This window comes from Mytilus trossulus, chromosome 1, assembly GCF_036588685.1.
Source record: "Mytilus trossulus isolate FHL-02 chromosome 1, PNRI_Mtr1.1.1.hap1, whole genome shotgun sequence".
NCBI classification, from domain to species: domain Eukaryota; kingdom Metazoa; phylum Mollusca; class Bivalvia; order Mytilida; family Mytilidae; genus Mytilus; species Mytilus trossulus.
In genome coordinates, this window is record NC_086373.1 from 32,356,853 (window position 1) to 32,417,800 (window position 60,948).

The 60,948-nt window shown below is 32.8% G+C and overlaps 4 protein-coding genes across 5 annotated transcripts; 2 read left to right on the plus strand and 2 right to left on the minus strand.

The window, feature by feature from the left end:
* Nucleotides 1–22,530: 22,530 nt before the first annotated feature.
* Nucleotides 22,531–25,564, minus strand: LOC134721710 (large ribosomal subunit protein eL37-like). Its single transcript, XM_063584888.1, has 4 exons — nt 25,437–25,564; nt 23,992–24,100; nt 23,259–23,343; nt 22,531–22,631 (listed from the first exon to the last, which is right to left on the minus strand). Exons 1-4 carry the CDS (start codon nt 25,437–25,439, stop codon nt 22,553–22,555), a joined length of 276 nt encoding a protein of 91 aa, XP_063440958.1. The 5' UTR covers nt 25,440–25,564; the 3' UTR covers nt 22,531–22,552.
* Nucleotides 25,565–25,690: 126 nt separating this feature from the next.
* On the plus strand, nt 25,691–29,449 carry LOC134721701 (F-box only protein 4-like). Its single transcript, XM_063584876.1, is given in 6 exon segments — nt 25,691–26,035; nt 26,597–26,808; nt 27,103–27,332; nt 27,701–27,949; nt 28,291–28,457; nt 29,145–29,449. Coding segments are annotated over 6 exon segments (1,284 nt in total). The 3' UTR covers nt 29,226–29,449.
* Nucleotides 29,450–33,009: 3,560 nt separating this feature from the next.
* On the minus strand, nt 33,010–51,470 carry LOC134721718 (general transcription factor IIF subunit 1-like). The gene is made up of 13 exons (XM_063584896.1): nt 51,318–51,470; nt 49,237–49,286; nt 47,992–48,064; nt 47,107–47,318; nt 46,610–46,780; nt 46,038–46,170; nt 45,050–45,131; nt 43,443–43,593; nt 42,420–42,577; nt 41,099–41,187; nt 35,496–35,568; nt 34,149–34,227; nt 33,010–33,217 (listed from the first exon to the last, which is right to left on the minus strand). Exons 1-13 carry the CDS (start codon nt 51,345–51,347, stop codon nt 33,013–33,015), a joined length of 1,506 nt encoding a protein of 501 aa, XP_063440966.1. The 5' UTR covers nt 51,348–51,470; the 3' UTR covers nt 33,010–33,012.
* Nucleotides 51,471–51,593: 123 nt separating this feature from the next.
* LOC134721728 (uncharacterized) lies at nt 51,594–58,270 on the plus strand. 2 transcript variants are annotated; one of them, XM_063584908.1, is made up of 5 exons: nt 51,604–51,718; nt 54,741–54,775; nt 55,444–55,518; nt 56,545–56,701; nt 57,737–58,270. In XM_063584908.1, the coding sequence occupies exons 1-5, from the start codon at nt 51,652–51,654 to the stop codon at nt 58,243–58,245; spliced, it is 843 nt and encodes a 280-aa protein (XP_063440978.1). In that variant the 5' UTR covers nt 51,604–51,651; the 3' UTR covers nt 58,246–58,270. The 2 variants fall into 2 exon arrangements, with proteins under 2 accessions (XP_063440987.1, XP_063440978.1); XM_063584917.1 differs by lacking the exon at nt 54,741–54,775 and having other exon boundaries at nt 51,594–51,718.
* Nucleotides 58,271–60,948: the final 2,678 nt, after the last annotated feature.

Below are 60,948 nucleotides of genomic sequence, written 5' to 3' on the forward strand. Positions count from 1 at the left end.
TGTTTTGGCTTTTGCCATTTGATTAGGAACTTTCCTCTTTGAATTCCTCGGAGTTCAGTATTTTTGTGATTTTACTTTTTACTTCTTGAAACATTACTAGATTTTCAGAAATGAATAAATGAGAAATTCTGTTATACATAGCGAACTTTTGTCAGAGTGTATCAAATATCTTATTTGCTGCCATCGTGTAGAAGCATTTTACAAATCAACTCAAAAAGCTGAATACCCCTTACAGTCATTAATCACTTGAACTAATGACCAAAATAAAACATTTATTACATAAAACCAATATCAACGACGGTTTTCGTTTACATTCTAAGGCGTTTTGTATTTACATTTTTGAAAAATAAGTTAATTTACTGCAACCCACATCAGATCATCAAACGCTTCAACAAATATTTTTTTTAATTTTATGATCGAATGAGACTAAAAAATCACAACCATGAGATTAAATATTTATTGTTTGAAATAGAAAATAGAACTAAATACCAATAAAGCTACTATTGAAACAAAATGCTCATATTATTTTTTCCTCCAAGATATATATTTCGCTCGCATTAGCTTATCATTCAAAACTGCGTTTTCATAAGGAATATTGCAAAACAGTGTTAAATCTAACCGTTCCATAAAATACCTGTAGAATCTTCCTTTTATTTTGGGCAAAGTATGTTTTACCAGATAATTATACCTTATGTAAGAATTCTGGGTTTTGATTGGGCGTATGACATTTGCGCCGATTTTGAAAATTTTCATTCTTTCATTTGCGCCGATTTCATTTTTTCATTTGCGCCGATTTTTTATTTGCACCTAATTAGATTTACAGGTAAATTAATACTTGTACATGTACTATACCAGTGGTAAAATTTGGTTCTAAATGTTTTTCATTTATGTTTAAGATAATTTTGATTCATATTTTTCTGCAACTTAATTGTAACATGATAGACATATTGCACACTGAAACAGCCGAGGAGACAATTCTTTAATCATCAAGGGCCATACGGAAGATAAGTGTCCTGAAATATAACAACATATCTTACTAATGTACTACATGTATAAAACAGTGTAAAGCCAGAGTCACCACGGATTTTATTGTCAAAACACAGATCGAGCATAAATATGTGGCAGATGTCCGAAAGACAGAGGCTAAAGAACTACGGTTACGTTCAGGGAAAATGTCTGGAGATGTATCTTGTAGGCCTTCTTCCACCTCCCCACTGTGAGCAGGGGCCAACAGTTATATACATGTTATGATTGACAATTCACAAATTTGTACAAGGGGCTAATGGAAGAGGTCTATAATGTTGAATGAAAAATAACATGACTTGGATGGAGAGTTCTCTCATTGGCACTCATATCACATCTTTTTATATCTATTCACCTGTACTTTACCTGTAAAAAAAATCGGCGCGAATGAAAGAAAATATCGGCGCAAATGAAAGAAAAAATCGGCGCAAATGAAGTGCAGATCGGCGCAAATGCAAAACGCCGTTTTGATTGGTTGATAGCCAGTGTTTTTTTCACCAATTCACTGTTATCAAATGAATATCGTTCATTTTTTAACGCCGCCGGGGTATTTGCCAAAAGGATATGCCTTTTTTACCCTCTCTGCCGTGGTATTTTCCAAAAAATACTCCATTCGGCTGGACGCTTGTAACGTCACGTTTATCAATGCGCTTTTGAACATTAACATTCGGTGTAATTAAACAGATATATCATGTTCTTGAGGGGTATTTGCGAAAAAATACCAGTCTTGAGAATGAAATTCCCTCGCCTTACGGCTTGTGAAATTTAACATTCTCTCGACTGGTATTTTTCGCAAATACCCCTCCTTAACATCATATATCTGTTTAATATTCATTTCTAACGTCGCTGCCCTATTCGAAAATATTAAAAAAAAGTCATGTACGACAGATATTATCCAACGACAACCACAGGATGTAAGGTAACTTTTGGTGATTAATAAGTGTTTCTCGTTTCTAAATAAAAGAGGTACGAAAGATACCAGAGGGACAGTCATATTCATAAATCGAAAATAAACTGACAACGCCACGGTCAAATATAAAAAAGACAAACAGACAAACAATAGTACACATGACACAACATAGAAAACTAAAGAATTAGCAACACGAACCTCACCAAAAACTAGGGGTGATCTCAGGTCCTCCGGAAGGGTAAGAAAATCCTGCTCCACATGTGGCACCCGTCGTTGCTTATGTGATAACAAATCCGGTAAAAAGTCTTATTCGGTATGTCACATTCATGAAAGGGAAGGGGTTGTAGTTGCAACGTAAGGAACATATCCGACATCATTTGTGAAACGGCTATTCCATAACGGTCTACCAACTCGTGATGGCGTCCGTAAAATTTACGAAGGGATGATTTCAACTTCACCATTTGGAACTCTTGGTTTAATAGCTTCCTTGTGAGCAGCAACCCTCTATCGAAATTATACCATTTTTTTTCCTGATTAAATTAATTTACACTTGTCCTTTTGGAGCCCTTCATAGCTTGCTGTTCGGTGATAGAAAAGGCTCGCTCCGTGTTGAAGGCCGTACTTTGACCTAAATACATTTTCATAACAGCGTGTACAAGACCATTTCTTGGAGCGCTCAGATTGTGAATTGACTGGGTCATATTATGTGAACGTTCGTCTGTAACTCCCACTTGTCATATCGTACACGTGTGTTATAGACATTTAAACTTTGGGGTCGCCAAATGTTCTAAACGCCTAACTCAAACAATACGAATAACAAGCAGAAGACTTAACCTTATGCTTTGATTTAATTGTTGAACACTTAAACTTTCAATCTGTCTTCTCCTGCACCTGAATGTAGTTTACTCTTTTATTATATTCAAACCCCACTAGAAGGCCTCTAACAGAATGAGTGAGCGTAAAAGCACTGCTATCGATAGCCGACGACAAACAAGTTTAAGTTAAAGGATTCAGTATAATTACCAACATAAGTATTGCGGTTGCCCACACTGTTATGAAAATGATTCTATAATGGTTTACTTTTTTTCTTAATTGTTACTTGAACGGTGAGTTATCTCTTTGGCACTCATGCCACATTTTCTTTTTTCTTTAATCTATAAACTTGCAAAAACAACTAACAAACAGGCAAAAACAACAAACAAAATGGCAAAGACCACAAGGTATCGACCTAAGTATCACCAATACAATGCCGGATGTCTACTGATAAATGCACCACGCGTTTCCAAATTAAAATATTAATAACAGTTTCGGTAAAAGATCAAAGAAAGCATTCAATATGCTTTTTCCATTTTGTTTATGAATCCTTCATTGTTTTGAAACAACTCAAAAGAGCAGAAAGGCTAGTTATTACAAATCGAGATGAAACGATACATGCTTTTGTATCGTTTTTGGTATTTGGTAGCAAATACTATAGAACCTTCAAATATTCAGAACAGGTTTTAAGATGAGATGATGTAATACTGTGATTGACTACTATTTGACTCTTTAATGAGCGCATGAAGAGGAATTTATAAGAACTATCTAGTAATATTGACGTCATACCACCCCCACGTTGCAGGCTGCTTGACAGCCAGTTGTATTAGTAACACGAAACGCTTACCGATTACTTGATTATTATTTTTTTTCTAATCCTAAAATGTACGTATCATTTACCCTTTTATGAGTTTTTAAATTATTTTCGAAATGTGAACTACGATTATGCATCACATTCTTTGAAAATATTATGTAATTTACCAATTAGTATTTCATCCATGGCCAGTTTGCATAATAATTGATGCCTAATATTATTCTTTAATATAGATAAGAGCTCTTTAAGTGTAAAATTAGTACGATGTTGAATTCGTTTATTACGGTTGATACGTTTACCATAAGACCGATGTTTATTTATTATTCTTCAATTTATATCGATGTCTCTTTTTAAAGATATTTTGCATATTTTTCTGTTGTAATGAAATGTCTTTTAATGTGTATAAGTGGATCTATAAGACGAACTAAACATATCAGTTTCAATGCATTTTGAATATAGTTGCTCCGTCATGGACATATTTTAGTATTCAAAAGTATCAAATTTCAGACATGGGGCAGCTACAAATCAAACTACTAAAATATTGTATAGAAAACTATGATATCAATGTGATAATTATGATATACAATACCGAGATTTCAAGTATACAGACAGCTCAGACAATAAATCAGGACACCTAGTTTTGAACTATATTAATTATACTGATGAATATCGAAAGGTAGTGAAAATAATTGTAACATATTAATTACTTATAATTATCATTTTTATTAGGTCAATGGCTTGCATTGAAAACAAAGTATCGTTTAAATACCAGTAAAATATACTGATATAGATATATATATGCAGTCGACAATACGGTCTGCTATTGTATAAGGTTCATGAGAGAGGTAATTAGACGAAACAAAAGCAACAATAATCTTGAACTTTATTCATTTCTCATTTAAAAGAAATCTGAGGAACAGCAATGCATTGAATCTTTATTAATTTTTTTAACAGTAGAGAGAGGGACGATATAAAAAAAAAAGAGAACCAAACATAAGTCTATGACTACCTGACTACGCTAAGGCGAAAACGAACAAAAGTCAAACAACAGACTACAAAACACAAAAAAGAAAACTAAAACGAACCAGTACGAACCAGTAAAAAAGGAGTTGTCTCATCTTCTCCGATAGGGTTAGCTAACCCTAACCAAGGTGTGTGTCACCCGCCGTGTTACTGCTTTTAACTACATTGATACGTTCTATCAAGTGATTATAGACTTCGCACAATAACAGATTGACAATTGGCTCTTGTCTAAACCCGAGACATCACCAACAATTGATAAACTTTTATATTGTAAGTTGCTGATTTAATAATATTTGTGTGTGTGTGTCAAAAACAAGGTATCAAGAATGTGTAAATGTGACAACAACTAGAACACATGAGTGACCAACAGATATTCCGAAAAATAGAAATATATACTTAAACGCAACCGTAACAAAATATTATACTCACCGATAAATCGTTCTTACCATATATAGATTAGACACAACACTTAATAATGTGATTTTTTTGTCGTAGTGTTACTATTGAATTGACCTACAACTTCTTTTATTCGTCCGTACAAGATTTTCTTTTAATGTTACAGTTATGACCCATTATACATCTGCACTTCGAAATAGCAAAGAGAACCCGATCGTAATTATAATGAACTTTACTTCGATGTCTCGTTCTCGAATTTCTGTTCTAGATATATTATCCTGTATTATATTAATATAGCCTTACAAAACAGTAAAGTGCATTTAAATGACAATATGTCAGAAATTTTGATTATTTATTCGTAAATAGGAGTCAGGTTACAAGTTGCTCCACCTATAAAACGATAGTAGAATAATTGTTTAAAAAAATATGTGGTTTTATGTTCAGATGATGTTTTGTTATGCTGTATCGAGTGTCCCTCTTATAAGAGGTCAAAGTTCATAATATTGGTTCTTGTCTCAACATCTTATTATTAATCTTTTGTTCTGGATTATAAATTACAACTTGTGTGTAAGTAAGAAGATACTAAGTTACCAATCAAAGTCACAAGTTTAAAAAGGACAGAGGCAAAGACAAATCTTGACAAAGGAAAATACAGAGTTTAAGAAGGACGGAGGAAAAGGGAAGACAAAGGAAAAGACAAAGCCTAAGAATACAGAAAATACACATTTTGAGAAGGACAAAAAAAGACAAGACAGAGGAAAGACAAAATTTCAAAAAGATACAGAAAATACAAAGTTTAGGTAGGACAAATGAATAGATAACAGTCCACTAGATACTGTTTATATGGAAACTTTACATTATTCAAAACCAACCCACCAAAAACCAGTGGTGATTTTTTAAGTGTTAGGGAAAGGAAAAAAAACCGATTCTAACTTAAACCAGAACAGTAGTGTTCACATGCACCGTATCTAAAGGAAATACCTAATATATGCATAAGATACTGTGCACAGTTCCTGCATAGCAGTAATTTTTATAACCTACTCGTGCATCCTACTCTGTTTTAGTTGATTGCAACTTATTTTCATAAGTCGTAGTAATATTGCAATTTATAGACAATAAATGCGATATACAATCTTGATTTTTCAAGAATGTTAATGCATGCAAGAATGTTTTCTAAACAAAAAAGAATATCAAAGCCATATTTGGAGATGATACAAAGTACACGTGGTGGTGGAGATGATACAAAGTACACGTGATGATAGAGATGATGCAAAGTACACGGGGTGATGGCAAGACGAGGATGGAACACAAAACACTTTACAAAATTAATGAATCTTTCCCCAACCACATAGTTTGGAGGTGACAAAGAGGAAGTAAAGCTCATCTGTCTTCAGTCAAAATTTTAAATTATCTTACATATCTGTGGAAGTCTACCATTCTTAAGATTTAGATAAATAGAATTTAATGGTGTGGAAATTACAAGTTGAGAATTTAAGTTGATATTTATCCATTATTTGTTTCACATGCAGCTGTATACTTACAATGACTTCCTAGGGTGTTATATAACTATCAGCTTAACTTCTGCCTTTTATATTCACATCAAAGGATTTTCTTAATCATATGACAGATAGCTTACAAAACTTTAAATATCTTAAGTTCAATATGAAAGCCACAACTTTTCAATCTGTATTAAACTGTGTCATTTATCACTGCTAATCTCTTTTACATAGTTTATATTCGGAAATATTATGTATTTCATATCGGTTTACAATGCTGCCCAAATGGTATTAAATGTGCACTTTTTTCAGTTTTATGAACGTTAGCAAGTGCAAAGCTTTATTTGATTAATAGGAAAACAGCGTGCTTGTCTTGGTAGATTTACAACACGAGCAAAAATCCACAATAAAAAGATTTTAAACTTTATTGTAAAAGGATTGTTCCCAGGTTTTCAAAGACATTTTTTGAGTGAGAGAAGTATAGTCTGGCAAATGTAAAAACGTTATGCAACTTGAATTTACTCTACGCTGGCGAGATAACTGTATAACTATTTTAAGACTATTTTAGGGGAAAGATAAGTTTAATTGGTTCTTTAAATCCAGCTAAACTTTATGATAGTTTTTCTTTGATAGACGTCACAAATAAATGAACATTCATACGTCGATTGTCCCTATTTACATTAAAAAAAATAGTCATGGTTGATGAATTGAAGATATTTTAATTTTATTGTTCCTAAACAACAGAAGTGTAACTAAAAAAACGTGTAAAATAATGATGACCACCATAACCTGTTATTGCAAGGCTAAATGTCTGCCACTGTCCAATATCAGTTCTTTAAATGGCAGTCCAAATTTTCCTCCACAGTCCCATCAAATCTCGATGCTGAACTTGTATGATATATTTGCCACTGGTCTTTGGAGAAACAACAAACAATCATTGGGTATACACTCTGTAGTAATTAGCGTCTGTGAAACCGTAAACCCTCTGTTAGCTGGTATACATGGAACATCCGTATCGAGCAAAACAAATAAAGTATAATAAGCTTGAAAAGGCCACGAGATACGAGAATGTTTTAAATGTTTTCTTACAATTCCTCGTTCTGTAATATACTTTCAAATCGGCTGTTGTCATAGTCATATACTTTGCCAACACTTCAAAATGGTCACCAGAAGCCGTTGAACGCACATATATATTACTATGATTTACCTGAAATACAATATAAATCATAATATAGATTTTGCAATTCAAATCAACACCAACCTATAAATTCCTTGTCTTAGCTTTTCAGAACTTGAAAGGAAATAGTTGCTTCTCTCATTTTTTTTTACTTATCTATTTATTTACGTTTGTTTTACCAACATCGGTGATGATTACAGTTGTGCAATTTTAATGTTTTCTAAATATTTTTATAGCATACCAATTCTCAACTGCAAGCACAAGGGTTTCTTGGCTTGGGATAGGCACATGAAAGACAGCCACTGACGGAGTTCCTGACTTGGGATAGGCACATGAAAGACAGCCACTGACGGAGTTCCTGACTTGGGATAGGCACATGAAAGACAGCCACTGGCGGTGTTCCTGACTTGGGATAGGCACATGAAAGACAGCCACTGACGGAGTTCCTGACTTGGGATAGGCACATGAAAGACAGCCACTGACGGAGTTCCTGACTTGGGATAGGCACATGAAAGACAGCCACTGACGGTGTTTCTGACTTGGGATAGGCTAATGAAAGACAGCCACTGACGGAGTTCCTGACTTGGGATAGGCACATGAAAGACAGCCACTGACGGAGTTCCTGACTTGGGATAGGCACATGAAAGACAGCCACTGACGGAGTTCCTGACTTGGGATAGGCACATGAAAGACAGCCACTGACGGAGTTCCTGACTTGGGATAGGCACATGAAAGACAGCCACTGGCGGTGTTCCTGACTTGGGATAGGCACATGAAAGACAGCCACTGACGGAGTTCCTGACTTGGGATAGGCACATGAAAGACAGCCACTGACGGAGTTCCTGACTTGGGATAGGCACATGAAAGACAGCCACTGACGGTGTTTCTGACTTGGGATAGGCTAATGAAAGACAGCCACTGACGGAGTTCCTGACTTGGGATAGGCACATGAAAGACAGCCACTGACGGAGTTCCTGACTTGGGATAGGCACATGAAAGACAGCCACTGACGGAGTTCCTGACTTGGGATAGGCACATGAAAGACAGCCACTGACGGAGTTCCTGACTTGGGATAGGCACATGAAAGACAGCCACTGGCGGTGTTCCTGACTTGGGATAGGCACATGAAAGACAGCCACTGACGGAGTTCCTGACTTGGGATAGGCACATGAAAGACAGCCACTGACGGAGTTCCTGACTTGGGATAGGCACATGAAAGACAGCCACTGACGGTGTTTCTGACTTGGGATAGGCTAATGAAAGACAGCCACTGACGGAGTTCCTGACTTGGGATAGGCACATGAAAGACAGCCACTGACGGAGTTCCTGACTTGGGATAGGCACATGAAAGACAGCCACTGACGGAGTTCCTGACTTGGGATAGGCACATGAAAGACAGCCACTGACGGAGTTCCTGACTTGGGATAGGCACATGAAAGACAGCCACTGACGGAGTTCCTGACTTGGGATAGGCACATGAAAGACAGCCACTGGCGGTGTTCCTGACTTGGGATAGGCACATGAAAGACAGCCACTGACGGAGTTCCTGACTTGGGATAGGCACATGAAAGACAGCCACTGGCGGTGTTCCTGACTTGGGATAGGCACATGAAAGACAGCCACTGACGGAGTTCCTGACTTGGGATAGGCACATGAAAGACAGCCACTGACGGAGTTCCTGACTTGGGATAGGCACATGAAAGACAGCCACTGACGGAGTTCCTGACTTGGGATAGGCACATGAAAGACAACCACTGACGGAGTTCCTGACTTGGGATAGGCACATGAAAGACAGCCACTGACGAAGTTCCTGGCTTGGGATAGGCACATGAAAGACAGCCACTGACGGAGTTCCTGACTTGGGATAGGCACATGAAAGACAGCCACTGATGGAGTTCCTGACTTGGGATAGGCACATGAAAGACATCAACTGACGGAGTTCCTGGCTTGGGATAGGCACATGGAAGACAGCCATTGACGGAGTTCCTGACTTGGGATAGGCATATGAAAGACAACCACTGACGGAGTTCCTGACTTTGGATAGGCACATGAAAGACAGCCACTGACGGAGTTCCTGACTTGGGATAGGCACATGAAAGACATCCACTGACGGGGTTCCTGACTTAGGACATACACATAACCACTAACGGGGTTCCTGACTTGGGACAGACACATAACCACTGACGGGGTTCCTGACTTGGGACAAACACATTACCACTGACCGGGTTCCTAACTTAGGACAGACACATAACCACTGACGGGGTTCCTGACTTGGGACAGACACATAACCACTGACGGGGTTCCTGACTTGGGACAGACAAATCACCACTGACGGAGTTCCTGACTTGGGACAGACACATAACCACTGACGGGGTTCCTGACTTGGACAGACACATAACCACTAACGGGGTTCCTGACTTGGGACAGACACATCACCACTGACGGGGTTCCTGACTTGGGACAGACACATAACCACTAACGGGGTTCCTGACTTGGGACAGACGCATCACCACTGACGGGGTTCCTAACTTGGGACAGACACATAACCACTGACGGGGTTCCTGACTTGGGACAGACACATAACCACTAACGGGGTTCCTGACTTGGGACAGACACATCACCACTGACGCCACGGAGTTCCTGACTTGGGACAGACACATAACCACTAACGGGGTTCCTGACTTGGGACAGACACATCACTTCTGACGGGGTTCTTGACTTGGGACAGACACATAACCACTGACGGGTTTTCTAATTTATGACAGGACCATGATCATGTTGCTTGTTTTCACCAGCTTTTATATGTTAAAGTGAATTAGCAAGAAGAACATAAAAAATAAAGTTTAATTCAAATTGGTACAAAAGGCAGTTAATCAAAGATAATAAAAATTGCAAGAATAGCACAACATTAAAAACAGTATATTTATAAAGAATGTTCTTTTTTTCTTTCTTTTTTTTTTGGAAGATTTTACAGAATGAACCGAATGCCAATCATCAACTCATATGTTGTAACCTTCCATTTACATGTCCTTGTATAATATTTACTTCCTTTGAAGCTTGTAGAATCATAAGACTTTAACAAGAAATTAAAGATGTTTCTTCAATTTTCTTTATTTTCAGAAAACCATTCTTATAGACACAAGGTCGGAGTGTTATATTTATCATTCCTGGAATTGGAATGATAAAAAAAATGCAATGTCTTCCAATAAATTATTAGCAAACATATAAATGGTTATACAATTTCTACTTTTTTTTACTTGAGATGAATGAAACTGAGAATATGTTGATATGCGACCTGTGCTGTTTAATAATTATTTTTTTCAGCTACAGAAACTGCGTTGTTCAAATGTTGAGTCACCAAAGTCTGGTACAGTACTCGACCTTCCATTGTCTGGCCGGAAGTTCAGTATTGACAATAACAGTTCCGAGATTTTATTTGACAAAAACGATGTGATGACAAGCCAATCATTTAGTATATTTGCGAATGCAGAAGTCATTTTTAATTAATTGCCTACATTTGTTTATTTCTAGTTCTGTCTTTTAGGTAACTGTATTTCATATAAGATACTTGTAAAATCACTTTTTTAACATTTCTGTTGTTTTATGCTGTTTGACATTCGATATAATATATACAATAACTTTGTAAATCAAGATTTAAAAAGTTTTGTTAGTAATCTTAATCGTGTGTACAACATTCCACTGACAGAAATTTGAATGCTATATTTAATACAAAGACGATAACTGAAAAAAGAAGGTTTTTTTTGTCAATTACTATGAGGAAACACCATTTAAAGACGTTGATTTTTTTACGAATTTTAATGGGTTTTATATGTATTTTCAGATAGATTGAACACTAAATTGCTTTTTTAAAATTGCATAATTTTATTCATTACTTTCTACATTATTAGATGGGTGTGCACATTTTACACATACTTTTGAAAATTTTATAAATTCAAACTATTAATTTTCTATCAATAAATACAAATAGAAATAAACATTTTTGCATAATTAAGGAAAACAGATGGCAACATGCACGATTTCTTGAAATAAATAAAGAAATGGAATTGAATAAGTTAACTGAACTGGTAAATTTTTAATGAGTATAACATTTCCTATTAAACAATTTTCCGGATTCCTTTTAACTTTTCATTCAATGATAGTAATTTGTTAGTGTTGTTAATAAGCCCACGCACACACTTCTAAAAGTACTATACACCTTTATTGTTAACACATTATGGTTATACCATTATAACTATAATTTTGCTGTTCTTTGGAAAACCTTTCGGATTTATAATATACCATTATGATAAAAGAGATACCGAAAAAAGAATCTATATACATGTATTGTATAATGATTGTCTATTTATTGATAGACATCGATTGATCATTCATTATAACCAGAAAATCATTTTCAGTATAATATATGGCACGGCTGAACAAATTTTATGACTTTCGTTTAGATTATTTCAGTTGAACATGTTGAACTAGGATTTTCTCAGATAATCTCGGTTTATCTCAGATAAACTAAGATTTTCTCAGGTAAATTTAATCTTAGTTTATTTATTTCGGAAAATGAATAATTATATGTCAGTATTCGTTGAAATGAAGTATAAAATATGTGTAAAAAATGATAATCGTGATTATAAACATATATAAGACAGTATAATAAACATTACCAACCATGCACCAATAACCGAATCTTCTCAGAAAAAAACAAAACGAACAACACGTGGTCCAGTGAGCCAGACTTGCTACAGAAACAAAAGTTTTATTTGCACATATCAATACCGATATAATTGATTTAGTTGCTTTTTTTCTGGTGTAATATTTTGTTTGCGTGCTTTGTCGGAGTTTAATTTCCCATACAAAATGAAATGAGCGAAAGGAGTTAAGAAACTCTGTAATACGTTCGTTTGTCTGCTTTGGAATTTATCACTGATTGTTCTTTAGTGTTTTTATGTTTATTTAATATAGCATTTTCCCTTATTTTATAAGGCTTGTGTTTATAGAAGATATTTGGGGAGTGATGCAAGTGTTGTTCTTTTTCTATGGTGTCTATGTTTAGTTATAATTGGTTTTAGTTAGTTTAGTCTTGCGTCCGCTCTTCATACAACATGTACTTCCGTCAACGCTTTTACACCCCAATAAAGTAACAAAAAGAAGCATTCAATTCTTTAAATAATTTGTGCTGAATCTTTCTTCTCGATTTCCGAACGAAATAAACTTTCAATATGATATTATTAGAATATGGCAAATGGTCCGAGAACACAGTTATTTCGTAGTGCATTTCTTTTAGACAATAAATGAAAATTAAGAAAATGCCACCTGCGCTTTCTCAATAATATTTTTACAGTGTGTTGTACTACTGTTGGGACAAATTATATCAACATTATAGAAAACTTCATCGGATCTAACTCAAAATATGGACAATTTTATGTTAAGGGGGTCTTGAAATCTCTTGACAGTTTTAAAAGTGCTAATTTTTTACCTATTACAGCTGGACCTAATAACTACTTTACATTAATATTCATGATTCAAATTTTGTACAGCGTCATTTCAACCCACCCCCTCCCCCTTACTTGCTATATGAGGCATACAACATGGAGAAATACATTTGGAAAGGGTATAAAAAAATGGCAAGCATCACACTGTCCACACTAAGGACTATATAAACGAAAATCAAAGGACGATAACTCTGTACTCGGACCAAATAACATCGCGCATAGCTTAAACAAAAACGTAAATTCACAAACACTGACCGTCCAAAAACAAATCCAGATATATAGTGATTAAGTGATACAGCTTGAACAATATCAAACTGTCTGCTGCTATGAATTGCATGCGAAGTACTTTTTCTGAATCATTTCATTGCTGTAATATTATGCAACTGCACGCTTATTTTGTCGTCTATCAAAAATATCCTTTCTTTGAAGTCTGGCTTGATTTGACATGATATGTATAGTATGTTTAAATATAATATGTTCTTAAAATTCCGCTATGCAAGGCAAAAAAGTTAATCTGCTTAAAAACATTTCTCCACTTTACTAAACATTAGTTTTAATGTTAAAGGTTAAAGATCTGTATGTTCTTTATGAAACCAACCAGGCCTTGGTGGTCTGCTTAGAAATCAACATTCAGTGAATTAACAAATAAAAAAATAAGCCGTCGAATTTCGTGAACCTTTTTATTAGTTTTTTTTTTTTTAGCTATGGATACAATGTTCGAGAGAAAAGCCTTGTATTTATATGAAGACATTACTCTAGGTCAACTCTGGCGGAATACATTTGTGATTTGCATCAATAATTGAAAAGAAATGGACTTTTATAAGAATTTTAGTGTTTGCTTGTATTTTCTAGGAAAAAAAAAAGACGTCGATATCGTCGCTATCGACAACAGCGATAAAGTTTACTATATATATATCGATTCGATGTCAACATTCAAGACAGAGGATTCAGGCCATGTGGATATAACAACATACAAACGAAAAGCCGTGTATTGATATCGAATCGATATCGACACAATATCGTGTCTTGGACATACCTGGGACAGTCAGGACAAATTTTGATTGAAACGGCTGAATAAGAACGCTTCTCTGGCATTATCTGATGTTGTCGTGATTAAATAATTGAGGTTTTAAATTTGAATTTTCAGTCACGATTCACAGGATCATGTTCAGACTTTTGACAAATTTTATTCGGGAATGTTCCTGCCAAGGCCGGCTGTAAAAAACGTGCATGTGATGACCACGGCTGAACTCCATATATTTCATGAGTTATATATTTTGACCCCAGGGAAAATATGATATTGATTGAAACTGCATATACAGTCTAAAATATCGCGGAAACATGCATTTGAAATTATGAATCCTGCGTTAAAAAATCATACTACATATCCTTTGGTTTTTGTTATTTATACTTTTCATTGGCTCAGAACAAGAACAGGATTATCTATACATATAATATTTTTCAAACTACGAGATTTAAAACGGACATGCAGTCAAACTAGTATAGTCGTTAAGTTGATTCTTTCAGTTCTATATACTGTGACTGAATGAAGCTTAATAAACATGACTATAAAGGTGTTAGGGGAGTTTTTAATCTTCTTTTTTTCTTGTAATACAATTGTGGCTTTATTTTTTTCCTTCTAAGATGTAAGATAAGATAAATAAGGAGCTTTGTGCCAAATTTAGAAGCATCATTTATTCGTTTACCAAAAGGAATACTATAATTATAGGGATTACGATTAAAGATTTGAATCGGTTTATATATTTAGAAAAAAAATCCATTCAAAAAAATAATTCATTTCTAAAAATATATTAATTAGTCGTTTGAGAATACGAAAAAATATATTATAAAACTATTTGTTGTCTGTTGTCTGTTTATTCTTGTGAAGAAATAATAGCGAGATGATAAAATAACAATATAAAATCATAAAATAGCTTCCGTCATTCTATAGGCTTGAGAATATAAAATGCAAAAGTTTAATTTTATTAAACATCTAAAGTTGCAAGCAGTAAACATAGATCTATTTATTTCTGACATTTTTTTTTATTATTTTTGAAAATCTCTAGAGTTATTCGCTGTAGTTGTTTTTTTTTTTAATAAATGTGGGTAATATTCATCCCTATGTGGAATAATTCAAAATTGTCTTCTCTAAACTTATGGACATTTTTGCTTTAAATTGTTTCTGCTTAATGCAAAAAAAATGGGAAAAATCATCTTTGAAGGGCTATAACTCCTCTTAAGGAGGCTCGAGGGTATAAAAATTTCAGAAAAAAAATTAAACATTTGTTTTTCATTACAAATTTTATTTGTTTCCTTTTGTAGATGTAACTTTATCATATGGTACAAAAATCATTGAAAACAATCAATTCGTGTTGGCCCCAGATGACTTTTAAAATGTATAAATCATTGAAAAAGTTCCAAATTATCTCCCTTTGGTGGAAAAATGCCATTTTTTTGCTATAAAATTGAAATATCTTTTTCAACTCATCGGTGACCTATATTTTTTAATATAATTTCCATATAAGCTGTACTTAAACTAAATTATTGTAAAATTTGAGCGATTTCTGTATTAATTTTTTTTTTTTATTACGCCGTTAACTTTATTTCTCTTAGTACTTCAACAGAAAAAAAACACTTTTACAAAAATGTATGCTTCTTTCGAAGGCTGATTGTGAGCGCAAATGAACGGTGACCCCACATTTTTTTAAATTTTTTTTATTAACTTTAAGATAAAGTTCATTTATAGACAAAATATAGAGAAATCCTATATAAATGATTTAGACCCGCGAACCCCCTTAAGGATAAAAATTGCAAACTCGAACAACCACAATAGTATAGTATTCATCAGATTTTAGTCCTGAAACTGAGAGTATTATGTTTTCAACCGTCATATAAGGAAGTTGCCAAAATAAATACTTTGCACCCGTTGATGTATAATTGTGTTTACAGTTTTTCTTTATTGCTTTAAAAATGTTTTTTTGTAATCTCAAATTGTTTATTTAAGTGCATTCGGATTAACTTTTGTTCGAGTTAGGTATATAGGTATATGTACTTTGTTTTTGTCTATGAAAGTATACTTGTCCAATATCTATTTTCCTCGGTTTAGAGATTAGTTATTTTTTAAATGTGTACATAAGTAAGGAATTTTATTTATGTAAATGACATTTTACATCACCCCGTGATTCAACTTTGGGATGCAGAACAACTTTTTGATCGTTTATTAATTTCTTTGTAAATGGCATGGTTCGGGAAATGATGACATTGATTCGTCAACCATGCATCAAACTTGAACATTGTCCCATGGAGAAAATTCCTTTCGTTGGTCGTACCATAAGGGGGTTTTATTATGTGAGGATCTTAATGCAACTAGCAAGTCAATTAAATACCCTCTAAACACCGCATGATCAACACGGTTAAAAAAAGATGAAAGAAATTTGCTACGTAGATCCAAATTATGTATACATACATTTATTTTTCGGTCTTTTAAATGATTTAGAAATGAAGAGCTTACATTTTTCACTTGAATATTTCAATTATCCGCTGACGTTTCATGTTGATCGACCTATTTATACAAGTAAATTTCAATGGACCTAACGAGATACTTATTTATCAAATTTACATCTAATAATGTGCCTAATCTTCTCAATATAGGAATCGGGATTCTATATAATGATAAACAGCATAAGAAGATTCATATAAGTACACTATCTTTGTATTATATAAGATACCGGAAAGAACATTGAGTTTATTTGAAATGAATTTACTAAATTTCAATCTGAACTTTATTTCACACTCAAATGAAACAACATCGTATATATGAATTGTATCATCAGAAAATATCGATTTGAGACTGAAATATTAAGGTGAAAACACTCAGACCATGTGCTTACGTTATATTCTAAATTTAATTATATTTTTGTATAAGAAGTATACAAGGCAATAAGTGGTCCACGTTTTAGCTCACCTGGACCATGCAGAAGGCAAATGCGAGCTATTGTCATCAATAATAACTTTTACGCACATTTTTCGTATCTCGGAAACTGTTATAGATAAAGAAAATCTGGAAACAGCACAAATAAGGATAAAGCAAAATTCCACCTATTTTCAATTCAACCAAAATTGTCAAACGACTTCTTATTGAAGCAATCGTATCTTAAACTACGGACCCCCTCCCATACTTTATGTTTGACTATTAACCTAAAAACTAAAAAGATTGAATCGAAGTTATATTTTTTTCCTACAGGCATTGTACTTATTAGAACCAGGTATCAAAATTACAAAAATCCAAAAACTAAAACACCGGTAACTTTTAATAAATAGCAATAAATAATATAAGCAATCCAATATAAAACGTCGAATGTCATCATCAGTAGAGAAAAGTCTGTACATCTGTATATAAAATATGGTCAAAAATCAAATAACGTGAACCAATGTAATCTGAAAAGAATAATATGAAAACCACTTTAGGGGTATTTTGTGTTTTTTTTTTAATGCTTTTTGTAGGGAGGTAGAGGGGTTCTAACGAGTCATCGTGACAGACCTTCACGCAAAAGTTGGTATTCCAGTCTCCCTACCCATTTTAGAATTTGAGATAAGATCTTTACAAATCGTTTTTCGTGATTTTTACTTTTTATATGTGGTAACATCTTACTATTCTTTAGATAAATTACAAATGTAGAGGAGGGTACTATTAATGGGATTTAAAATATTTAAATGGATAAAATGAAACAAAATGCAATATACTTATGTTACTCAGCAGTTTTATTGTATAATTAAGAGCCACATATCCATTTTGGATAAGATGGGGTTGATCATCTTTGTATAAATCATACATTATTATGATAAATTTGTTATGTCATGTACATTTTTATAATATCTGAATATCAGAAATCTTAATATCGTTATAGTCACATGAGCACACAGAAATTACAGAAGGAATACAAATGTGCCAAGCAGAATGCACTAGATCACTTTGAAGTACCAAAATGTATGCCGTTTATGCACTGGCCTGTTTGTTCTTATATAATGTAATAGAAAATATTAAGAATTCAATTAAAACTATTTGAGTAAAATCACATAAAAGGAATTCTTTGCACAAGGATTATTTTTAATGGAATAATGCATTTAAATGTTTAAAAGGGTCTTCTCTATTCATCACAACGATTTGAATGTTATTTAATTTCAAGTCAAGTTTATTTTGAATGATGTAATGTCAAAACATAATTACATGATGCATATTAAAATTTAAATGGAAGACGTACTCGATTTTTCAGATAACGTTTTATTCGCTATTATACATTTTTGTCATATTTTGAAATAAGGACGCGTGCAGTTCTACATCTTGATATTGAATTTCTCCCCCTTTATTGGGGCGTAAAAGAACCCCTTAATTCATGGAAGTAGAGAACATCTAAAAAGCAGCATAAAAGATGCCGAACTTATGGAAAAAGAAATTTAAGATTTGTCTTATACATACCGCTTTGTGCCCGGAAATCTCTGGTTCTGCTATGACTTTGCCATTGAAATACTACCGATTGAGTATCTGCCAAAGGCAAGGGGGAAAAGGGTGTTTCATTTTTTTCTCTGTTATTTGGCTAAAAACCAAAATTATTATGATTGAATTCTATTTCTATCGGGGGAGTCCCGGAAGCAGCCAAAGGTTGAGTATGAAAAAGCTGATTATTGACTTTCTTTCATACTTCCACTCCAGTCACAACACTCTTTCCCTTCCTTCGATACATTTTTCATATGCTTTTTATATTTTATTTAATTGAACTTTTAAAAAAGAACATTAATCTGTTATCCAATATAATTCTAGGTAGCTAGAAAAAGAGTTCATTTTAGTCTTAAGCGCAAAACAAAATATGATGATATGAACACGTTATCTTTAGAATGGTTAAGTCCAAATAATAAGAAAAGATGATTGAAATTATCTGTCCTACAAGAAAATTAATACAGGTTGACAAAATCAAAATGTACTTTATCAAAAAGTAAAATAACAAAAATATGCAACTCCGAGAAGAATATTTATCGTAGAACGGGAGGTAACTCTAATCTATTTCTCTATTTTTCACAGCTGTGCTCCGAACATGAGAGGGCTTTTCTACGTCATCACTAGTTGTTAGGACAGGCGCAAGTAGTTATACCACTGTCCTATTTACGGGGAAGGTTGAACTCGGCAAAATTGTGATTCTATAACACGATAGGAGCATTCAATCCAATATTTTGCTGTCAACTGCAGTCTGTTACATTATATTTGGTATAAATTGCGAGGCCCTATTGTCTCTCAATTTTGTAAATATTCTGTAGTATAATTAAGAAATAATTCATGGGGGCTTGAATATATCGTGATTTTACCACGGGTTGGCCCTTTATGACAAATATTTTACCCTGAGCGATAGAGGCTGATATTTGCCGTTGCCATAAATAAACGCACCATTCAGTTGGCGTAAAAGAACGGTTCTTACGTATTTATACTCTTATATTGAAAACAAACATTTGATTTTCTATTTAGGCAGAATTTTACCTGATTGCAGACCTTGTCTTGATGAGTATGTTTGTTACTGATTAAAAGTTTCTATCATCTTTTATAGTTTTCTAGATAATATGTATCAAGAGTGAACACGCTGAAATGTCTCGCCTGGTTGAATAGACCATTGATACTATCACATCATTTTAACATGATCCAAGAAAATGAGGTCAAGGTCAGATAAACCAACTGGAAATCCATGTGCACCTAAGTCCAAACAATCATTCCATACACCAAATACCGTACTTTGACCAATAATGGTTAACTTTAACAAATTACGACTTGGATGGTTGTAAAGAGTTGTCTCATTGGCCATCATACCACATCTTCTTATATCTATATAAATATAGTTGACCTATTGTACATCGATTTTTTAACAAACTTAACCGGGAAAACTTAAAATTGATCAAGGGATTATGAAAATGAGATCAAGGTCAGAATAACCCTGCTAGAAAGACTTATTTACACCTTACAATCACAACATACTTTAAACATTTTTGACCCTTTCTTAAAAGTATATAAGAAACAAACTAGACCAGGAAAGCTTAAGATTGACAGTTGAACCATGATAATGAGGTCCATCGTCAGATAATAATTGTCAGACAGACATTTACACCTTATAATCATCCCATACACCAAATATAGTTGACCTAAGGCTATTCGTGATTAGAAAAAATTACATAATTAAAAAAAAAACACTTTTTAAATAGTATCTAAGAAATGAACTAAATCAGGAAAAACTGAAGATTGACCAATAAACCATAAAAATGTGGTCAAGGTCAAATAAAATATGCCAGACTGACTAAATCGTAAAAATATTTCAAAACACCAAGCATAGTTGACCTATTGCATACAATATTAGAACAAGACTAAAACACAAAACCTTAACTTTAACACTGAACCATGAAAATGAGGTAAAGGTCAGATGACACCTGTCAGTAGGACAACTATACCTTACAATCGATCCATACACCAAACTCCTTTTTCCAAAACAAATAATTCTTTCCCTCAAGATATGGTCATAATCTCAATTGGCGTTTGCAACCACAATACTCATTTAAATACATGATATAAGTCTTAAAATAGAAAATGCAATACATTAGCATGGCTAAAATCAATGTTCCTTTAATAAAAACCTCTAAAATAAATGACAGCTAATCAACTTAAGATAATACAAAATTTCTAAGAAACTATACCGGTCCATAATTGAAATGCAGTGCAAGGGAGGTAACACTCACTTAACATGTTCTCATAAAATAAGTCAGATAAACCAACTTGGCAAGCACACCTTACGATCATTCCATACACCAAACGAAACATGCTTTAAATATACTTAATCTAGTATTGATATTATCTAAGAAACAGACGGCCACGTCCACTTGTATTTTTATGAGTCAAGCCTTTTTCAACTGATTTTTATAAGATGTTGTACTGTTACACACATTTTTTAAAATTGGTTTACATTTCTAGGCATTTTATGGGAGTCTATGCTGTATGGTCTTTGCTCATTGTTGAAGGCAGTACAGCCGCTACAGCGACCTTCACTTGTTAAGTTTCTGGGTCATTTGGTGGAGCGTTTTGTCTCATTGTCAATTATACCCCCATTTCTTCATAATATTAACCAAGAAATCTTAAATTGATCAATGAACCATATAATTAATGTCAGATGGTACCTGCCAGTTTAACATGTACACCTTATATTATAATTCAGTACACCAAATATAGTAAACATATAGCCTATTTTATTTCTGATCTGAACAGAGTAAATGTGCCCTCATGTTAAAATTTTATACTTTTTTAATTTTCAAAAGAAACTTTCAACAAGGATTTCAAAGCAGTGGCGGATCCAGAAATTTTCATAAGTGGGGGCCCACTGACTGACCTCAGAGGGGGCCCGCTCTAGTCACGCTTCAGTGATTCCCTATAAAAGCAACCAAATTTTTCCCAAAAAGGCCCCCCCCAAATCCGCCTCTGCAAAGTGCTTTAAAGCCTTCATTTGATACAAAAAGTACCTAAATATTTCACCTTTAGACCAAGATACAGTTATGGGTAGGATTTTACTAAAAAAAAAAAAAATTCAAGAAGTCCCGGAACTGCAAATATGAGTGCGTTTTGTGGTAATAAGCATTCTGTATACAAGTTTCATAACATTTGGTAAAGTCAAACTTATGTTAGAGTACAGAGAATTCAGCAGTTGTTCCTTTTGTAGAGGGACACCAGTGGTTACCACCAAAATTCAAAATTGATCTGTGTATTTTGGTAATTAGCTTTGTGTATGAGAATGACAACATTTTGGTTGAGGCTAACTTAAGTTAGAGAAAGGAAACTCAGCATTTTTTTTCATTTATAAAGGGGCATAACTCAACAGTTAAAGCGATGCCAGCAAAATTCAAACATGATCAGTGTTGTGTGATAATAAGCATTGTTATAAGTTTCATAACATTTGGTCCAGGCAAACTAATTTGAGAACAGACACCAGCTTTGGAAGGTACAGAGGGCAGTCTTCACGCTGAGTGGTAGCCCAGGCCTGTAAAAATAATGTCTACAGGCCAACAAAATCTAACTAAAAAATTTCAAAAATTGAGCTCCGGGCCTGTAAATTTAATAGTTCATCGTGAAGACTGAGAGGGAAAGGGTTCTTGTAAACCTAATGCCCCCTTCACTACGGCAGGGGCAGAAAAAGAAAGTTTATGAGCAATTTACAGGAAACAGCATCACATGGCATAGCATGACAACATGCTTTGTAAGCCAAGAAAATGTGAATGGTTACAGTGGTAAAACAGTATCCTTCAATGACATTTAACAGCTTTTCCAATGAGAAGGCAAATAATTAAATGAAACCATGTTATTTACAGGAACTTTATTGTCTATTTTGTTGCAACAGCTGAAGGTGCAGCAGCTGACCTTCTTTTTGGTTTAGGTGTTGTTCCTTCACGGAATCCATTTCTGAAAAGAAAAAAAACATCATCATAATCATCCTCAACATCTAACAGCTTAATATAATAATTAAATAGAGTATGATAAAAATAAAACTGTAAACTGTCCTTAAAATAAAATTTAACCATACAAGATTTTAAATGTCTTAAAACATGAAAGATCACTTTTAAATAGTTGTACTAAAATATAAAAGTAGAGTTGGAAGCACAAATTTAGGTCTGATGAAGTAATGATGTTAAACCCCTGCAAGAATAATCAAATAAGTTGTGGAGTAGGACATGCTGATCCTCCCAGAACACCTAAACTTCTCCTTTTGTTTGTCTGATTCTTGTTGCTCAATATTAAGTTTTCTGTGATGTTTTCTGAACTTTTTCATTGTCTACTATATTCTCCTTTACAGTTCATAGATTCTATTATTGAAATGTGCTGTTTCTTACAAATGCCATTTTTCATGGAAAAAATCCTACTTAAAATGTTAGTTCAATAAAATTTGCAAACAAAATCATTATAAAAATGTTCCTCTTATAGTAAATATGACGTTTGATTCCATAAACATGTAGGCAATATATGTGCTTATAAATTTGACCATGATATCATCAAGTGAACTTGACTGGCTATAAATTAATAGTCACATACCTGAATCTTCTGAAAACTTTTTTCATGTGCCTCATACGACCTGTTCCTGTTGTGCATCGCCTTTTTGCTTTTACACTCCAATTATCTGAAAATCATTTTATACAGGATTATTTCAAAGTGTGGCAGTCACTATCTACATTAAAGTATCAAATATGTACATGTTAAGACCAGATGATTTTCTGTGAGCATGCATACTAATCTTGTAAATCTGAAGCCTCTGACAGTATGAAAAGAGCCATAATCTGTTCAACTTCCTGAATAGTTAATACGCAACACAAATACTGTTCTTCAGGAATATTTGAATATGTGTCGTTTTACAAAAGTCTGCACACAAGCCAATTAGCCTATTAAAAATTTATATTTCTTTGAACATTAAAATAATAACACACTGTACACGTTTAATTCTACCAATGTACATGTAGGATGATGGGGAGAAATTAAATCAAATCTACCCCTTTTTACCCTGTTGTCAATTTTCTAGACCTGTGTATAACACAATTAATTAGTCAGTATATAATTCCTAATCGAATGAAATATGAAAGTGTAAGCTGCCTTGCTATCTACACAGTTGCTCAAGCATACAAGAGTTTTCTTGTTCTGCACAGCAATGATAAGATAAATGAATACCAAGCTATTTAATTTGCTATTGAGATATGATCACTTGAACACGGGGGAATTGTATCCCCTATGATAAATTAATGAGGATATAACCATGAATGTCTCTAAAACTCACAATGGCTAGGTGTAGTTTTCTTTTGGATATGGTAATTACGCCTTCCGGTTCTTCTGTCATGTGTGTGGGTCTTATTGATCCTTTTACCAAAACTGGATGTTCCCTTCGTCTGTAAATTATAATAACTAGTGATTAGATGATATTCACGTTTTAAGCAGCAATTATAATATCAATTAAAAGTACTTAGAAATAGCACATTCCTTATTTTAAGAGTTATTATTTTCTATTTGATCTACTGCACTTCTTTTATTTTCTTTACTTGATCCATCAATTTTGAATAGACTAAAATAAGACATTCAATTTTGAAAAGACAAAAAAAAAGACATATGTGACTAGGACTATTACTTTATTTGAAATTGCATTATCCACATTTCAAATTTGTTTGTTAGAAACTGTCACAGAATAGAAGTTCCTTCATAATATAAGTTCCAAAAGGAATAAATATTCTAGAATATTATTTCCACAGGAATAAATATTACAGTACAAGTGCCTAACGGAATAAATGGTATCTGTATCTGTATCGTTACGTCGAAGGTACCAATACTGGCTTTTACTCGACGGGAGAGAGAGCGCCTATTGACGGCGTTGGAGAGCTGTTTTGAAGCTCTCAACTGACTTGGCGCACACTACTGCTTCTTCCAGTTGGTTCCAATGAATAACAGTCTTGACAAAGAACGAGTTCTTAAATTGTTCAGTTTTACAGTTTGTAGTATCAATTGCCTTTGAGTTGTTTTTAACTGAGTTGGTAACTATGTTTGTGCTCTCAAGATGGTATAGAATATTTGTTCCAACAGGAATAGGTATTATGGCATTGTTTATAAAACAGTTTCCAGTGGAACTTCTGTTAGGCGGAACAAATATATGTTGACATCCAACTAAATTCATTTGTAATTTACTGAAATTTGATAATACTGTTGACTGTCCACAGTAAATGAATTGCCTATTGCAGTTCATTCAAAATTCCTTAAGTGTCTAGAAATATGCACGGAACACATCTCATAATTATTTTGACTAAGCTAAGCCTAATGGGACGACTATTTAATATATATACAACATGTACATTACATTGTACATGAAATGATGAATACAAATTGTAAACAAACAAGCTAGAATGTCGAACGAGTGAAGATTGTTTTAATACATATTTCTTTTCAGAAATGATGTGATGAAAGAGCAAAAGTACACACCGAAGTATTATGTCATTAGAGCTAGTATTATCAAGAAAGCATATTAACGGAATATTAAGCTCGACAGTTTTACAATGCCATCTCGGATGGTACATATTATAACCATTCATTCAATGCGATAATTCACTTATTTCGAACAAAATATCGTCTTCATATCATATGGATTAATAGTGCTTCTTTAATAAGGAAAATGCAAGCTTGAAAATATTGTATGGTTCACAGATGAAACCGATTACTAAGCATTATAAAAATTTTCACCATGTTGATCCAGTAACCGGAAATAGAAAAGAACCTGTAAAGTTTGAACTCTAAATTTAACCCGGAAACAGTTACATCTTCCGGTACGTCACTATGCGGATGTAAACAAATAGCTGTCACTGGCCACGTTGGAGGTTCTGACAAGTGCCCCTTTGAATACTTTATATATTAAAACACCAAACTTATAGCCATGTTTATTCTAACATTTTTAACGATAAAAGAGAAGTCAAAAATCGATATTCTAGAACAACAAAATGATGGAAATTATTCCTTTTGATATTTCTTCAACAATTTATTTGGGACAGTGTAATAGTTATAAAAACTGTTCAAACAGTGAAATCTGTTTACAAACACAAAATTCTTGCACATGTGATAGTAGTCAGGAAGAAACAATATCACAGGAAACTCCCATTATTGATCAGACAGTTATTTATGCTTTTAAAAACTTAGTGAGAAAGTACAAAAAACAAATGGGCGATACAAATGATATATCAATTGTTACTGGTGGACTTCAGCAATATTTGAATAAGAAGGCGCTAAAGAAAACAGAGACAAATGAAGACCTCCATCAGCAAAACTCTTTATTCCATAACTTACCAGTAAGTTACTTTTTGTAGAATTCTTAATTATTTTCTTTAATAAATATATATATTCTGAAAACAGTATAAATCATTGCAATTCCATTCACAGTTTACTATAAACATGTTTTATAAATAAAAAAAAAAGCAATTCAAACAATTGCTATATTTTTTTGAACTTGTTTATAGCAATTTTCCCCTCAAATAATTGTAAAAAAAAATGTGTTCATGCATATGGTTATTCTTTAAATGCACTTGCATGTACACAAATGTAAATTGTATACATTTATGGATGTACAAATGTATTTCTTAACAAATGATACAGTGCTTACAATTTTTAAAAAAATATTGTAATTGATCTCACATTGGATTTGACTCCTTTTTTTAATCATAGCAATAACATGTAATTTAAACTCTAAAGACTGATATATTCTACAATCCATCCATGTACCTCGTGAATATATAGTAATTATATAATTTTGATTTGAGTCGCAAAAAAAGTTAACAAATACAGTATTGTTATTTACAAATTGAGTATCATTTTTTTTCCTAATGTTCATTTCATTCATTTTTTTTCTTTAGCTGGACTGTAAGCTGCATATATTTTCATACTTAGGACCAGAAGATCTGTGCAGGATTAGTGCCGTGTGTAGAGATTGGTATTTTGTAAGTGAAGATAGTATTCTGTGGAAAGAGTTAATGGATAGAGATGTAAAAGCATGGAATGTAATTGGTCATAAAACTAATCCAGCCTTATACCAAGAAGTTCAGTCTGACTGGTCTAATAAAGAAATGTATGTATACATTTAAATTCTCTTTATAAAAAAATGTTGGTATAAATAAATTAATTTTGAAAATATTTTATTGGAGAAATATCTTAACTCCTCACAATATTCACATATTAAAACCTTACTAAAAATCATATATAAATTAATATCACTCTTTTATTTATCTATGTAAAATAACAAGATTTACTATATCAAAAGAATAACTTTACATGTTTTAAATTGGAAATTATTATTTTTAATGGAATTTAATTTTCTGTTTCATAACATTTATTGAATAATTTTGATAATCATTATTTGTAGATACCTCAGATGTTCTCCACATATCAACAAGTTGATGCACAAAAATGATGCAGTGTTTAGTTTTACTGACTTTTTGAAATAATTTCTTCCAAAGAAGTCATGGACACCAAAAATAGCAATGTTTGGACCAGGATTGGAATCTGATTTGACCAGTGGTCTGGTTAGAAAAATTTTATACGATCATAATGAACATATGGAAAGAACTGGTCTTGTGTCTGGACAATTTGAAGGTAAGATTCATTCTAAGTTATAAAACTGACCATTACAGAATGATGTCTTCAAAATCTGTTTTTACTACAGTTTGAAGCCATATAAGATTTAATTATACATGATTTAAACATAATAGACTCTTTCCTCATTGTTGAAGGCAGTACATTGTCCTATAGCTGCTAATTTCTGTGTCATTTGGTCTCTTGTGGAGAGTTATCTCATTGGCAATCATACCACATCTTCTGTTTTATATCAAACAAAATGTTGAGTGTCCATAAAAGCATTCATCCAATGAGATTGTTAGTAAGTTATTTAATCTTTATTCATTAAATCTATTTCTGACATATACCATCATTTACTTGGTTTACATTGTACTTTCATTTTACAGGAGTGGGTTCTGGTTGGTGTTACAAACTGCCCAATGGACAGACATTCCAATTATCTGTTTTATACTCAGCATCAAAACAACAGCGTACACAAAAATTATGGAACAGAGTAGAAGGCAATAATCTCATCCAAATTAACAAGGACGAAGAAGGAGAAACAATAGTTGAATTAAAACCTGCTGTTCGTGACTTCTGTAGAAGCGTTGATGCTTTTGTATTTGTTGTGGATGGTACATCATTAGATAATTTAAGTAAGTAATGTATCAGCTTACCATTATTAGTCTAAATTTTTTACACAAATCATTGGAAAACTGTTGGAAAATTTATATCTCTGATTAGACTTTTTTAATAAGATACTATCAGATTTATAATAGTAAAAAAAAGGCTTTAGTTTCACACATCTGAAAGCGGGTTAGTTCTTAGAAATGACTCAGAGAAAATGTTTATTTCATGACAGATATCACCTTTTGTAATGTCATTACTTAGAAACTTTATTAATGTTATAGTAGTTTACCAATCCAAGCACTTTAATTTACTATTATTTGTCAATGTTTAAAAACAAATTCATTAAATGTTTTTTTTATTTTTTCAGAGGCTGATGAAATCTATGAACTATCAGCAATGTTAAAAGAAAGATGGTCAGATACTCACATTCCACTACTGGTCATGTCTTGTATTCCAAACTCACTCAGTCCTAGATTACCATGTATTAAAGTAGTAGAAGCTCTCAATCTAGGCAACCTAAACCGACCATGGCAGGTAATTCACAACCTTAGTACTTAGCTGTTCTTGTTATGATTGAAAGGACATGGATTTTATACCTTGTACATCAGAGTCATCAGTATATACATCAAGAACCATCAACACCAAACTATATATTCATATAAAAGCCAAGGTGGTCGTGTGGTCTAGCGGGACGGCTGCAGTGCAGGCGATTTGGTGTCACGATATCACAGTAGCATGGGTTCGAATCCCGGCGAGGGAAGAACCAAAAATTTGCGAAAGCAAATTTACAGATCTAACATGGTTGGGTTGATGTTTAGACGAGTTGTATATTCATATAAAAGTATACATTTGTACATGTCTAACTACAATTTCTGTTTAGATATTTTTTTTAATCTGGATCAGTGGTAAAATGTTAGGTAAATAAAACAATAAATCCATTTAATAGAACACATAACCACAGGTTAAAGCAAACAAAAATTTAACAAACACAGCAATGTCTCATCATCTGTATGCCATTTCAATACCATAATGCAATCTATTCAAAAAATAAATCATTAATGAGGGTGCAGGGCATAGATATGTAAATGCTGATATACCTTCATACTCAAGATCACAATGGCAAAGCTTATATAACTGTATACCAAATATTTTATCATTGATAATTACCATCTTTTTTTATAATATAGTGCAGCAGGCTTAACCCCTTATTCTCTATTTCAGGTACGAGACTGTTTGGTAGAAAATCTTGAAGGAGTTATTGACAGCTTTTCATGGTTAATAGAACAATCTCAAAGAAGATGATGCACAACCAAACTCATTATAAGTTGATCAAGTTAATTTGCTTGATAGAAATCATGTATTGTGCCAAATTACCAGTACCTCAGAGATGAAAGATATTGATGTGATTTGACATTTCACCAATACCTTTATGTACTACACTGAACATGTTTAAAGTGAATGTAGTTTTTGGATCCTGCAGATGTGATACCAAGAAAAACCATTCTTAATATATTTATGTTTTTACATTCTAAATATATTTATGTTTTTATACTTGTTGATTTTTGTATGTTTCAAAATAAAAAAAAAAAGGATTATGCTTTATATCTATTACAGACATCTTCATCTGCGTGTGGCTATGTTTACTTAGACTGAATGTTGCCTTCTACAATTTCTCAGTTATTTTAGTCATTGGGTTGCTGTCTCATTTTTATTAGCTCACCTGGCCTAAAAGGCCATGTGAGCTTTTCATATCACTTGGCGTCCGTCGTCGTCGTCGTCATCTGTCGTCGTTAACAATTTTTCAAACATCTTCTCCTCTGAAACTACTGAATGGATTTGAATAAAACTTAGCATGATTGTTCCTTAGAGTATCCTGCACAAAGTGTGCGCTTCGATTTTTGATCCGTCAAAAAACATGGCCGCCGTTACTTACAATAGAACTTAGGGGTCAAATGCAGTTTTTGGCTTACATCTCAAAAACGAAAGCATTTAGAGCAAATCTGACATGGGTTAAAATGTTCATTAGGTCAAGATCTATCAGCCCTGAAATTTTCAGATGAATCAAACAAACCATTGTTGGGTTGCTGCCACTTAATTGGTTATTTTAAGGAAATTTTGCAGTTTTTGGTCATTATCATGAATATTGTTATAGATAAAGATAAACTGTAAAAAGCAAAAATGATCAGCAAAGTAAGATCTACAAATAAGTTAATATGACCAAAATTGTCAATTGACCCCTTAAGGGGTTATTGTCCTTTAATTGCAATTTTTCACAATTTGTTCATCATATTTGCTAACTTTAAAAAATCTTCTCCTCTGAAACTACTGAATGGATTTGGATGAAACTTAGCATAATTGTTCCTTAGATTATCCTGCACAAAGTGTGTGCTTAGATTTTTGATCCGTCAAAAAACATGGCCGCCGTTACTTAAAATAGAACATAGGGGTCAAATGCAGTTTTTGGCTTATATCTCAAAAACGAAGGCATTTAGAGCAAATCTGACATGGGGTTAAAATGTTCATTAGGTCAAGATCTATCAGCCCTGAAATTTTCAGATGAATCAAACAAACCGTTGTTGGGTTGCTGCCACTTAATTGGTAATTTTAAGGAAATTTTGCAGTTTTTGGTCATTATCTTGAATATTATTATAGATAAAGATAAACTGTAAACAGCAAAAATGATCAGCAAAGTAAGATCTACAAATAAGTTAAGATGACCAAAATTGTCAATTGACCTCTTAAGGAGTTATTGCCCTTTAAAGACTTTTTTCACAATTTGTTCATCATGTTGACTTACTTTAAAAAATCTTCTCCTTTGAAACTGCTGTATCAATTTCAGCCAAACTTAGGCTAAATGAGTTTCAGAGTTTCAGAGTATCTAGTTTAAATTTTATATTTCATTTTCTTGTATGTCAAGAAACATAGCTCCTATGGCTAAAATAGAACATAGGAGAAAATGATTTTTTTTTGGCTTTTGAAGAGAAAAGGACGATTTAAAGAACATTTAAATAAATTGAAAAGCCAAAATAATCATTGATGAGAGATTAAACCAAAAAATTCAGGTGAGCGATTCAAGGTCTTGAGAGCCTCTTGTTTTATTCATTGGGGGGTTCCGATCCTGGATCCCGCTTACTGTTTTGTCAGATTCCTGTATTCTGCTTACACTATTCAGGTAAGCAATTCTCATTTTTTTGTCATTTCCCGGGTCCCGCACAATTCATTTCCTGTTTCCACCACACAATAATTTGACTTTCACGTGTCACACTTACAAAAAATCAGCAATCCCTCGTCACGTAGACCCTAATGAGACCCACTCTAAGGACAATCACCAGGATGACTGAAAGGCTGATTTATTCCAGACACTCATGTGTAACTTACATACTATGTTTTCAATTATCACTATTTAAGGTTATGTGATCCTCAGATATCAGTGATATGCACTTTTAGTCTCCACTATACAGAGAAATAACAACACAATGAAGTTACAAATGGCAGATCCAGGATATGGCATGGAGGGCATATGCCTTTGACCCTTGATCATACCAAAATAAAAATAAGATGTTTTTTAATACAAATGTGGTTTTCAGCATAAAATTGCAACAAAATATTTTGACAGCTTGGCTGCATCTCATACCGTTTCAGGAATAATGCCCCTTTCAAAAAATCTCAGGATCTACATCTTGTCACTCAAGTTTACTATTCTGGTTGTATCAACCAAAATGACTAACTATAAGAAATTGTCAAGAGCCTCTTTAATGGTTGCCATATGTCTGAAAGTTGTTGTTTTTTGAGTTGGAGAATTTGATGTTGACAGCAAATTTTGATTTTTTCTGTTTAATTTAATCAATGCTTTTTTTCCTATTGGAGATGGTTTAGAGTCTGACATAGTGTAAACGCACCAGTCTTTAGTTGACCTACAGGTGCTATTAGAACTGTTGTCTCTGAGAAATATATGCATCTTTTATGCATATAAAGTGATGAAATATATTCGTGCTCTAAAAACTAGATTTCAGAGAAATGTATTCAAGAGATTTTTGCCACAGTATGGTTGTATCTATTATGGTTTTCCATGCTTGATATGTTGTTTATATGTTGATATATGGAACAAACTACACACTCTTAGGGGGTCTCAGGGGGTTCCAATCCAGGATCCTGCTTACTGTTTTGTCAGATTCCTGTATCCCGCTTACACTGTATACGTAAGCAATTTTCATTTTTTTGTCATTTCCCAAGTCCTGCAAGACCTCATTTCCCATTTTCACGACACAATAATTTGACTTTCATGTGTCACACTTACAAAAAATCGGCAATCCCACGTCACCGCTTAGACCCCAATGAGACCCACTCTAAGGACAATCATATAAGGATATATTTAAATAGGTTCAATTGTTGTGTCTGTGAACATCTTAGAAATAGCTTAAAAGACCCATCACAGACATCAAGTGACAGGAAAATTAAAACTGGCCTTCCATCAGATGAGGTAAATAAATTCATGGATGAGCACAAAACAATAAGGAGACAAATTAAAATTTATTCAACACAAGATATGTTAAAACATGAAATACATGAATAGATTTTTGTCACGTTTTTATTGTAAATTGCTTTTACTTTTACAAAAGTGACCAAATGAGTTTTTTACATCATTCATATTATGGAATGCTAATGTTGAAATATATATAATGTCAGAGCAACTCATTGTACCCTTGCAACACAGAATTTAACATCCTGGTTTTTTTTCCTGTATATTAGCAGGTTTCTGACTCTTATTAATGCAAATTTTATAGAACGAAAAAAAAAAAAAAAATTAAATCAGGCATTTAAAATCTGAAAAATTTAGATATTTTCAGATCTGACAATGAATTGAAAAATAGAGCACTACATATATGTATTTTTTACAATTCATTATTTCATCCAGCATTGTTCTTCCTTGAATGCTTCCATTATGACGGTTCTTTTGCCATTTGTTTTTTCATTGTATTATTTCAAGTCCACATTGATTTTCAAAAAACCTCTGTAGCTATGATTACTGCACCAAATGCTGCCATATTCAGACATAACAATACAATAAACATTTATACATCCAGTGTATTCATGACGATTTTAATGATAGGTACATAGCTTTGTTTATAATCTTTTTGTCTGGATTAATTTTCTTTAACAACTGAGCTATAGTAGATGTCATCTGTTCTTTTGATATATTCAGTTTCTTCGACTTGAATTTTTGAACTAACTCTTTTGGTGTCATAGGTTTCCTCATAAGGTATCGACGTATTGCACTTTCTGTAATTCCTTCCCTGAAAAGAAAAGATATCAAATTGTTTATTTATATAGCAGAATGCTAATACTAACATTAAAAAAAAACATATTTACATGCCATGACAAAACGTATAGTTCTTACATGATTTGTATCACTACAAATTCTTGAATGTTAATTGTCAGTTTGATTTTTTTTTTCTGATATACACTTTGATAAACTATGTCGGCTTCAGTAAGGTAGTTATTTTTGAGTTTTTATATTATTTCTTCTAAAATTGTGTTTTTCTATTCATGCTTCAAATTTCTAAAATAGTTTGTGAAAAATAAACTGAAAGCTTTAGTATGTTCACTAGAAGTTATAAAGGGAGATAAGATCAGTACGTCAAAAGATCAATAAATTTAGATTATCTCCCATGGAAACTATTTTTTTTTTTTAAAGTTTATGTTATGTCATGTGTATTATTGTTTGTCTGTTTGTTTTTTAATTTTTAGCCATGGTGTTGTCAGTTTATTTTTGATTTATGAGTTTGACTATCCCTCTTGTATCTTTCGTCCCTCTTTTAAAACTATTTATATTGTAATTTCACACATATTTTACTGAATATAACATTATGCATTAAAAAATCAAGCTTTCATAATAGAAATGAAGAGGAATTTTAAACATCTTATAGTACTGAAACTGTGCTTCTATTTCCTTACATTGATAAGACTTTACTGTGGTTTTTTACAGTAGTATGTAGAATGTCTAACAATTCTAACATTTTAGTTTGATAAAAAAAATATAGCCTTTGGGTCAGAATTTTGCATAGGTGTAGAGAAACACTATAGTCAAAAAAACATTATACCAAAAGCTTGGCTGTGGACAAAAGTCCTTATTGTTTGTTGGGTTATCATAGTTTTTTTTCTGTTTCAAGGTTACTAAAATTATATCATATGTATAATTTTAAATTGTTATTATCAACTACATACTTAGAACCTCCTACACTAGGACTGTCTGTTCTCATTTTCTTTGATGATGATGCTTCTCCTTCTAGTTTTCTCTTCATTGCTGAAATACAAAATCATGCTTTGTATTTTAATCATAAATTTAGCCAAGCACATTGGACATACATTTTTTCTTTCAAAACCATACTATACAGAAAGCATGAGTCACTTTAGAATTTGCATTTAGAGATTTATTTTTGTATGTTAAATCAGCTTTATATGCAAGTTAGATGGATTAAAGACTAGATATTTCTGCTTCCATTCAGTCAGGAGGGGGAATAGGACCTTTATCGGGACTCCGGGATAGGGTGTTTCTAAGCTCAGGATTTCAGGATATACCCTTGGGGATCTGGGAATTCTTTTTTTGGAATTTTGGGATCTGGGATTTTTATTTATTTAAATTTAGGACCTCAGGATTTCGTGTTTTTAAGCCAGGGATTTCGGGATCATGGCCCCTCCTATCCCCCTCAGTCAGTAATCTATTGTCTCTGTGTTTGACCATGCTGGCAAAAATCATCTTTCATTAATACAGTTCTGTAATAACAACAACAAGGAATTGAAATACTGTCCTTTAAAACTCCATATAACATTTAAAATTAATCTAAATTTATCAACATGAGTTTAATCTGCCTACATAACTTTAAGATACAAATTTTTATTCTCAGCATGTATATTGCTTTGGTTTATGGGTTAATTGACTTTAGAACAAACCCATATGCTATTACTACACTAGTGTAATTTGTTGCCTAAAACAATTTGGAATTTCATTCTTCTTCCAAAATTTCTAAATAAATTAACAAATTCCAATTTCCAAAGTAATAACGTCCTTACTATCTTTATTTTTAAGTTGAAATAATCAAAATATAAAAACAGCTAATTTTATTTGATAATCATAAATTTATATTAATTGTGGTGTTGAACTCAGGAAAACCACTTCTGGGCCTTCTCATGCAAATGCACAGCTTTGGGTTAATTTTCAATTATTTTTTAGATTTGTTTATATTGAGAGCATGGGAGAAATAATTAATTCACCGCCAAAGTTTTTTATACGAACAACTCCTCCCTAATAAAATATTGAATTGGTCTTTTATAAGCTCTGTAATTCCAACTTAAAAATGAATTAAAACTATGTTAATTTTGACAGAAATTGGTTATTTATGCTACCTTCAAATCCTTAAATTTTAATAAATTTTCTTTAAATATGAAATTCCTTAAAAACATTGCACATCGCCATTTGCTATTTTTTTCACAAAATTTTAAATGATATATCAAATTTTAGGCAATATAAGGTTCTGACTGCAATCTACATTTGTGTTAATATATTTTACTTACATTTCTTGTCATCAGTCTCCATTGAGCTAGGTGTATCAGATCTCGGCACTGGTGAATTTCTTTTAGCCTCTTGCTGAAAGTGAAATATATCTATTTTTTAAATATTCTGATATTAAACCAAGTTCTTAGTACATTAAAGAAAGTGAATATCATGTATGTGACATACAACATAAGTAAAAAGCCAAATAAAATTCATTTTCTAAAAAGCAGGTGAAAATAATAATCCACTAGAACACACCTGCAACATCCCAGTCTGTGACTAAATTAAAGTACCTATGCCTTATTCATCCGATCTAGTCATGCTAATATATAAGGTGCACAGTTTTCTGTGCTTTAAAAAAATTTCTGTTTAAACCCATTTTATAAATTCAATGATTTTAGCTTTATCACTGAGTCAGTCACCTAATTGAAGTAAGAAGTTGTGAAGAAATATATATTTTTTACCGACTACTAAAAACTAGAGGCTCTAAAGAGCCTGTGTCGCTCACCTTGGTATATGTGAATTAAACAAAGGAAGCAGACAGTTCATGACAAAATTGTGTTTAGGTGATTGTGATGTGTTTGTACATCTTACTTTATTGAACATTCTTGCTGCTTACAATTATCTCTATCTATAATGAACTTGTCCGTGTAGTTTCAGTTGGAAATGTTAGTAAAAATTTACAAATTTTATGAAAATTGTTAAAAATTGATTGTAAAGGACAATAACTTCTTAGGGGGTCAATTGACCATTTTGGTCATTTGACTTATTTTTGAGTCTTAAATTGCTGTACATCATTGCTGTTTACAGTTTATCTCCATCTATAATAATATTCAAGATAATAACCAAACAGTAAAATTTCCTTAAAATTACCAATTTATGGGCAGCAACCCAACAATGGGTTGTCTGATTCATCTGAAAATTTCAGGTCAGATAGATCTTGACCTAATAAACAATTTTACCCCATGTCAGATTTGCTCTAAATGCTTTGGTTTTTGAGTTATAAGCCAAAAACTGCATTTTACCCCTATGTTCTATTTTTAGCCATGGCGGCCATCTTGGATGGTTGGCCGGGTAATTAAACACAAACTAGAAACTAGAAACATCAATGATGATTGTGGCAAAGTTTGGTTTAATTTAGCCCAGTAGTTTCAGAGGAGAAGATTTTTGTAAAAGATCATGGATATTTACGAAAAATGGTTAAAAATTGACTATAAAGGGCAATAACTCCTAAAGGGGTCAACTGACCATTTTGGTCATGTTGACTTATTTGTAAATCTTACTTTGCTGAACATTATTGCTGTTTACAGTTTATCTCCATCTATAGTAATATTCAAGATAATAACCAAAAACAGTAAAATTTCCTTAAAATTACCAATTTAGGGGCAGCAACCCAACAATGGGTTGTCTGATTCATCTGAAAACTTCAGGGCAGATAGATCTTGACCTGATTACCATTTTACCCCATGTCAGATTTGCTCTAAATGCTTTGGTTTTTGAGTTATAAGCCAAAAACTGCATTTTACCCCTATGTTCAATTTTTAGCCATGGTGGCCATCTTGGATGGATGGCCGGGTAATTAAACACAAACTTTAAACTAGATACATCAATGATGAATGTGGCAAAGTTTGGTTTAATTTAGCCCAGTAGGTTCAGAGGAGAAGATTTTTGTAAAAGATCATGGATATTTACGAAAAATGGTTAAAAATTGACTATAAAGGGCAATAACTCCTAAAGGGGTCAACTGACCATTTTGGTCATGTTGACTTATTTGTAAATCTTACTTTGCTGAACATTATTGCTGTTTACAGTTTATCTCCATCTATAATAATATTCAAGATAATAACCAAACAGTAAAATTTCCTTAAAATTACCAATTTATGGGCAGCAACCCAACAATGGGTTGTCTGATTCATCTGAAAATTTCAGGTCAGATAGATCTTGACCTAATAAACAATTTTACCCCATGTCAGATTTGCTCTAAATGCTTTGGTTTTTGAGTTATAAGCCAAAAACTGCATTTTACCCCTATGTTCTATTTTTAGCCATGGCGGCCATCTTGGATGGTTGGCCGGGTAATTAAACACAAACTTTAAACTAGAAACATCAATGATGATTGTGGCAAAGTTTGGTTTAATTTAGCCCAGTAGTTTCAGAGGAGAAGATTTTTGTAAAAGATCATGGATATTTACGAAAAATGGTTAAAAATTGACTATAAAGGGCAATAACTCCTAAAGGGGTCAACTGACCATTTTGGTCATGTTGACTTATTTGTAAATCTTACTTTGCTGAACATTATTGCTGTTTACAGTTTATCTCCATCTATAATAATATTCAAGATAATAACCAAAAACAGTAAAATTTCCTTAAAATTACCAATTTAGGGGCAGCAACCCAACAATGGGTTGTCTGATTCATCTGAAAACTTCAGGGCAGATAGATCTTGACCTGATTACCATTTTACCCCATGTCAGATTTGCTCTAAATGCTTTGGTTTTTGAGTTATAAGCCAAAAACTGCATTTTACCCCTATGTTCTATTTTTAGCCATGGTGGCCATCTTGGATGGATGGCCGGGTAATTAAACACAAACTTTAAACTAGATACATCAATGATGAATGTGGCAAAGTTTGGTTTAATTTAGCCCAGTAGGTTCAGAGGAGAAGATTTTTGTAAAAGATCATGGATATTTACGAAAAATGGTTAAAAATTGACTATAAAGGGCAATAACTCCTAAAGGGGTCAACTGACCATTTTGGTCATGTTGACTTATTTGTAAATCTTACTTTGCTGAACATTATTGCTGTTTACAGTTTATCTCCATCTATAATAATATTCAAGATAATAACCAAAAACAGTAAAATTTCCTTAAAATTACCAATTTAGGGGCAGCAACCCAACAATGGGTTGTCTGATTCATCTGAAAACTTCAGGGCAGATAGATCTTGACCTGATTACCATTTTACCCCATGTCAGATTTGCTCTAAATGCTTTGGTTTTTGAGTTATAAGCCAAAAACTGCATTTTACCCCTATGTTCTATTTTTAGCCATGGTGGCCATCTTGGATGGATGGCCGGGTAATTAAACACAAACTTTAAACTAGATACATCAATGATGAATGTGGCAAAGTTTGGTTTAATTTAGCCCAGTAGGTTCAGAGGAGAAGATTTTTGTAAAAGATCATGGATATTTACGAAAAATGGTTAAAAATTGACTATAAAGGGCAATAACTCCTAAAGGGGTCAACTGACCATTTTGGTCATGTTGACTTATTTGTAAATCTTACTTTGCTGAACATTATTGCTGTTTACAGTTTATCTCCATCTATAATAATTTTCAAGATAATAACCAACTAGAGGCTCTCAAGAGCCTGTGTCGCTCACCTGTTACTGTATTTACTGATGTCGATCATCTTGGTTAGTAGGTGGGGTCATTAGACACTTTTTTTAAATAGATACCATAGTAATGATTGTGGCCACATTTAGTTTAATATGGCCCATAGTTTTAGTTAGAAAAGAAGATTTCAAGTTACAAAAATGACAAAAAGTTGTTCAAAATTGACTATAAAGGACAATAACTCCTTAAGGGGTATTCTTACAATTTTTATCATGTTTGACTTATTTGTAGGTTTTACTTTGCTGAACATTATTGTTGTTTACAGTTTATCTCTATCTATAATAGTATTCAAGATAATAACCAAAAACTGAAAAATTTCCTTAAAATTACCAATTTAAGGGCAGCAACCCAACAACAAGTTGTCAGATTCATCTGAAAATTTGCGAGGGGATAGATCTTATTCTGATTGACATTTAAATCTTGAAAGATTTGCCCTAAATGTCTTAGTTTTAAAGATATAAATCAAAAACTGCATTTTACCACTATGTTCTAATTTTAGCCATGTCAGCCATTTTGTTTGGAAGGCCGTGTCATCGGACACATTTTTTAAACTATATACCACAATGATAATTATGGCCAAGTTTGGTTTAATTTGGCCATGTAGTTTCAGAGAAGAAGATGTTTGTACAAGTTACAACAATATACGACGAAATTTTTTTCAAAATTTGCGGTCGTATAAAAACTGACGAAAATTTGTTATAAAATTGACTATAAAGGGCAATAACTCCTTAAGGGGTTGACTGACAATTTTGGTCATTTGACTTATTTGTAGGTTTTACTTTGCTGAACATTATTGTTGTTTACAGTTTATCTCTATCTATAATAGTATTCAAGATAATAACCAAAAACTGAAAAATTTCCTTAAAATTACCAATTTAAGGGCAGCAACCCAACAACGAGTTGTCAGATTCATCTGAAAATTTGCGAGGGGATAGATCTTATTCTGATTGACATTTAAATCTTGAAAGATTTGCCCTAAATGTCTTAGTTTTAAAGATATAAATCAAAAACTGCATTTTACCACTATGTTCTAATTTTAGCCATGTCAGCCATTTTGTTTGGAAGGCCGTGTCATCGGACACAATTTTTAAACTATATACCACAATGATAATTATGGCCAAGTTTGGTTTAATTTGGCCATGTAGTTTCAGAGAAGAAGATTTTTGTACAAGTTACAAAAACTGACGAAAATTTGTTATAAAATTGACTATAAAGGGCAATAACTCCTTAAGGGGTTGACTGACAATTTTGGTCATGTTGACTTATTTGTAGGTTTTACTTTGCTGAACATTATTGTTGTTTACAGTTTATCTCTATCTATAATAGTATTTAAGATAATAACCAAAAACTGCAAAATTTCCTTAAAATAACCAATTCAGGGGCAGCAACCTAACAACGAGTAGTCAGATTCATCTGAAAATTTCAGGGCAGATAGATCTTGACCTGATAAACAATTCAACCCCGTGTCAGATTTGCACTAAATGCTTTGGTTTTTGAGTTATAAGCCAAAAACTGCATTTTACCCCTATGTTCTATTTTTAGCCATGGCAGCCATCTTGTTTGGTTGGCGGGGTCACCGGACACATTTTTTAAACTAAATACCCCAATGATGATTGTGGCCCAGTTTGGTGAAATTTGGCCCAGTAGTTTCAGAGGAGAAGATTTTTATAAAAGTTTACGGACGACGGACGACAGACGACGGACGCAGGACGACGGATGACGGACGCCAAGTGATGAGAAAAGCTCACTTGACCTTTCAGGTGAGGTGAGCTAAAAACAGTAAAATTTCCTTAAAATTACCAATTTAGGGGCAGCAACCCAACAATGGGTTGTCTGATTCATCTGAAAATTTCAGGGCAGATAGATCTTGACCTGATAGACAATTTTACCCCATGTTAGATTTGCTCTAAATGCTTTGGTTTTTAAGTTATAAGCCGAAAACTGCATTTTACCCCTATGTTCTATTTTTAGCCATGGCAGCCATCTTGGATGGTTGGCCGGGTAATTAAACACAAACTTTAAACTAGATACATCAATGATGATTGTGGCCAAGTTTGGTTTAATTTGGCCCAGTAGTTTCAGAGGAGAAGATTTTTGTAAAAGTTAACAACGACGGACGCCGGACGCCAAGTGATGGGAAAAGCTCACTTGGCCTTTCGGCCAGGTGAGCTAAAAATAGCTAGTTTTCATCTCTTAATTTAAGCATACACTTTTGAGTCAAACATACCTGTAAAAATATTGCTGATGCGAGACCTTCATCTTTTTCTATATCAGAATCTTCACCTGAACTAGAACTACTACTTTCATCTTCATCACCTAAATATAAATGTTATGGTTCACTGGATATGTGTTATTAATAATAATCAAAATAAAAGAACTGAGTTCCAATCTCCCACGCATTACCCATATTTTATATTTCCAAGGGGCATAACTGTTTAAACAAGAGCTACTGCTCACTGATGATACCCCCGCCGCAAGTGGATAATATAAATAGTGTAAAAATATGCAAGTGTTCGGTAAACAGGAAGTTGTCAAGTGATGAATCTGAAAACGCATCACACGGTATAGCTGACTTATATAAATCCTGAAACCAAATTTCAGAAATCCTTGTATTGTAGTTTCTGAGAAAAGTGTGACAAAAATTTTCAACTTGGCTATCATGTGTAAAATCATACAAGTGTTCGGTAAACAGGAAGTTGTCAAGTGATCAATCTGAAAATGCATCACACGGTATAGCTGACTTAGATAAACCCTGAAACCAAATTTCAGAAATCCTTGTATTGTAGTTCCTGAGAAAAATGCGACGAAAAAATAAATAGTGTAAAAATATGCAAGTGTTCGGTAAACAGGAAGTTGTTAAGTGATGAATCTGAAAACGCATCACACGGTATAGCTGACTTATATAAATCCTGAAACCAAATTTCAGAAATCCTTGTATTGTAGTTCCTGAGAAAAGTGTGACGAAAATTTTCAACTTGGCTATCATGTGTAAAATCATACAAGTGTTTGGTAAACAGGAAGTTTTCAAGTGATCAATCTGAAAACGCATCACACAGTATAGCTGACTTAGATAAACCCAGAAACCAAATTTCAGAAATCCTTGTATTGTAGTTCCTGAGAAAAATGCGACGAAAAATATTCATAGGACAGACTGACTGACGGACGGACAGACAGAGGTAAAACAGTATACCCCCCCTTTTTTAAAGCGTGGGTATAAAAAGTGGATCACCCACCATTTCAGAACTTGTCAGAGATATTGCAGATATTAACCTATGATAAAAGTTTCATAAAAAGCTGGCAGGTTATTATCCATAAATCTTAATCTTAATATTTACGAGGGCATAACTCTTTTTAAAAAGTCAATCGCCCACCATTATCAAACTTGTCTAAGATATTGCTGATATTAACCTATAGTGTAAGTTTTATAAAAATCTGGCAAGAATTGTACATATGAGAGCACTAACCAGGCCATTTTCCATAAATTTAATATTTCCAAGGGGCGTAAATCTTTTAAAAAAAAACAAAAAACTTCAAGATATTGAGCAAACCTTTCTTTGTTTTTTCTTCTTTTTCCTTAGTCTCTTCTTTCTTTTCTTCTTCATCACTCTCTTCTTCATCAGAACCTATCAATTTTCTAAGACCTTTTTCTTCATCAACACCTTTCTCTTCATATTTATCTTTTTTAGCTCCTTCTTCTTCAGAGGAGCTGAAAACAAATTTCAATGGAACAATTGTTGAATTGTTGTTATTATTTTTTTTAATTGTTTTCATTTTACTGTAAAGTGATTTTTTCTGAAAAGCTAGTCAGTAGTGCAGTTCATTCAGGATCTTAAACTACATCAAAAAGGATATGATTTTACACTTCAGGTCGAAAAATTTATCAAATTTGTATTTAATATATTTGAAATTAACTATCAAAGATTTGAAACATAGTTTCTCCTCTTGATGGGCACCTAAAACAATGCTCAGCTAGAATATTTGAAAAAAATTAAAGCAACTTAATGGTTTTCTCTTATTTCTTGCTTGTAGTGCTGTATATTGTGTCGCCTCTTCCCACATGGCAATTGGACTTTTATATATATAAAAAAAAAAAAAAAAAAAAAAAAAAAGTGTCAAAGCAACACGAATGGCCCCGTCTCATGTGGACACAAACATGATGGTAGTCTCACTTATCAAAAATCAGCTCAACATCTGGATGTGTATAGAAAAAAAGTCTGTATAACTGTGATTTTCAACAACTTTTCAAAGTCCATAGCCTGTAATTTGCGGCAAAAATTGGTTGAGCGGAACAAAACTTAAACTTGATTTGTAACTTATCATAGTTAACTCAAATACCAAAAATCAGTCCAATATCTGAAGGTGCTTAAAAAAAACTTTGTATAATGGTGTGTTGCAGAATGACGGAATGACCAAATAACGGAATTTTGGAATGACGGAATTTCGGAATTACAGACAAGGGTAAAACGATATGGCACCGACAAAGGATTTCTAAGGGACAGAACTCTAGTCAAAAATGCTAAAATAGTCTAGATGTTTTAATGAAGTTATGATATTTCATAGAATATCTTTACCTTCCAGAATCAGATATATAATCTACTTCCTTGTCATCGTAATCTCCCTCATCACTTTCCTCTATAGCCTCATCATCAGAGTTATGTTTAGCTGTTCTCTTCTTCTTTACTTTCTTGGCTAACTTTTTACCCTTTTTCTTCTTTTTAGAATCTATAACATGGATAAATTTAAAATGTCAATTTGGAAAATTAATATACAATTGAATGTATAAGAACATTTTCCCAAATATGAATTTACTTTTACAAATTTAAGAAACAAAATAAAAGTAAGGTTCAGGTTGAATATCTTTTCTCTTCTCTTTTCAAAGGGAGAACAAATACATTTGTATTTTCTGACAATAAATATGTTATATTTACCCTGCAATTCTTAATTGATGCTTTTATGAATGTTTAATTTTAAATGGTAGTCCTCAATTTTTTGTCGTTGCTTAAACATCAGCAGAAAGAAGACCAAAGATGAACTAAAGTTAACAGCTCCTTGTCAATTGCTTAATAGGGGTCTCATAAGTAATCATAACAATCTCCTTATATTACTGTAACTAAACTAGATTTGTCAAAGCGACAATAATGGTCCGTCTAAGAAAAAGTTGAAAAATCTGCAATTTCAATAATACATCATACATGTGGACACAAACATGATGGTAGTCTCACATATCAAAAATCAACTCAAAATCTGGAGGCGTGTAGAAAAATGTCCATATAACTGTGATTTTCAACAGTTTTTCAAAGTTGTAAACCCTTAATTTTGGCAAAAAATTAGCGGAGCGGAACAAAACTTAATCTGTAACTCATCATGGTTAGCTTACATACCAAAAATCAGCCCAATATCGGAAAGCGATTAGAAAAAAAGCCTGTATAACTGTGATTTTCAACAATTTATCAAAGTCCAAAGCCTGTAATATCAGCAAAAATTAGCCAAGCGGAACAAACTTAAACTTGATCTATAACTCATCATGGTTAACTCACATACCAAAAATCATCCCAATATATAAAGGTGTTTAGAAAAATCTATGTATAATGGTTTGTTACAGAATGACGGACAAGGGTTAAACTATATGGCACTGACAACTTTGTTGCAAGTCATAATAAAGTAGCAACATGCTATGAGACAATATTTGTTTACAGAAAAAGTCACACTCTGGATAAAACTTAGCAAAGTTGCTTTACATATTGAAATAGTAATTAAACGGTCAGGAACTCAATACATAACAATGGTTTCTTTGATAAAGTTATAGAATTGAATATTTTATGACATGTAAAAGCATTGAACAAAGCATATTGTGTATGTAGCAAGGAAAATGCAAAAATGTCAAATATTGCTGCATATAAGTGAGGAATGAATTTGAATAAAAACATAATGCAGCTACAAATTAAAAACATATCACTTTCAAAAGTTTTTAAACTGGTCAAGTTGTGTATGCAGACATGTAGTTCCTGTTGATGTAATAACTTCTGTTTGTATAGGGTATAATTGTGATTTTATTTTTTTGGCAAAAGATATCCTGTAACAATTTTTGCATTAGAAGTAAAATAATCCTAAAATTTCTAAATATACAGTACTTTAAAATATCAACATGATTTTAGTTTGCTGCAAAATTATAGCTAACCTTCATCACCATCTTCCTCATCATTGTCATCATCATCATCATCATCTGATATATCAAACCATTCATCTATATCTGTTAACACCTGAAATATATCAAACCATTCATCTATATCTGTTAACACCTGAAATATATCAAACCATTCATCTATATCTGTTAACACCTAAAATATATCAAACCATTCATCTATATCTGTTAACACCTGAAATATATCAAACCCATTCATCTATATCTGTTAACACCTGAAATAAATCAAACTATTCATCTATATCTGTTAACACCTGAAATATATCAAACCATTCATCTATATCTGTTGACACCTGAAATTTATCAAACCATTCATCTATATCTGTTAACACCTGAAATATATCAAACCATTCATCTATATCTGTTAACACCTGACATATACCATTCATCTATATCTGTTAACACCTGAAATATATCAAACCATTCATCTTTATCTGTTAACATATGAAATTTATCAAACCATTCATCTATATCTGTTAACACCTGACATATACCATTCATCTATATCTGTTAACACCTGAAATATTTTTTAAAATATCAGATACATCAAACCACATCTGAATTACAGTTTAAATTTTGGATGAATGCTCAGTTTTTCTACCTTGACTTAAAAAAATATAATAATTTCTTGACAAATCGTTATTCAAATAAATGGGGAATGTGTCCATGGGACACAGATGATGCCACTGCTTAAATATACAAGTTAGAGAACAGAAACCAGTTTTGGGATGTACGTACGTACAGACAGCCAAGGGAAAAACTTAATGCCCTCTCCACTACTGCAGGGGCATAAAAATCTAAATACTTCTACACTGAAAGAAAGTGTATAACAATTTACAGGATTGATTCCGTATAAAATTAGGTATAAGACTGCACAGAAATTAGTATTTCATCAACAACTTTTTAATGAATTTGAAAAACATGTAATAAGATAGTAATTGAACAGCAATAAACAACATCTTACTAAATCTTTACTACTTTTCTTTGAAGTCTTCACTTTGAGATTCTTCTCCTCTTCGTCAACTTTATCGAGATCTTCATCATTTCTACATCTCTTCCGTACCATGATAGAAAAATAATTCAATGTCTTATCTCGTCTACAAAGAAACAACTAAATGGATGACTTTGTCTTAAAACACTTGGTGTTTATCAAACACTAATAATAAAACTAACAATTGATGCATGATAAAATTAAAAAGATAGGTTGCTATTTCGCACCAATATAATGCAAAAAGATACTTCACTGTATCTTGATGATTGTGTAGTATCTAACAAATTATAAATACCTATGTCAGTGCATATATTCTATCTTGACTTGAATTGTCATGATGATAACCATAACATTTGTTTTTTTAATTACTTAAAGAGTGTGATAAAATATAAAATGTCCATTAGACACATTCCTGCAACCAAATATGTGCCTGTGTTTAAACCTGATATGGATTGAAAGCACAGACAAACAAGAAAATTTATTAAAAAATATATAAATTGCAAAAGTAAGCATTGAGAAAAAGTTGAATTGAATATGTAAATTACCTGCTGAACTCTTCTTCAGCTTCCTCTGAGTTGAGGTATTTGTATCTTATCATTGGAGAAAAGTTATACCATTCTTCTACAGGGAATGCTTCAAATGCTCCGTCAGAACATTGGGTAAATATGTAATATGATGTGTTCTCTGTTATTGTTCCTTCTCTCACACCTTTATATCTAATAAAATGAAAACAGAAATTATTCATGCATTGTAAGCCAAGAAATAGATGGAAGATGTCAGCTTAAATCTACATGGTGAAATCAAAAAGTAGAAGGAGACAGACTGCCTAGATTTGACATTAAATATTTTTATTATGTCATATACAATTTAACAAGCAATATTCTCAATCTGCACTCAATCATTTCCACTAATTTTGCAACAGTTAATAGTATCAAAAATTATTACATGAATATAGTATGACAATAAACAATGAAAACGCCAAGTAAATCTGAAACATTTTTATAGTATAAGATTTCCATATATATTATAACGGAATAAATACCTTTTCGTTTCTTTATTTTTGCCAATCTTTAGAAGCCATGGCTGATCACTTGGATTATAATTTTTCATCATGATTCCATACTTCTTTTTTCTGGCTATTTCTTTTTGTTCTCTGCCAAACTCACTACCAGCCCCAAACTTTGGCATCTGATCTATATCATTAGCTGTTTTGTACTCTTTGAAGTTATTTTCCCTCTCCATTCTGACTGGTGTCTGTTACAAAAAAAAATATATTTTCATTTATTTTTCAATTTATCATAAATTAATGATAACAGTGCCAAGGAGCTGATTAGTCATTTTAACAATGATGGTAAAAAACACATACAAACATAAACAAGTATTACAAACTAGTATATTATTCCTAGTACATGAAGTAGGAGTACTTACTTTGGTAAACTAGTAAATCAACTACTGTGGATTCATTTATTTTCGTGGGTACCAATTTTCGTGGATAAGGGAAAATTTGCATGTTCGTGGATATTTAATATCATTGTTTTGATGCAGTTTACATACAAGCATATAGAAAATTTGTCATTCGTGGAACATTTAATTTCGTGGTTCACCTGTAACCACAAAATCCACGAAAATGATATCTAACGAAAATTAATGAATCCACAGTAATCCAAGTAATAGTTGATAAAAATGAATAGTATACATGACATTTATATAATGAAGAAAGTTAGCAGCTGTGCTATGATTGCCTATGAGACAACTATCCACACTTTAATTGAAGTTAATGTAAGCAATTGTAGGCAACCTTAAGGTCTTCCACACATGAGGAAAACCCATACCATATAGTTGCAGGCTCAGTATAGCATGACACTATTTAAATCATGATAATTTATAATAACATTTGAATAAAATCAATTGAAGCTTAATTTCTTACCTCGCTAAGTTTTACAAAGTCCAACTCATTGCCAGAGGAAAACTTCATCATCTTGTAAATCTTCCTATGATCTCTACAAAATTCATAAAATATATACTACAATTACATTAATACACAGAATATAAGACAGCAGACGGATGAGTTCATACATGTAGATTATGTTTTTAGGTTTGAGTGTTTTTATAGTTACCGTACATGTATGTGCGTTTTTTTTTCTCGGTTTGAGTGTTTTGGATTCTGGGTACCAAAGATGTTAATCATCGTAATAATGTGTTATAGTATTCTTTTATTTGCCTTTATTAATACATGTATTACTTTTACTGTTTAGTCTGTTCATGGTGGTATCCATTTGACGTGGCTCTGTGCTTATACATTCTGTCATAAAAAAAACTCATCATGGTCAATGTGTTATTGTTCTATGATAATTTGTGTATTGTTGTCTTTCTTTTCAAGAAGGGAATATGACAGTTGTCCATTCATTTCATGTGTTTGAGCATTAAAATTTGCCATTTGATTAGGAACTTTCCATTTTGAATTTTCCTAGAAGTCCTCATTATTTTTGTGATTTTACTTTTTTTTCATAATAGAAACAAGTCAACATGAACTGGAATTACTAAATGTACCATTCATTCACTGACCTCGAAATTTGTTACAAATGATATGTGACAAGTAAATATTGCCTTTATAATATTTTCTTCTCTGTGTCATACCTTAATATTACCATGATTACCTTGACTGCCATGAAAATTTAAGATTGATCATTTCAATATATTTCACTGGAGGTCACTAAATCTAACCAATATGTACATGATATATATATTAGATGCAAATTCTTAGTGAAATCCAACAAAATGGAAAATGGAAATGGAGGGAATGTGTCAAAGAGACAACAACTCCACCAAAGAACAGAAAATGCAAATGATTTTTAATATTTGGTTTGATCAGATCAGGTTAACTTACTTTACCAATCCTGTTCATTCTGTTGCATCACATGGACTAGATGATGTTTGTCCAATGCATTTTATATACTAAGATAGAAATATAACTGTTTGAATTAATTTTTGAAGGTACAATTAGTATACCAATTTTCTTGGATGGAGAAAAGATTATTTGAACACTTAAATTTGTTGTTCATCATAATCCCCACAAAATCCATAAAAATTGGTACTCCCATGAGTTATAATCATGATAATGATTCTCAAGTATGTGACAAAATTTTTGGTTCCTCTAACACGAACAACTTACTTCAGAACTCTTACACTGTGTTCTTGTGTGGCACTGCCAGAAGCTGCAGCCTATGAAAGTAACAAAAATATCATGAGATTACAGAAGTATAATTGATTCATATAATCGGTATATTTGTGTGTGAGTAAACTTTAAAATACAATGCTTGCTGAATGAACAGTTTTTTCTTTTGGGAAAAACACTAGTCACTAGTCAGAAGATCATATGTTCTGATGTCTACAGATCTACATGTACATCTATATAGGTAATTTGTAAAGAGTCAGTGGACTCATTATACACATAATTATGTTAAAATTAAAGTGTTTCATAAAAAAACATGCTCTTTTAAAATTATGGTGTACAGGTGTTTATACATATATACATGTGCTAGTGCAGATAAAACATGTGTGTGCTGATTTTCAGATATAACTGTGCAGTATGAATTTGGTCTTGAATGCCTCATAGTCATGATAGTCATCAATGTCTAATAGACTAGGTGGTAATTCATTACAGTTTGTGATGGTTCTAATGAAGAAGCTATTTTCTTTTCTTTTCAGAACTTGATCATAATCTGACTAATTGTCTTTGATGGAGCAGAGGCGTCATTCTAGTTGTATTTTATTTGAAAGAAAATTATTAAAGTCATATAAAACGAGTGACAGGTAAACAGAAAAATTTATCCAATTCTTGAACCAATGCATGTATATATATTAAAACTAAGTCTTCTGTGTATGAATTTATCATTTTTTATGCAAACTTATCGTATTATCGTAAAAAAAATATTCTCTGTTTGTCTGTTATGAGACGATAATATGGCCTCATAATTAATTGTTGAGTTTTGAAGCCATAGTTTACCGATTGTCACTTTTTAATAAACAAACAACAAACGAGCATGGATATTGAGCACATGTATAACATGTACAATAAGATAATAGTTTATTTTAGTGACAGATCATGCGTATTGCAATCACCTGATTTTTATGAGCGGGTCACGCTAGGGTCACTATGCATACAGAAAATATGTCAACAAATTGCTTCCTGGTAGCAAGCAATTAAAAAATTAAAAATCTTCAGACTGACTTTGAATTTAGTCCTGGTTTACTTTTTAAGCAACTGCAGGACAAGCACGAGAAATTAAGTGTACTGACAAGAAACACAGAAAATAAATAAAGAAGATCATGAGGCACACACTTTGAACCATACAAGAGAAAACGAGAAATAAAACATCAAAACCCAAAACACACGAAATAAAAAGGCTGAAAACATTGCACAAAAATAACCCTTTACATCCCTCATTCTAGTGTTGGTTGTATAAATACCTAACACTTTATATTTATTTGGCATTTTATTCTGTCGTATAAAGCCTAAAGTTGTATTTGCCTTGTACTTGTCATCATGGTCATGCCTGTACTGATTTTTTCTGATGTCATCTATGTGGTCATTTCAGGATAAAGTGTTTAGTCTTACACACATGTAGATGCATGATTTTTATTAGTTGTTAGTGGCTTTGAACTAGCTGTCAGATAACTGTGAGTACTCTCAGATCTGTTCATTGTGTCTTTTTGTGTCGGGATGTATAAGTACCCGGCCATGTCCACTTGTATTTTTGTCCATCTGATGAGTTACATGTAAGCCTTTTTAACTGATTTTTATAGTTTGTTCTTATGTTGTACCGTTATACCACTGTCCCAGGTTAGGGGAGGGTTGGGATCCCACTACCATGTTTAATCCCGCCACATTATTTATGTATGTGTCTGTCCCAAGTCTGGAGCTTGTAATTCAGTGGTTGTTGTTTGTTTAAGTGTTACATATTTGTTTTTCTTTCGTTTTTTACATAAATAAGGCCGTTACTGCGTTAGTTTTCTCGTTTGAATTGTTATACATTGTCTTATCGGGGCCTTTTAAAGGTGACTATGCGATATGGGCTTTGCTCATTATTGAAGGCCGTATGGTGACCTATAGTTGTTAACGTCTGTGTCATTTTGGTCTATTGTGTATAGTTGTCTCATCGGCAAATTATCATACCACATTTTCTTTTTTTATATTTCATAGTTGATGTGAGGATTTGTATTGTATCATCTTATATGTCAAATTATTCTTACCATCTGTGGCTGACCGAGTGGCGTTGCCATCAAAATGTGTTTATAGTTATATATTTTCTAACTCGTAAAATAAAAAAATAAAATAAATATTAGTTTCGGTAAATTTTTTAACGCCGTTTTTACAGTAGTGTTTTCGGATTTCAATTATTCTCAAATGTACAGTTAGTGCAGAGATATTTCAAACGAAAAGAAAAAAGGCAGATAAAGGATAACTTTCATCTTTTAAAATAATTAAACAGCTATCAATACACTGCAGTTTCAATGACATTTTAAAATACGAAAACAATTAAAGCAAGAAAATTTTCATTGACCAAAAAGAAAAAATAACACAAGAATGGCCAGAAATGAGGAGAAACAACTGGGGAGGTTGAATAGGTTATTGTTGAAGCAACAAAAAGATGGTACTGACTTTAATATCAATTTAAATTGCAGTCAAATAACAATGTTTAACAAGTTATATAAAACAATGTAAAAAGGGCCAGGCATAGTATAATCAGAGACATATAATGTATTATATGTCTCTGGTATAATATATATGTTATATGTCTTTATAGTTATGTACATGTATACAAGTCCCATTACCTGAAGATCTGTGAAAGCAGTGAAAGTACTAGTTAAAGTAATGAATTGTTTTATGTTTTACTTATGTATACAAGTCACATTTCCTGAAGATCTGTGAGAGCAGTGAAAGTACTAGTAAAAGTGACGAATTTAAAAAATGGTGTTTAATACATGTATTATCTTTTATTAATTTTATATTATATATAACATATTAAAATTCTTCTGGTTATTTCACAGACTTAGTATACTTAGTAGAGAGGGTTTGATGGGTGGGTCTCATCACGTTTCACGAGTTGATTTTTTTGTCAATCACAATTCACAAAAAATAAATTTCCATGATCACAGATCACGAAAATATAGAAAAAAAAATATGTAGAAAAACAGATCACAATAGCGAAAATGCACCAATCACTAAGAAGGAAAATAACCCATCAGGCCCCTCAATATAAAAAGACCCGGGTTATTCATTAATGAGTGACACATTTTAGATATTCTACTTTCTGTAACTATATATACATTGTATGTTTAAAATGTCATGCACAACTTGTCGACAGGTCTAACATGTCTAAACATCAACCCAAGAATGATAGATCTGTAGTGCTTTCGCAAATTTTTTGTTCTCCGTTACAGGGATTCGAACCCATCATTGCCCATGCTACTGAGATATCGTGACACCAAATCGCCCACACTGTAACCAGCGTGCTAGACCACACTACCACCTGGGCTTCATAAAAATGAAGCTTTCAGTGGCCAGGTGTTACCTTTCCACGTCAGTTTTCATCTAATGTCTTACAATGTCGTACTACAGTACTACAGGGGTCCTGATCCCAAAATCCCGGGCTTAAAAACATGAAATCCCCGAAATCCTGAGGTCCTGAAATTCGAATAAAAACATTCCCAGATCCCAAAGGGTCAATCCCAAAATCCTGAGCTTCAAAACATCCCCCCTCATGTATATACATGAAATTTCCGTCGTCTTCGTTAACTTTTTACATTTTCAAGTTCTTCTAGAGAACCACTGAATGGAATGAAACCAAACATGGCATAAATGTTTCTTATGAGTGTTGTTACTTTGTAGCTGCCCAGAGACCAAAGAATTTGTGAAATCTGTAAAAGTGGCGAAATTGAAAATGAACAGCACATGTTGCTACACTGTAGCGGTTACTCCAGTATTAGAGAGTCTTTTGTATTAAAAATGTGTAATATTACAGGAAAAAGTGTAACCACATTGTGTGATAAAAATAAAATAAATCTCATACTTAATAATACATCCTATAAGGCACTAAAATTATCTTCCTCTTTCGTAACAAATTGTTTTAATGCAAGAAGTAATCTATTGTAATAGATTTTCATTATACCTTTAATCGTTTATTCACATATATATATAATTGTTTGTATTTTACTACCATGTATAGCAAATTGTTTATCCATTCGGTCATTACCATTTATTGTAAATGCGTTTGTGCCAATAAAATATTGTCTATTGTCTTGATATATAAGGAATAAAGATGTTATTATTCAGATCAGCTAAATTATCTTTCTCAAAGGATCCTACAAATTAATGATTAAAATGTCATGTATGAGGGGGCATAGGACCTTTATCAGGACTCCGGGATCGGGTGTTTTGAAGCTCAGGATTTTGGGATTGACCCTTTGGGATCTGGGAATGTTTTTATTCGAATTTCAGGACCTCAGGATTTCGGGGATTTCATGTTTTTAAGCCCGGGATTTTGGGATCAGGACCCCTCCTATCCCCCCTCATGTATATACATGAAATTTCCGTCGTCTTCGTTAACTTTTTACATTTTCAAGTTCTTCTAGAGAACCACTGAATGGAATGAAACCAAACATGGCATAAATGTTCCTTATGAGTGTTGTTACTTTGTAGCTGATCCATCATCCAAGATGGCCGCCAGCGGTGGACTTAGTTTAACATAGGACCCTATGGGAAATGCATACAAATGATTTCTTCTAGAGAACCACTGAATGGAATGAAACCAAACATGGCATGAATGTTCCTTATGAGGTGCTGACCAAGTGTTGTTACTTTGTCTCCCATCCATCATCAAAGATGGCTGCCAGTGTGTGTGGGGGGGGGGGGGCTTAGTTTAACATAGGACCCTATATGAAATGCATACAAAAGTCTTCTTCTAGAGAGCCACAGAATGGAATGAAACCAAACATGGCATGAATGTTCCTTATAAGGTGCTGACCAAGTGTTGTTACTTTGTCTCCCATCCATCATCAAAGATGGCTGCCAGTGTGTGTGTGGGGGGGGGGGCTTAGTTTAACATAGGACCCTATATGAAATGCATACAAAAGTCTTCTTCTAGAGAGCCACAGAATTGAATGAAATCAAACATAGCATGAATAGTCTTTTCCTTTTGAGGTGCTGGCCAAGTGTTGTTACTTTGTAGCCAAATTTTATCTGTTTTTAAAGATCTATGATTTCAAAAACCAAAGTAGAGTCAGGTGAGCAATACAGGCTCTTGAGAGCCTCTAGTTCTGTTTTCTACCAACATTTTTTAAATATACCCGAATCTATGCAAACAATGTGTTTTTTTTTTTATTAAAGCCAATTCTATATCTAAAGAATTTAAATGTTCTGTTAATCTTTACAATAAACTTTTGAATCCACAACCCAAAGCTAAATTTTACCAAAATTTTGTTTGGATTCTGTTGGCTTGTAGAGAAGAATTTTACAAGCCTGAAAACAATCATACAAGCCTGAGCGGGTGATCTTGTGTTTGAGCATGAAGACTGTTCTGAGGTACATGTATAGACCATTCACTTTTTATTTATGAAACATTCTGCACCTTGCCATTTAAGTCTTTGATTCATTTGATTTGATTTATATTTCAGAACTGCACAAGAAAAATCCCAAAAGACCTAGACTGGTATGTTGTTGTTGTTGTTTATGCCCCACCTACGATAGTAGAGGGGCATTATGTTTTCTGGTCTGTGCGTCCATTCGTTCATTGTCCGTCCGTCTGTTGTACCATTCATCCATCTGTTCGTCCTGCTTCAGGTTAAAGGTTTTGGTCAAGGTAGTTTTTGATGAAGTTGAAGTCCAATCAACTTGAAACTTAGTACACATGTTCCCTATGATATGGTCTTTCTAATTTTGTTACCAAATTAGAGTTTTTACCCCAATATCACAGTCCACTGAACATAGAAAATGATAGTGCGAGTGGGGCATCCGTGTACTTGGGACACATTCTTGTTGTTTGTTATATTCATTGTGTTTAACAAATGAAATGAACTCTTGATAAATTCTGTGTCTACGAAGCTATTTTCTGAATCTGAATTTTCATCAGGAATATTCAAACTAACATTTGAACGCCAGGGATGAGCAAATGATGAGTAAATAAACATGATCAACTGTGTCTTATGGAGATGGATTCTTGTTCTTAATTTATGAAAATGAAATTTTAATTAAGTATGTTATAAATCAAGTTCTAGCTGAATAAGGAAATTTTATACCTTTACCTGCTTTTATTTTCCTTTAAAAGAAAATCTGTATTTATCAATAAAGGTAAATTAATATTCTTGTTATTTTTCGTAGGATGAAATCAATACAGCTGAAGACATCAGATACTGGATACCAAGTATTAAAGATGATATTGACTTCTGTTTGAAGGTACTAATTGTCACAGTTACAATTTGATTTCTATGTGTACAGTGAGGTGGGGTAGGACCTTTATCGGGACTCTGGAGTAGGGTGTTTTTAAGCTCAGGATTTCTGAATTGACCCTTTGTGGATCTGGGAATTATTTTTTTCGAATTCGGGACCTGGGAATTTCGTGTTTTTAAGCCCGGGATTTCGGGATCAGCACCCCTCCTATCCCCCCTCTACAGTAATTTTCAAATTTTATTTTACATTAGGGAAGCAGCACCACAATAAAACACTCTAAATGAATGAGATCAATATACAGTCTTTTAAGTAATAAATATGTGTCATATATGTATTAGTTAGAGTCTCAGGGAAATTTGTAAAGGAAACTAAATAGGTTATAAAAGCCAGCTATCAACATTTAGTTGCTAAACAGACAAAAACATAACATAAAATAATGCAACATCTTACTTTAGATAGACACATGAACATTTATATTACATGTAATTATGACTGATAACAGAACATTGTAAACAGAAGAAATTGTTAACTTAGTAAATAGATTTTAACCTGCAAGAACATGTACATTTTTTGTGTAGTATGTGTATTTTTAAGAAGTGATTTTAATTTATAATGATCTGAACACAGGTTGGCCCTGTATGCCAAAATTGTATCCCTCCCTGTAAAATATTCAGCATATTAAGCTATGGAGGGGGAAAATATCATTAGTAAATGTCAACCTGTGGTAAAATCAGTTTGAATTCAAGCCCTTATGAATTATTTCTATAATTATAGGAGCAATACAGATATTCTTATGGATGGAAATACCTTCTTATTACATTATCCTTTGATATAACAATTACAAGTTTAATGGAAAATAGAGAGAGAGAGAGAAACTTTAATGTGGAATGAATTGTTCAAGTATCATTTTGTGGACGAATAAAGAATTGTTTGATAGTCAAATTAAAATGGCTGTCAAAATTTAAATTCAGATGTAGCCAAATTAATTAATTTATAACCAGTAGATATACATTGATTATTTTATTATTTCAGCAATCACAAGTACCATGTTACCCTGAAGCAAAAATTAAAGAATTTAATTTGAAAATTGATCACTTACAAAGACAATACAAAGCATTTGTATGGAAATTGAGAAAGCTTGATCCAGGAGTAAAACAAATTCCATGGATAGAGAGAGGATACACAACAGGTTGTATGATGAACCTATGACACCTATGAGGGGGATAGGACCTTTATTGGGACTCCGGGATAGGGTGTTTTTAAGCTCAGGATTTCGGGTTTTACCCTTTCAGGATCCGGGAATTATTTTCGAATTTCGGGACCTCTGGATTTTGTATTTTTAAGACCGGGATTTTGGGATTTTATGTTTTTAAGCCCGGGATTTCGGGAACAGGAACCCTCCTATCCCCCCTCACTTAAGTTATTTTTAACAAAATTTTTGTTATTCAATTTTATAGATGCTTTATTGGTTGCTTAACATCCAGTGGCAACAATAAAGACTTTATTTCAAAACACAAACACATTCTCAGTATCTTAGGCATTCTATTTTTAAAATAACACACTAAGCAACAGTAATTGCAATCAAGTATCCCAAATAATGCATTGTATAGTCAATGAATAGGTTATTATTATTTTGATACACAAACAATTGCATTTTGCATAATCCTATAGAATTTGAAAATATTTTTTAAGTATGTTTCTTATTTAATTAACTTAATTGTTTTTATGCACTTTTATCCGTCTTGATTTATGTCCCTTTATATGCTAACAGTGGCATTAGCTGTATCTCATGCCATATTCCCAATTATTTTTTATTCAATTAATGAATGGCTATTATCTATTTTGATTTTATTGAACCATAAAACTAATTTTTGACTCTTCACATCACATTGAATAATCCGCGAAGCGGATTATGTGAAATGTGAAGAGTCAAAGATTAGTTTTATGGTTCAATAAAAGTCAAAATAGATTATTGCCATTCATTATAAATAAATTTCTATCAAAAATAAGGCTCAAAGAACTTTTTATATTATTCATATTAACAATAACAAAGTACACACATGTTGGTGTATGAGTACACAACGTCAGAGTGGGTGTGTCGCCATCAAAATTGACAACATTGAAAATAAAACTAATAATTTTAACCAATCAGAAGACAGTAAAAACACCAAATTTATTTATTCACCAATATTTTCTTTTCTGTAACATTCTTCTGTTATTTTAGGACAGAAGAGGAAATTGGATGTGAATGAATCTGTGAATGTTCAAAAGACAATATCACATGAAATGCCGTTTTGTCAAATGCCGGGAAAACGTACTAACATTTTACCGCCATGTGAAGTCTCAGATACAACATTGACACCAAGTAGTCAGACAGATTTAGTTAGTGCCAAAAACATTAAAGATGTAGATGAAACTCCATGTGATCAAAATGAAACTAAAAGTCAACAATTTTTACCATTAGAAACACCTATCTTAAACAATGATTCAGAGTACAGAAATACATTTGGATATGTAGATAACAATAGTATAGACCAAGACCAAATCTCTAATGTTAATTTAGAGTTACAAGATCAGCCATTGACCTTTGTGAAAACTATTTTGTCGGAAAATAAGTCAACCAGAGAATGTAGTTCAAAGGATATAACAAACAAAGTAACTGTCAACATGGGAGATAACTCTCTACAAACATTGCTCCCATATTCAGATTCTTCAGATGAGAATGGAGATTAATAAATTTAATAAATTTCTACTTTTTTTTTGTTTGATTGACAACATTGCTTTGTTCAGAACTTCATTAATTTATAGGATTTGTTTGATGTCAAGTTTTAAATATAATATCATGCATATTAAGGACTATTTAACATTCTAGGCAACTTTAAAAAAATTTAAGAAATGTACTTGTCTCAATGGGATGATTTGTGGTAAAAGTAATACTAAGAGTCTGCCTCTTCATATATATATATGGCCACCGAAAGCTCTTTTTTTTGAGAGCCCAGGTGGTCGTGTGGTCTAGCGGGACGGCTGCAGTGCAGGCGATTTGGTGTCACGATATCACAGTAGCATGGGTTCGAATCCCGGCGAGGGAAGAACCAAAAATTTGCGAAAGCAAATTTACAGATCTAACATTGTTGGGTTGATGTTTAGACGAGTTGTATATATATATATATATATATATATGTAAAGGTATACTAATATCCTGAGTTGCTTTTTCTAATGCCAACATTGGGAAGTTTGTGGTTCTGCCAATTTAAAAGATGCTGCTCTCTGTATAGTTGTATTATTTGGTGTACAGTGTACCACTAACTTCAAAACAAGTCATTTATATGTAGATTGTCCACACATTATTCATGGCTTCTTGCTAAGTTTGAAACTGGAACAGTTTTAGCAGAAGCAATTTCTTCAGTTTTGATACCAACTTGAAGGCAATATACCTTTTGAGGTGTTTTGGTCTGCAACAGGTCAACCATATTTTTGTCATTTTGTCATGCAAGGTGTGCATGTCTGTCTGACAGTCATCATCATTTTTACAATTCATTGGTCAATGTTAAGTTTTTATACGACCGCAAAATTTGAAAAAATTTTCGTTGTATATTGCTATCACGTTGGCGTCTTTGTCCTGCGTCGTTGTCGTCGGCGTCCGAATACTTTTAGTTTTCGCACTCTAACTTTAGTAAAAGTCAATAGAAATCTATGAAATTTTAACACAAGGTTTATGACCACAAAATGAAGGTTGGTATTGATTTTGGGAGTTTTGGTCCCAACATTTTAGGAATTAGGGGCCAAAAAGGCCCCAAATAAGCATTTTCTTGGTTTTCGCACTATAACTTTAGTTTAAGTTAATAGAAATCTGTGAAATTTTGACACAATGTTTATGACCACAAAAGGAAGGTTGGTATTGATTTTGGGAGTTAAGGTCCCAACAGTTTAGGAATTAGGGGCCAAAACGGGACCCAAATAAGCATTTTTCTTGGTTTTTCGCACCATAACGTTAGTTTAAGTAAAAAGAAATCTATGAAATTTAAACACAAGGTTTATGACCATAAAAGGAAGGTTGGTATTGATTTTGGGAGTTTTGGTCCCAACAATTTAGGAATAAGGGGCCCAAAGGGTCCAAAATTAAACTTTGTTTGATTTCATCAAAATTGAATAATTGGGGTTCTTTGATATGCTGAATCTAAAAATGTACTTAGATTCTTGATTATAGGCCCAGTTTTCAAGTTGGTCCAAATCGGGGTTCAAAATTAAACTTTCTTTGATTTCATTAAAAATTGAATATATGGGGTTCTTTGATATGCCTAATCTAACAGTGTATGTAGATTCTTCATTTTTGGTCCTGTTTTCATATTGGTCTACATTAAAGTCCAAAGGGTCCAAAATTAAACTTAGTTTGATTTTAACAAAAATTGAAATCTTGGGGTTCTTTGATATGCTGAATCCAAACATGTACTTAGATTTTTGATTATGGGCCCAGTTTTCAAGTCGGTCCAAATCAGGATCTAAAATTATTATATTAAGTATTGTGCATTAGCAAGTCTTTTAAATTGCACAGTATTGCGCAATGGCAAGAAATATCTAAATGCACAATATTGTGAAATAGCAAATTTTTTTTTAATTAGAGTTATCTTTCTTTGTCCAGAATAGTAACCAAGAAATATCTAATTGCACAATATTGTGCAATACCAAGAATTTTTTTTAATTGGAGTTATCTTTCTTTGTCCAGAATCAACTTAAATCTTTGTTATATATAATATACAATGTATATTCACTTTTTACTACCAACTGATAAATTAAAATAATCTTTACCATTCAGTGATAACAAGCAGTTTTTTTTTACATTCATATATTTTATGATGTATTTAAATGAGTAGTTATTGTTGCAAACTCCATTAGAAATTTTAATTGAGATTAGTTTTGGAATAAGGGAAAGGGGGATGTGATTAAAAAAATTGACTTCAATTTTTCTCATTTGAAATTTCATAAATAAAAAGAAAATTTCTTCAAACATTTTTTTGAGTGGATTAATATTCAACAGCATAGTGAATTGCTCTAAGAGAAAACAAAAAAATTAAGTTCATTAGAACACATTCATTCTGTGTCAGAAACCTATGCTGTGTCAACTATTTAATCACAATCCAAATTTAGAGCTGAATCCAGCTTGAATGTTGTGTCCATACTTGCCCCAACCGTTCAGGGTTCAACCTCTGCGGTCGTATAAAGCTACGCCCTGCGGAGCATCTGGTTGTGTTTTGGTCTGATTTAATTTTTCCTAGTACTTTAAGCAAATAGGTCAACAATATTTGGTGTATGAAATGGTTTTACGGTAAGCTGTATATAGAAATAAGAAGGTATGGAAAGAGTGCCAATGAGACAACTCTCCAGCCAAATCAAAGTATAGGCCTTCAATGCGAAGCAACATGGTATCGTTTGTTTATG

Coding starts and splice junctions, on each gene's coding strand:
- LOC134721710 (XM_063584888.1), bottom strand. Junction 23,344..23,991: donor GAAAACTACACCTAGCCATT/GTGAGTTTTAGA, acceptor AATGATTTTCAG/ATAATTGGAGTGTAAAAGCA. Junction 22,632..23,258: donor AAAGTTTTCAGAAGATTCAG/GTATGTGACTAT, acceptor TTTTCTTTTCAG/AAATGGATTCCGTGAAGGAA.
- LOC134721718 (XM_063584896.1), bottom strand. CDS start 51,347: ATGGCAACGCCACTCGGTCAGCCACAGATG. Junction 46,171..46,609: donor GCTGAAGAAGAGTTCAGCAG/GTAATTTACATA, acceptor GTTTCTTTGTAG/ACGAGATAAGACATTGAATT. Junction 43,594..45,049: donor TGAGGAAGATGGTGATGAAG/GTTAGCTATAAT, acceptor TCCATGTTATAG/ATTCTAAAAAGAAGAAAAAG.
- LOC134721728 (XM_063584908.1), top strand. CDS start 51,652: ATGGCCAGAAATGAGGAGAAACAACTGGGGAGGTTGAATAGGTTATTG. Junction 51,719..54,740: donor GTTGAAGCAACAAAAAGATG/GTACTGACTTTA, acceptor TTTATATTTCAG/AACTGCACAAGAAAAATCCC. Junction 56,702..57,736: donor AGAGAGAGGATACACAACAG/GTTGTATGATGA, acceptor CTGTTATTTTAG/GACAGAAGAGGAAATTGGAT.